The sequence below is a fragment of the Labeo rohita genome, chromosome 21 (assembly GCF_022985175.1).
Source record: "Labeo rohita strain BAU-BD-2019 chromosome 21, IGBB_LRoh.1.0, whole genome shotgun sequence".
NCBI lineage: Eukaryota > Metazoa > Chordata > Actinopteri > Cypriniformes > Cyprinidae > Labeo > Labeo rohita.
Window position 1 is genome coordinate 23,140,774 of NC_066889.1, and position 72,089 is coordinate 23,212,862.

Here is a 72,089-nt window from a genome sequence, read left to right on the forward strand (position 1 = left end):
GCAAAGCGTACTTTGTGCCATCCAGATAAAGGTCTGTGGAAATGGCAGAGCCCGACTGGCATTCACACAGTGACAAGAGGGCGAAAGGTGTGAAAGAAGCCATTGAGGAGCATCTCCCACCGCTGAATGGAGGGATAAGGGTCTTCAGCAGGAATGAAAGTAGCAGAGCACAGGGCTCCGACATGTCATTGGAAATGAATGAAGAAAATGGTGTGCTCTGATCTCTGTGTGTGTGTGTGTCATCACTTAGTGTAAAATCACAATGCCGTGCATCTCCACTGCAATAATACAATGCAGCGTAGCTTTTCTTTTAAAGGTACGGTGGGGTCAGATGTAGATTCATTTGTTTGATGGATTTCACCTAATGGTCTGATGGTCGTCCAAAAATATTTAAGCCCCTAAAAGCTAACCTCCTAAGACAGACCATTGTTCTCTTCCTCAAAAAGAGGCTGTAGTAATTAATAGCCATTTTATTGAATCATGCAACCATGCTTGGTGATTATAAATGAATTAATTACAAGACAATTGAGCCTACAGCCAGTTTCTAGGGCCTATTTCACATGCTCCGGACTCCCAAGAGAATTCTGGGAAGTCTTCGAGATTAAACACATGTAAGAACTTCTGCAGTCCCTGCTACAGCGAAGCACGTCCTCGTGAACTTACTCAAGGTGAAAACTATTACCGCAGCCCGGCCAGCAATAAATTTCTATTGATTCTTCATACGAGCAACTTCTTCCCGATAAGCCCCAGAGCTGCTAAGATAATGATTTTTGCATGTGCAAGTCCATTCTCAGGCCTTAAAACATCTGAGACGGACAAAGAAGTTTGCACACGCTAGTTGGTCCAAGTGCTCGGGAAAGTGACACAGAGTTTGTGTGGTTATTTGCTCCCTGACATGGGATATGGGCTTTTAATAATTAATGAAGAGACAGGAATAGAGTAAAAGGAACAAAAACAATCACCGAGGAGGGAAACTGTTGCCAAGAACAGAGGAAAAACACAGATAAACTGTTTTAAACATCTCGTTATTTTAGCTAAGTGTTACGGTTAACGTTAACTTTGGGAAAATGTTCACAGGCAGAATTAGAGAATGGTTAATTTCAACTAGAGCTTCAATTTCCCTCTGGAAATCATGGTACAATGTTAACTTTGTGTCTGTAGAGTACAAAAATAATTCTTGGGAAAATGGCTTTGTTGTGGTGTTTTAATTTCTTAAAGTTGATATTGTTATTGCACCTATTCTGCCTCTAAAATCACACTGGTTTTGTCTGAACAAAAGTGAAATGCACTGAAAAAAGGTAGATTTGAAACAATTTCTACTCTGAAATTGCTAGTAAGTTTATAAAAAATTTTTAAAAACTAAAAAAGAAGTACAAAAAAATAGTATTTAACGTAAAATTGAAGTTGAATGACTAAAATAGTATTTTTGTTTAATTTACAACTTTTTATTTTTATTTTTTTGCTATTTTTACATCTTTTACAGTGAGTGCAGATTCCATTTTAATTAAAAAATGCTCTTATTTTCTCCCTTTTTCTTTCTTTGCTGACTGCAGACACCTTTTCTTCTGTAAATCTGTGTGTAGACATCAGTGGGTGTGGCACTGATGGATGCTGGGATACGTTGATTAGTGTGGCTGTTGGATGTGTGATGTAGTAGAAAGCAGGTGAGAATGTGCCCTCATAGGTCATGGATATCATTAGCAAACGGGCCAAAGTGAGGAGGCGGGACGTCCGCCTTCATGCAGCAGTCAATCTGGGCGGCTTGACTTTGTGTTTATTGGAGACGTTTGCTGAGGGACAATACTTCATAAATACTTGTCACACATGATAAACAGGAAAGCAAACAGGGGCATGGTTGATTGTTGTGAATGAAGTTTGCCATATGTGTGTGTTTGTGAGCGTGTATTTATGCGCTAGTGAATATTTTTCATTTTTCTGATATTATTACGCAGGTTTGACCTTACTGTCCTTTTGCTTTTCATACAATATTACTGTATTGTGTCTGAAGGACATTGCTGTCAAATAATTATAACTTTCCTAAAGCTGTGTGTCTTTTTGAGAAAACTTGCAAGGTTAGAAAAAATATTTCAAGTGAGATTTTGAATGTGTTTTGGGAAAAATAAATACAGACATAATAATTAACTAAATACTATTTTTCTTTTTTGAGCTTTTAAGCTTTTTTTTTTTTTTTTTTTTTTTTTTTTTGAAATTCTGTTTTAAGAGCATTAGTGCATTATAAACATTGTTTTAATGTATATTATTTATTTATATTATTATGTATATTAAGTGTCATTTTAATATCATTACAGTATAAAAAAATATTTCTTAATTTTAATTTGATTAATTTGGTTGTTTGTTTTTTGTTTGTTTGTTTTTTTGTTTTTTTATTTTTTTATTTTTAATGTCTGTGTAGTTTTTTACTATTTTTTTTTTTTTTTTTTTTTTAATTTTATACCTAGTAAAACTAAATGACAATGCTAAATAAAAGTACACTTTAAAAAATGCTGGGTTAAAAACAACCCAACTTGGGTTGTTTGGCAACCCAGCACTGGGTAAATATTGGACAGAACACATACTGGGTTATTTTGCCCCAGCTGCTTGGGTTAATGTTTTTTACAAACATGTTGGGTTATTTTAGTTAAGTCAAGTATTGTTTACTGTTTTTATTATACTGCTGGCTTAAAATGGACTGGAACTTATAACACACACACACACACACACACACACACTCATTACTAGAGGCAACAGCAATAATCAAAAGATGAACATTTATTATTAAGCAAGAAAACATGGACAAAATAATAGACAAATTTAATTTATTTGGGATAATACAGCATAGTTTACAATATTACATTCATTTAAACTTTGAACATTTAAAAGTAGAATTTTAATTTAAGTGTATTCAACCTTTCTCTGTAATAACTTTTTATGGAAATAGCGCTAATTCTTGTGCCGGTGTGTCGTCGAAATCTGAGCTGGTGACGGGCTACTGTTCGCTGGGGTAACTACGAACTTCAGACTGCAGCTTCGAGTTTCACTCGTAGCTAAAAGATGCCGTCACTGACTCAAAAACCTGCCCATAAATAAATAGTACTGGCATTAGAGAACATATTTTAACATCAAATTTAATTAAACTCTGTACTATAATTTATTTTACCCAAGGCAAAAGGTGTTTCCATCATGCAAAGTGCCCAGTGCAGACGCAGCTGACTGACATCTTATCCTTTTGTTGCTTTGCGTAAAATAATATAATTTATAGCACAATAAAGATGTTATAAATGAAATAAATAAATAATAAATAAATAAAATGTATATAAACCTTTATTTTGCTGAAGAAGTGCAGAACCGCTCTGTCTTGTAGAGGACACAAAAAGCCTGCACTCTGACTGTAACTTAGGAGCAGGGTTGCCAGGTTTTCACAAAAAACCCGCCCAATTGCTACTCAAAACTAGCCCAAAAGTAGCCCTGGTGGGGTTCCCCTAGTAAAATTAGCATTCTAAGGGCTAAATATCACGTTATTGGGGTCGCTTCAACCCGCGGACAATGAAAAACGACCCACGGCAACAGTGTTAAAGTAGCCCAGTTCTGCAGGAAAACCACAGACTTGGCAACACCGCTCAGTGGTTCAGTAGAAAAAAATAGCCCAGCATTAAAAATGACCCAGTTACAGAAAAACTACCCAGCACCGGGGTAAAAAATATTAAAAATAACCCAATAAAATGACCCAACAAGTTTAACCCAAAATTTGGGTTAAAAAAAATAACCCAGCACCTGAGTAAAGACATTAAAACACAACCCAAAAAAATGACCCAACAGGCTGAACCCAGCATTGGGTTAAAATGTATTCAAATATATGATATATTTATTATTTAAATATTTTTTAAAAATACAAGTCTCCAGGTGTATCAGGCCCTCCGATCTCAACTTTTATTTTGCATTTATGGGGCTTTTGCACAGAGACAAGGTAAGAGAGTGGGATGGTACCCCGAGCCGGATATTCCTCCTTGGATTATGAGATGAAACACCTTGATACGTACAGCAATATTAGCGCACCATCTGGTGGGTGGCGTCCTTTGCTGTGTGGTCGGGACTTCACTGTTGACTAATATTTCTCCACAGAAAAATATAGAACAGAGGCGTAGAGATGTGAAGGACGTGCGGAAGGTGGAGAGGAGGGATGAATGGAGGGAAAGAGGGGGGCAAAGGAGGTATCTATGCCTTCAATCTGAAAGCTCGCAACACGTGCGGCAAATAAATTCATCACCCAGTGAGGATGTCTTGTTCTGACACTAATTTTAGGTCCAGAGCAGTGGGTAATGAACATATTCCATGACAAATGGTGAACGCTCGCATCCGCCGCATTTGTTGGGCCTATTTGCATTCTCCGGTTTGCCTCCACAACACCTGGTGTCTGGGGTTTGAGAGCGGCGTGAAGGAAACGTCTGAGAATAGAATGGCATTAGACTGTTTCCTTATGACAGTGGAATTGTTCGCTTTGCCTTGTTTTGACTGAGCGCTTTGTTTTAATTTGAGATCTTAGAGACAAGGGCAAATGGTGAGTGGCTGTGTATAAAATTTCCACAAAACCCAAGAACGTTATACAGTTATACTGTATGCCCTTGAGTGTTGTTATATCTCAGAGGAAGAGTTTCTGGGAAAACGTTCTTTGTGGTCTCAGACATTTCAGTAAGGGAGCCAGTGCCTCCTCAAAATATTGGATGAGAAAAAATTTGAAGTACAAAAATAAAACAATGCCAGTATTACAAAACAGAGCATTAAAAAGTGTATAAACCACTCGTCTTTTCTAAAGAAACAGTCCAACAGCGACACTAGCAGGTAAAGTTACAGCAGAAGTTAGCGTCTTTCTCGCCTCCCCTGAGCCTGTTGAGTTTTAATAGACCCCCCTAAAGCGTGCCGTAAGTTCAGTCAACTCAAATAAGTTTAGTCAACTTAGAATGTTAAGTTGTACTAAGCAACAACTTAGATATTTGAGTTGGTTTGTTAAACTTAAAAGTTGGGCTTGTTACCCAGCTGCCTTAAAATTTTAAGTTGAATTAACTCAAATATCTAAGTTGTCACTTAGTACAACTTAACATTTAAATTTGACTAAACTTTTCTGAGTTGACTGAACTTAAAATTTTAAGGCAGTGGGGTAACAAATTATTTTAAGTTGACTTAACAAATTGTTTCGTACAGTGTAAATACTATAGTTTAATTAGAACTCATATGCCACTGAATGATATAGGCATTAGCTCAATAATATACCGAGTGTGACCTTTAAAATGTCGTTAAAAACAAGGTCAAACCTAATCAATGTCATGCCTGTTAGCCACATGTCAAAACAAGTTGACAGTAACAGGTTTGACGATTTCAAGCAAATTTGCTAATTGCTAGCTAATAGTCAAGTTCACAAATGCATATATTGTACACTTTGAAAGAATTTTACCTTGTAGATATTGATTATAATAAATGTAAGAAATAATGGTTTAAATTTACGTTTTAAAATGGTAACAGGATGGATATTGCATGATGCCCCTCCTCAGTCAAGCCTCATAAATCATCAAAAATAAAACATTATAGCGGAGTGAGAGAAACATGCTTATGTTGTAAGTGTTGGAATCCTGATTGAGAGATGATGTTACCTCCTAGAAGTGATGTCCCTTGAGGGTTTTTTGATGAAGGGTAACAGGGCTGACATGAAATCAGGGGACACCAATAAAATTATTTATGTTTTATAGAAAAAATGCATACTTATGCCAAAACCATTGCTTAACAATGAGACTATATTTAGAACAATATGCAAATGTGAATTTTATATAATTTTGCCTTCATTTTGCAAGTAAAAAAAAAGAAAAAGAAAAATCATAGTGAGGGACAGGCCAAAAATCATACAATTACCAGCATAAATACTATTTAAATTATTTGATTATAAATAATTATAAATAATATTTAATTGACTTTGCATGCATAGTATTGTTATGTTTCTAAATTGCACATTTATTTGTTATATTAAATCTGTTTATTTTTTATGGATGCAAACTGTACCGATTTCATGAAATGACCTTTAGATATAGCCACTTTGTTATGTCTAAATAAGACTTAAAATGACCTGAACACATGATCTGTGGGAGTTTTTAGTGAATAATCAGTTTGGTGAAATTTAAAGTAAATCTCCATGTCTGTGATCAACGTTTACCGAGCTTTGATAACTGATCCGAAAAATTAAAAAATAGTTAGCTATTAAAAAGAATAGCTGAAAATATGTTCACAAAATATATAGTTTAAATTGTTACTGCATTGAGTTATTATTTTGGAATAAATGTAAAAACACTGACTTCATAAGATTCATACTTGGCTTTAATATATGGAACATTGGTTACACTGTTAATGCAAACATATATTTTTTCTTCCTTTTCTGTTAGTGTAAGTAACGTTTATTTAACCAAGAACATGTGACTGGGACATGAATGAACTTTGAGGACTTTACCTCCTCATTTCAGAACACCACTGCACACCACTGATTTCAACCTATTTTATTAGTGCTGTTATTCTTATTATTTTCCAGCCAATCAATATTGTTCTCCTTCAGGCTGAGCTGAACAGAACCTTGTGGAAGTTGTCGCAGTGCACTTCCCAATAAAAGAAGCCATTCTCGCAGGCAGGTGTTTCTGTCACGTGTTGGCGTTTTATCACGGGTGCCATCTTGACAGTCTCCCTCGGCAACACTCTGATAATGGTTATTAACACAAAAACACACAAAAAATCCATATTCCACAACTTGCTGTTTGTCAGTTTGACAGCTCTCCGCATTAACGATGGCGTCAGCCCGCAGGATGTAAAGCAATTACTTTGAGACTCTCAATTAATGAGCTTCCCAAAACTGTTGTCATTGTTATTATGGAACCTTATCAGACATTTCCAGGGCTCTTTATTTCCCTCTCTGAAAAAGAAACTATGTGTATTTCCAGTGGATCATTAGTATTCTAAGTCTGTCTAAAGACAAATGCGTTTTGGAGTTTCAGGTAAGCATAATTGTCCAGCGCATAGACGTGGTCAGTATTAGGTCAAATATGGAGCACTGTATTTGTGAAACTGTCACTTTTATTGGATTATGAAATATATCTGTACCATAACAACTCTGACAAGATCATCTGCTCAATTTAAAGGAATATTTCACATAAACATGAACATTTGCTGAAAATGTACTCACCCTCAGGTTATCCAAAATATAGATCAGTTTGTTTCCTCATCGGAATAGAAGAAATTTAGCATTACATCATTTGCTCACCAATGGATCCTCTGCAGTGAATGGGTGCCGTTAGAATGAGAGTTCAAACAGCTGATACATCATTAGCTAAACGTTACATCATTACATCAGTGGTGTGGATTACTTATGGATTATCGTTATGTTTTCATCAGCAGTTTGGACTCTCTTTCTGATGGCACCCATTCACTGTAGTGGATCTATTGGTCAGCAAATGATCTAATGCTACATTTCTCCAAACTTGTTCAGATTCACATCTAAAAGCCAAAATCATGATTTGTTATGAAATCATTTGTCATCCTGGAGCAAAGTGATATTTCTGAGTGATTTTTAGTATTAAACTAACCATAGATGTTTAGCTTTTTTCTCAGTGTTCTGTTTTTATAGATATGTAATAATATATAATAATTATGATTATGCAACAATATTTTCACTTGGAGCACTGAAATTCATTGGTGTCTTTTATGTTTTTACCTGCTAGATCTTGATGAAACCTTGATGAAACACACATTTTAAAAATATATAAGTCAAAATCTGTTTTATTTCTCATTAAATCGTTATAAAGTGAGGGACTGAGCATGAGCTGGAGTTTTACATGTGTTTCACCGAGTTTGAATCATCCGCCCCATTAGAGACTTGCAACCTATCACACAGGTTAAGTGTTTATTTCATTTTCATGCGTTCCCCTACAATAAAACAAAAAGACATTTATTTTTATTAATGGACCTAATTTGCTTAAGAAGTAAAATTGCATGATTAAGTTGCTAATTTTTTTAATTTATTTTGTTTAAAAAGATATTTAAGGATTTTCACAGAAAAAAAAATTGCAAAATAATTTTTTGTGTTTTATTTAGAGCAGAAATTACACCATTAAGCCTTAATAATAATTATTAGAAATAAAGGCAATTAGTAATAGCTTGCTGTATTTGATATTACAGTTTCATTAATTGATTACCAACATTTTTTTTTTATTTTGTTAAAAAAAAAAAAAAAAAAAAAAAATAAAGAAACATGTTTTGATATTCTCACTAAGGGAAAAAATGAAAATGTTAACAAAATATTAAGAACATTGCAAAATAATTTTTGCGATTTCATTTAGAGCAGAAATTACACAATTAAGCCTTAATAATAATTATTAGAAATAAGGGCATTTGTAATAGCTAGCTGTCTTTGATAATATTTCATTAGTAGATTACAAGCAAAAAAAGAGTACTATTTTTCAATATATTCCAAAATATATTGCTATAATCTTAAACTGCAAGATGTACACTTTTTTTCCTCTCTGTTTACCAACAACAAAGATGAAACAGCAATTGTCTGATTCATGAGGTGTGTAAAGCAACACTATTTGTACTGAAGCTTTCCTTTCAGTCCTGGCGCGAGATGTCAGAGCGTTTGTGGGTTGTTCTGGCAGCCTCCAGTTAAAGGTCTTATTCTGACAGTTTTTGCCCTCGGCCATCGGTCTGCACAATCTATCTCTCCTTTTTCTTTAGATCAACCCTCTTTTATCTTGTTCTTTGGCATCGCATCATGATTTCCTTTATTTCATCAAACGATTGCTTATCTCTTTCCTTAAGATGTCTGATTGTTTTTCCCTGCAGCATTTTCAGAGGTGCTGATGTTGCCAGGATCGAGTCTTGATGTGACAGTATCTATTTGCTCGTAATATTAATAATTTATTCATAAAATTGTCTTCTCATGTGCTTCACAGAATTTGTTTTGAGTACCAGGCCATCCTTATTGTTTAGTAACAACTCTATCTGCCCTCTCATAATGCACGTGCATCTAAACCCGAACGTGCTTATATCAGCCGCTAAAGCGGCAGCATGCCTTCCTGCCCGTCCCGTGACCCGTTTCAGCTCAGGTAATTCGTATTCAAATCAGGTCAGGGAACTTGGATGCAATATCACGCACATTAGTGGGTCGTGTGTGTTCATCAGTCAGTAAGTGTATGCACTTTGACTGAATACCTTATTAGTGGAGTTGTCCTGTGGTTCATGCACTGAAAAATCAGAACAGTTAAATGGACCGAGGGTTCCCAGGGCCTTATACAATCAAGCAGGCTAAATGAGGCACCCTGTGAGAAAAGAAAAGAAATGGAAAGAGAAAAAAAAAGAAGCTGTAACTCAAAAGTGCTGACACAGCCAAAAACACAAAGCTCTTTTTCCCTCCAAATTAGTAGAATTATGGTGCCCGTTGATGCCAATCTAATTGCAGCTAAATTTGACGGAACTTAATGCGTCCTGGTGGAAAATTAAATTTCATGAATTACAGATATAAGCCATAGAATTGAAGACCAATTAAGGGAGCTGATTGATGCATTGATGGAGTTTAGCATTATTGGATGTGAAAAAACATATTATAATGTGACAGATTACCAAAACTTAAAATTCTGTCATCATTTACTCACCTCAAAACCACATTGGACCCCATTGACTTTCATGGTATGGACAAAAAAAAAAAAACATGCTTGACTTTCTGTGTAACGTAAAAAGAAGATATTTTTGTCTATTTTGCCAGATTATTTTTGTCTGTACAATACAAGTCAGTCAAAACAAAACTGGATCCTACTGACTTTCATTTTATGTGAGGAAAATGATGTAATGTGTTTGTTTGAGTTTTTGTCACACTTTTTTAAAAAGTTGTTGTTTTGGAATCTATTGACTTTCATTGTACAAAAATTGTTCTGAACAATATTCCATATATCTATTTTAGTATTCCACAGAATGTGGGAGTTTTATATAGACAGTTTTCACAGACTGTTCATTTTTGGGTGAACTATCCCTTTAAGAGGAGTTTTGAACTCACTTTCTGAACTTACCTGTGCACCAGAAAAAAACGAGGCATTAGTGTTTGGTTCTTGTGGAACTCAGCATACATTTAGCAACTGATATGCAATGCAATGCAATCCGACCTGATTCGCAGAAGTGAAAACTGCTATTAATAATGTTTCATTTGTTGGACTGGCACACAGTCATCATTTCCCAAATGATTTACATGAATAAAAAACATTTTTTGACGCCTTCTCCCTCTGAGTAGGCAGTGGTAAACAGCTGCTTCTAGTACTCACGTTGGTACATCGATGACGCAAATGTACCACGGTTTGAAGCCAAATCATATAATGTGAAAAGAGACCTGCGGGGGAGGAGGGTGGAATCAAAATTGGGTTTTGGCCAAGCAGTCGAACCAAATGTGAAAACATGGCTCCATTACAGAGCATCCTGGCACGGTTTGCAGTGTAGTAACTAAAAGTAACTGACTAAAAGTAGTCATGCTGCTAACTTCATTATATTTTTCACTGTTGTGACAGTAGTTGTTTTCAAAACAGTGGTGGATGTTTGTAATATCAAGTTGGCCTATAATGGCATGTTACATTGCTCACAAACCTTAAATCACTGTCTTTTCTTTCAGATGTTTACAGTAGTTGAAAAATATGATTCATTCTTGTGATAGTTCAACTAGAAATGATAATTCTGTCATTATTTACTCACCTTCATGTTGTTACAAAACCCTACGACCTTTGTTTATTATAGGAACAAAAAATGTTTGGCCAACGTGAACCAGGATTTCCAGAGTAAGAATCTTGACAGCATTCGTGTTTGTTCTTATCATTTCCAGTCAGGTAGGTGAAATATTAGGCTAATATCTTAACTAATACTGCTTGTATGTTTCTTTACCACCTATTTACTTTAGTTTGTCAAAAGTTTGCACCCTTTCCTGCTTACTAAGTCCTTCTCTATATGATTTAGCAGCTTCCACACATTTTTCAGTGGTTTAGACAGCATAAATTAGCAGAACAATATAGTCAGTACTACATTAACCATGCAATCCATGCTGTTGCTTACATCCGAGTGTGGCCAGAATGGTCACCCATCAGGGTAACTGACCAAATCATGACAAGCTAGTTTGTGAATGATGCTAAATAACCTTATTGTTTTTTCATAAAGTAAAACCGGTTTGGTGTCAGATCATAATTGTTTTTTATGATTTAGTAGTTCAGATTAAAGATGCAGCACTTTTGGTATTAGCTCGATAATGTCTCTGAGAAACTTTTGCAGGTGTACTGTAATCTTCAGACAGGCTAGTTTTCCTTCTCGCCGGGATTAAAGATTTCTTTGGGGGCCTGGCAACACTTTGTGACCTTTCAAGTAAACAATTGGAGTGATAGCATTTTCAGTTGTTTCAGCCTTAATCTTAACTGTGTTTCTGGACTCGTGACATTCTCTATATGAGATAAAGTGCTCTCTTAGCTTTTCATTTCAGCCCACTCACCAGCAGTGGGAAGTTCCCATGAGCCCGCTTGTTTGGGCAGAGCCAGAAGCAATGCGATTTCTCTCTCTCTCTCTCTCTCTCTCTCTCTCTCTTTCGCTTCTCTCGCTCTCTTCCTCTCTCTTTTCGAGTAAAATTCTGCTGTGTGCTGATAACCCAGGATCTACCTCTCTACATGTGTAATCTTCTGTAAATAATACGTGATGTACATTGTGTTCCAGGTACTTCATTTCGAGAAGGATTTTGTCCCCTTCTGTTCTGTCACGTTGCCAAGGATGCCGCCTATGCTATCTGCCTATAAGCCTCTGCATATTAGACTGCTAAACACATTACAATTTAACTTATTTGGCACGGACATACAGTAAGTAATCCTGCGTTATATATCTAATCAAATTCTTCTCTTCTCTAAATCCTTTTTAAACACGAGCAGCACATCTGATGCATAAAGACGTGGCGTCGGTACGTCGAGAGAGTCGTGTAAGACAAGTTATTATAACGCTGACAAGAACGACGGATTTGACGGTTATTCAGTCAAACAGCGCGAGGATGGAGAGTAGCGCTCGTCTCTCGAGAGAGGTCAAAGTCTCATTGGCGCAATTTAACTTTGGCGCTCGTGTGAAATTGATTTTTGATTGATCTGCTGGAATCCGTATGTCAGGTTTGATTTGCATTTCCAAAACCTGGAAATTTTTGAGCCTCTTTTCAGCCACCTCGGAGAACGCAGAGCTAATTGACGCTTGCTTCGCACAACCCTACTGATTTTCATCATTAATTTGGCAAGGAACATTGATTACATGTCACAACATGCTGACAACTAGCGCTGAAATCGATGGAAATCAAACAAGTTTTTACCCAGTAGGCTTACAGAGCGAGAACGTCCCGTCTAATTCCCTCCCAAAGCTCATTCGCTTGCGCAGAGCCGCTAGGATTTGATTTAAGGCTAAGGATGACCGTGCCGGCTCGGGCTGAGCATCCAGTGGGACAATAAAATAAAATCAGAGATTAGTTTTTCTCTGCTGCTGAAAAATCAGCCTTGACATCCTCATTTCCTGTTGAGTTGACATCAAGACCCTCATTATATATTGATAAAATTAATCTACCTTAAAAGAAATCGGCACTTGGCTATGAAGCGTTCAAAATAATGAGTTTCTGAAATCAGAGCCTCTCAGAGGCTTATGGGTAATGATAGATAGAGGAATGCCTGCTTCCATCCATACAAAAGCTCAGTCCTATTTGCTGGATGTGTATAGCTGGGATCTCTGACGTGCACCTGGGTTTATTCCGGCTACCGTGCTGAAAAAAATTCGAACAAAGCCACCCTGATGTTTTCGAAACGCTTTTGTTGGATTATTCTTTTCACCAGGCTTGAATCCTCACTCTCATTCGTGGGATATTTCCAGGTGGTTTTCGCTACTGACAAATGACGTATGATATCAATCCGAAGGCTAAAAGTTCAAAGGAGTTCACTACATTTGTACCTCCTCAGTTCAGATTATGCACCGCATTCATAATTAATGCACTGTACTTGTCTGCATCAGGTGATTACATGTGACCTTGATGTTAAACTCACTTCCTATAGTGTCTAACTGCTCTCCGCAGTCTCTTTCAGCTCTGTATCATACAACTAAACATTTCACGAACCAAGAACCGCAGGCTTTCGCATCAGGAGCATTTAAGGAGAAACCCCAGATCCGCAGCGGCAACATCACTCTTAATTTCACCCGAACACGTCACGCCGACACATTCGCGAGTCGATGACGTGTACCAGAGATTGAACAATAGAGTGGGTGTCACCGTGAGATCTCCAGATTTGATTTCTGCATGCGAGCCGCATGACAGATGAAAGGGAATTGTGGGAGAGAAGGTGCGTAGTGTATAATGCCGAAAACCGCGAGGCTTCTGTTTTTCGCTACATCAAATTCGCTCTCCGGGCTCTATTGAATTACACAGAGCTCAAAGTGACTTTGCTTCAGATATTCTGTCAATTCAAAAGGAAATTATGCAGGAATGGGGGAGGATGAGGAACCACCTTTGTGTAATTTCATCATCCGTCGTAATGATTCGAGATCAACTCAGTGTTATTTAAGATACAGATTATCATAAGCATAACTTGCATTTTGAAAAAGAAGAAGAAGAACAACAGTTTTTCTAATACAAATGTAAAAAAAAAAATTGTTCAATGTTTTGTGATTATGTATAATAATGTAATGGCATTTACTATAAATAATTAATCTTTATTTTTTATTTATTTATTGAACAGCTGTTGTTTAATAATAATAATAATAATAATAATAATAATAATAATTCATTTTTTAAGCTTTGTAATTATTTTATTTTTGTTGTTGTTGTTGTTAATCATGCTAAATAAATAAATAAAATTGTTGTTGTAAAGGAAGTATTATTATTATTATTATTCCAATATTTTCTAAAAGGAAATAACAACAGCCGTGTAAATACATACTTATTTTATTTGCGTTTACTATGTATTTACTCATTTATTATGATTATTTTTACGAACTTTGTGAAAAAAAAAAAATTACTTACAAAAATGTATTAAAAAAAATTACATAGGATAACTTAAATGATATTAATAGTTAAACGTTAATAGTATAATTATATCATGCATAATAACAACAACAACAATAATAATTTTTAATAGCAATAATTAAGTAATAATTTAATAAAAATAATTTAATAGTAGGATTTATTACTGTACATGATTTAAAATACTTTCTTGAAAAGCTGTTGTTGTTGTTGTTAATAATAATAATAGTTCATTTATGTTTTAAGGTTTGTAATTATTAATAATAATTATAAAATGTAAATATTGTTGTTGTAAAGGAAGTATTATTATTATTATTATTATTCCAATACTTTCAAAAAGAAATAACAGTAGCGATAATATTTATTTACTTATTTACTATGATTATTTTTTATAAATTTTAATTGCAAACAAATGATAATCAGTTAGTTAGATAAATATAATTACAGGTAATAGTTATTATTTTTAATTTATATAGTTTTTCAATAATAAATAAATAAATATTTATTGTTGAATGTTTTGTAATGATGTATAATAATCTTTCTTAATAATTATAATAATATTTATTTTTCTTCTTGTTCTTTTTATTAATATTAATATTAATAAAATATTTGTATTTGTAATTTATTTTTATAATATTAATAATAATAATAATAAATAGTATTAATATTTTGTTGTTGTTGTTGTAAATAAACAACAACAACAATACTAATACAAATAATAATAATAATAATAATAATTATTATTATTATTATTATTATTATTCCAATACTTTCAAAAAGAAGTAACAGCAGAAGTAATATTTATTTATTTACTTTATTTTTATTTACTATGTATTTACTAATTTATTGTGATTATTTAAAGAATGATTACAAACAAATGAAAACTATTTTAGTTATATAAATGTGAATACGTGTAATAAAGACATTAACAATATATTTTACAAAATATATATGTATATATAACAGTCTGTCTCTAGTAATAATTATGATTTCCCAAACATTGGACCAGGAAAACTGCTTGTATTGTAATCATCTCAAAGGGTGCATGTAAATACTTTTTTTTTCATATCACTGAAATTTGCATTTAAATGCATGTTTTTGGCAGACTCTTTCTGTCTAAGGCGACTTTACAAAGCACTGTTTTCATTCAAGACTTGTATTTTACAAATGGCCCCAGGCTGGGATGCATGGGAGCAGGTAGATTCAGACAAATGCGATACCTTTTCATCTCTCCAGTGGACTTCTTTTATCACTTTATTTGTATCTGAAGCACTCTGATCTCATTTATTTATTTTTTTCCCCTTAAATCCATTCCACGGCAGGGTTCTGTTGTTCCTCCTTCCGCCCCTCAGGATTACTGTGGATCTAATGACACTTCTAGGTCCTCAATCACTGGCACCATTGAATGGTTTAAACCCTTTTTGGTCTTAGCCTGGGCGTCTGGAGAGCTGAATATGGCTTACAGTGCCGACCCAATTCCTGCAGGGATGATTGCATCACTCGCTCCTTTCCAAAGGGCCGGGTCCAATGTTCTCAGGACAGATTTCTTTTGAAACGTTGGCTCTGCCTGTCAGATTCTTTCTCTCTTTTTTTGATCCACTTTTTCAGTCATCCCTCCTGTCGTTTTTCTTTTCAGCTATATCCTGAAGTGTGTTTTTACTGGTTGGGTGAATTTCACAAAAACTGTCAAGGTTATATTTCACCCCAAAATCAAAAGAATTACAAAATCATTTTTGCTTAAATGAGTAAATATTGAATGATTACGATTTTTTTTTTTTTTTAATGATTATTATTTTACTGTAAAGCAAAAAAGGTAATTCAAATGCCGTTAGTATATTACAGCGTGCATATATAAAAACACATATGCATGGATATATTTCAGAATAATATACAATATGTTTTGTTTATATATTAAATTTATTTATATTTAATATTAAGTACATGAATAAAACTATATACATGTAAATACATGTAAATATTTTAAAATATATATGCTGTATGTGTGTGTATTTATACATAAGCAGTCTCCACAGTACACACACATATATTTTTATATCTTTTATTTTGGATGCGATTTTTTGTGATTAATCATTTAACAGTACTAATATATATATATATATATATATATATATATGCACACACAACTTTTTATTCATTTTACTTTATACATTTAGATAAAAATTATACTGTAATTGTACTGTAATTTACATTACTATAATGCAATAAAACAATGTAATTATGTAGTATTTTTACACTGCCTTTAATTTATGCTAAATTAAATTATTATGTACATACATTTTATGTATATAAATTGTATATTTATTATATATAAATTAATATTTTACCGTATGTTTGTATAAAAAGACTTTCAAGAAAAGTCACAGATTTTACTGTATAGCAAAAATGTAATTCATATGCTGATTTAAAAAACAATTATATATACAATGTGTGTGTGTGTGTGTGTATGTAGATGTATAGATAGATAGGTAATAGGTATATATATAAACAGGATATATTTGATGTTGTCACTTATATTACCAAATATAATCAAAGTAGTAAAATTTTATTTTATTCTTTTTTTTTTTTGTATTTATCATTCAAAAAAAAAAAAAACATTAATTCACATTACTATAATGCAATAAAACAATGCAATCATATAGTATGTTTGTACTTCCTTTAATTTGTGCTAAATTATATATATTTTTTTTCTTTTAATTTTTGCGTATATTTGCATATGTTTGATGTCATCATTTATATTACTTAATATAGTCAAATAAAAATATTTTTTAATGTTTTATTTTGATTTGTTTTTATTTTTTTTTTAATTTATGTCATTTTATTTTTATTTTATTTATTTTATTTTATTTCTTGCCCTGGACATATTATGACATTCCCTGAGTTATTATTTTATGGATTGTAGGATTAATTGTGCCCTGGACATGTTTTTGTGAGATTCTCCCACTTACATCTCTAGATATCTTATTAACCTGTGTAATTCCCAATCCAATTTATGCATTCAATCTTAATGATTTCCATAGATTTTTAGGAAATTAAACCCGCCTGCCTTATTTCGTTGATATGTTCTTGGATATATTTACACATTCTCCTGAGAATGTTCTCCGTACGATAAATTAGCATGAAGAAATGTTATAATGCCATTTGTTTTCTTTGGTTTACTGATTTAAAACAAAAGTGTAAAAAAAAAGAAAAGAAAATATTGTTTCAACTGGTGCGGTACCAATGCATAATAAGCAGTTTTTCACTGTACGGCCTAAATCATGCTCAATTACAGACATTGTTGTAAATTTGTTTTCACGGGCGGATTTATTACCATTCTGAGCATTCCTTCCTTTATAGCATTTTTCTGCTGGATTTGATACAGTGGACAGAGAATGTGACAGGCATGCAAACGTGAAATGTGAGTGTGTAAAGCGCTATAGAAAGAATCCTGACATCCTTTTAATGAAGGTTTGCAGATATTCAATGCGATCCCTTTTATGACTCAAGCTTTCTCTCTCTCTCACTCTGTGATTTTTCTCTACAAATCCCTCCTAACGCTCCGTAATGCCATAAATCATGAAATCTTCGTCACCATAACCCATTCTTGTAATGTGGCCCTGCCAAAAAAAATGGTCTGTCATTTCTATGGTTAAATTCAATCCTGTCCACTTGAACATGCATCGACAGGGACCCAATGGGACGGGGACGTCATTCATCACCACTGAGTTGCCGCGGAGGCCTATATGTGTGCGCGTGTCTGCATCGCCCAGATTCCCTCTCTCTTAGACGCAGAGGGGAAGATGATGGGAGCGGGACGTGAGCAGCAAAGCAATCGAGCGTTTAAGCCCCCCGTCAGACGGCGTGAGATTAGGATTTTTTTCTCTTCTCTTTTTCACAGAGGGAAAAAGAACACAAGCGTTTGCTGTTTCGCTTTCCCGAGCCCGTTCCTCCCGCTAAAACCCCCGCCGAGCTCCAATACCACCAATTTCAGGGTCGCAGTGGGGCAGGACGCTGGATAAAGCGAAGAGGAGGTCAGGTCATACACTTGTAAATCCACCCCTGCCTGTTTGTCTTCCTTTTCCTCATCATTTAAGACACACAACAAGGGCTGAGATTTAGAGGGGATGGATGATGAGCCACTCGCTGTCAGCAGAGGTTTACAGTATCGTTTCATCTCCCTTAAAGTGAATTTCGGATGGGTACAGATCAGATCGTTCAGCTTTGGTGCCTATATTTTATCTGCACAAAAATGGACTCGTCTAAGAATAAATTACACTGAATGTGTTGTTACAGAACCTGGTTTAATGGAAAAACATAGAAATTTGCTAACAAATAAACATAACAAAAATTGATGCTGAACAAAAATGACCCATTTGTAGATGAATCCTGAGTAATCCTGAAAATGTATGCACACTCAGACCATCTAAGATGTAGATGAGTTTGTTTCTTCATCAAATCAGATTTGGAGAGATTTATCATTGCAAATCCAATGGATCCTCTGCAGTGAATGGGTGCCATCAGAATGAAATCTAAACATCTGATAAAAACATCACAATAATCCACAAGTAATCCACACAGCTCCAGTCTGTCAATTAACATCTTTTGAAATGATAAGCTGCGTGTTTGTAAGAAATCTATCATTATGACGTTTTAACTTTAAACCTGCAGTGAATGGGTGCCGTAAGAATGAGAGTTCAAACAGCTGATAAAAACATCACAATAATACGTATGACTACAGTCCATCACTTAACATCTTGTGAAATGAGAAGCTGCATGTTTGTAAGAAACAAATCTATCATTATGGCATTATAACTTTAAACGTACAGTGAATGGGTGCCATCAGAATGAGAATCCAAACAGCTGAAAACATCACAATAATCCACAAGTAATCCACATGCCTACAGTCCATCAGTTAACATCTTGTGAAATGAAACCTGCATGTTTGTAAGAAAGAAAAAAATATATATAATTTTGCCATTTTAACTTTAAACCTGCAGTGAATGGGTGCCGTCAGAATGACAGTCCAAACAGCTGCTAAAAACATCACAATAATACACATGACTACAGTCCATCAGTTAACATCTTGTAAAATGAAAAGTTGCATGTTTGTAAAAAAAAAACAAATCTGTCATTATGGCATTTTAACTTTAAACCTGCAGTGAATGGGTGCCGTCAGAATGAGAGCCCAAACAGCTGCTAAAAACATCACAATAATACACAGGACTACAGTCCATCACTTAATATTTTGTAAAATGAAGCCTGCATGTTTGTAAGAAACAAATCTAGAATTTTGCCATTTTAACTTTAAACCTGCAGTTAATGGGTGCCGTCAGAACGAAACTCCAAACAGCTGATAAAAGCATCATAATAATCCACATGTAATCCACACCACTACAGTCCATCAGTTAATGTATTTTAAAGTGAAAAGCTGCGTGTTTGTAAGAAACAAATCAATCATTACAGCATTTTAATGTTTAACCGTCGCTTCTGGCCAAAATATGAGTCTGTATTCCATAATAACATGTCCATCCCTTGTTGTTGTCTCACATCAAAATCCAGTGACATAATTGTTCAGAACAGTTTTTACTTGTCAAATGTGTTTGATCTGTGCATATTTTTCTCCTGTTTGAGACAAGATGACTTTTTCCACTGGAGAAAATTATATTATGGATAGAAGACTTGTGTTTACAACAATTTTGCCTTAATGATGCATTTGTTTTTTTACAAAAACACAGCTTTTTGATTCACAAGACGTTAATTAATGGACCGGAGTGTGGATTAATTGTTATTAATTGTGATGTTTTTATTGGCTGTTTGAACTCTCATTCTGACGGCACCCATTCACTGCAGAGGATCCAATGGATTTGCAATGCTGAATTTCTTTAAATCTGTTTTAATGAAGAACCAAACTCTCCTACATCTCAAATGGTCTGAGTGTGCTTTTTTTATTTTATTTTATTTTATTTTATAAAAAATGATACTTTAAGTTGCATTATGGGTGGTTAGTAAATAAAACATACATTTTTGCTGAAATATTGTGTTTAAATGAATAATGCTCTTTAGTGTTAAATTTGGTTTGAACTGTATAGTTTCCGTTCAGTTTTTCTCCTTAGCCAAATGGATGCTGACACATTTGGACGGATGAATTCAAATCAACGTTAAAGATGTTTATGTTCGATCAATCTCAATGAAAAATTTTGCCTCATTTGTTTTAATTTCAGGACGTGCTGAAAAATTAAGCCTCGGTGAACAATCAGAAATGCAGTTTTTGCGTCTGCTTGCTTTCATTTTTCCTCTAATGTAGCTGATGTAATGGATGTCAGAGTGTACATAATTTATTCAGCTCGCTCAAAGGAGAACAAGCAAAATGGGACGCTTTGCCAAAAACAAAAAGACGATGAGAAGAAAGTGTTGTAACCTAGCCCTGTTTTTCTCATTCATAATGTTTGTTTAGACATTTTTCCGTCCATAATAATCCCCTAATCAATCATCATTCTCATAATATCCATGTTTTTCCCTTTATCAGCTGGAAACTGAAGGAAGCTAATGTAATAGACTCTGATATCTGTTATTCGTCATTGTGCTTTACACAACAACTAACTAAAAGACATTCTTCAGTTGTTTTTTTTTTAAAAAAAAAACGTTGCTTTTCCAGTAACAAGCTACCTTTTTTTTCCAACCAGTGGCGGTATATCACGACCAAATACTACATTGCTGTTTGTCATGTTTGGTCAAATGCAGTTCTGTGTGTAGGGTGTATGTTTGGTTCTTTGACTGATGCTGTTTCAGGAGTGACAGAAGGGACTGTTGATAACCATCTGTAATTCTCTCACAGGGTGTGTCCTATAATGACTGAGTAGATAAAATGTGAGGCACTCGACCCCGGCACGGTTCTGACCTCACCCTGACCCTCACCTCAAGGACGTAACACTCGCAACAAGAATCAGTGAAAGGAAAACAGATGTTTTATGACCAACTTGAGGTAGGAACACAATACTTAAACTAAATGAAATTCTTTCATTTTCACTCACCACATCATTTTAAAATGGTATGCTGCTATTTATTTACTTATTTATTTGATTAATGAATGAATGAATGAATTAATTAATTTCTGTTGCAGTGTAGAGGTTTGAAATCATATCAGGGGGTGAGTAAAAACAGAATACTATTTTTAGGTGAAGGACATGTTTATATTAAAATGTAAAAATAATAATTTGAAACCATTTTCAATCAGAAATTGCTTTTAAATTTTATAGATTGCAAAGAGATGGCAAATAACAGATAAATAAATTTTACATTTTGAAGTATCATTAAGATTCTATTTTTATTAATATTTTGAGTTTTTATTTTTATATTTTCTGTTTTTGTTTTAATTTCAGTTGAAGTTTTAGTAATTTTCTTGTGTTTTAGTAATTCTGGTAATTTTAGTTTATTCATTGCTATTTTGGTTTTAGTCAGCTAAATTAAAATGAGTTATATTATGCAATGTACAGGTTTGAAATCATATGGGATTTGAGAATTATCATTTTTGGGTGAACTATTTTTCACACTAATATTACACAAAAATGAAAAAATAGTAAATAATTTGAAACAATTTTAACTGATAAATTGCAAGTAAATTTCTTAAATTGCACGGAATTACATTTAAAATCTGAATTTTAAATTTTGAAGTATCATTGAGATTCTATTTTATTAATATTTTGAATTCGGGTTTTTATTTTTATATTTTCTGTTTTTAATTTCATTTGAAGTTTAAGTAATTTCCTTGTGTTTTTTGTAATTTTGGGGGGTTATAGTTCATTTCATTTCTATTTCACTTTTAGCTGTTTTGGTACATCAAATTAAACTAAAAACTACTGAACTTTTGTTTCAGTTGAGATTTATATTGTATATATATTTATTTTCCAGTACCAATTTTTTTAAAATAGTTTATTTATTAAAATTTTATTTTCAGTTTTAGTTATAATTTTTTCTGTTGAAACGTATAAACGATTAATTAGTTTTTACACTAAAATCACACTTAAATTTCAAAATAATAAATAATTTGGAACAGTTTCCACTTAAATTGCTAGTAAGTTTCATAAATGGCAAAGAAATGGCAAGTAACAGAATTCAATTTGAAATTTGAATTTGAAATTTTGAAGTATCATTGAGATTCTATTCTATTTTAGTACAAGTTAAACTAAATTAAAATAAGATGTTGCATAGCTAGATGAAATTAAAAGTATGTATTATATTTTATATTATATTTTGTAAATTTTTATTCTGTTTCACTTAAGATTAAAGATTAATTTTAGCTTCAGTTTTAGTTTCAGTTAACTATAATAACCCTGGTAGAAAGATTGAAATAGTATTTACTTTTATGCAAAACACACTCTGATAATCAATGTTTATGTACAACTCCAGTTTTTATTTTTTATTATTATAATTTTTTTTAACAGCCCATAATATTCTGAAAAACAAGGTCAATATGTTTTTTTATTAAATTAATTAAGTCGATTTTTATTATACATTTATTTATTTATTTATTCGTTCATTATTTAAAGCCTTTTTCCATAATCAGAAATAGCTTTAGTCTTGCAAACTTGGTACTGGTCACCTTTTATTTCAGACTTCAAACTTTCTCTGGGTTTATTATTTATTTTAGCCTCTCGATGACCTTAAGAAATGGCGATAATAATGTATAACCACCGGTGCTAATGATAAACAAGGCAAATCCTTGGCTTATGAGGTGCTATGAAATGTTAATATTGAACAAGACAAATCCATTTCATCTACCCGAAGAAAAATAAACAGATGGTGGTTTCAAAGGTCAATTACGCTGTTGATTTTCTCGGTTTCAATTTTACGTTTAGATTGAGTCAATAGACTCTATATCAATAGTGAACGCGGGTTGTCCCTCAATCCGAAGATTGCAAAAACAAGGATAAAATGCCTCCCTGCATGCCTGCTGGAGTAATATACATCTTATTTCAATGCTTTTCCTCAGCTAGGTGAGGTTTTTGCCCCATTGGCAGAAGTGGGGTCTCGGTGGGGCCACGCAAAACATTTATGCCTCTTTATTAGAATTATATATCTGTTTTTATGCACCCATCTCTGAAATATTTACATTAGCCGGAACACGGGGGGTTCGTGGGGGCTCGCAAAGTGCCCACAATTCAAAAACAATAAAAAGCAGAGCAGACTCCCTCTTTATGGCTGCCATTTGACAAAGTGACTGGAGGCAAAAGATGATTTTATCGACTGAACGGAGGGCACCATTCCTACCTCTGTCAGCGAAGCCTTTTAGGGCTGTTTTTATGGATTGTACTTTAACACCGCCTCATGGTAAATGCTGTCTTTTTCAACTGAAACTGTCACATGGTTTGATGAATCCTTCTGGAATGAGGCACACTGAGTTTGATGCTACATAGACTGTGTAGCTAGATTTTTGACTGAACAGTTAAATATTCTGATTCTGACAGAGAACTGCCTACTTACAAATCGTTGTTTGTTTGATGTTTAGTTTTTCTAAAGAGCGTCTTTATTTGAAGTATATGTGACAATATAATATATACGAGTCAAAAGTTTGAAATTGGAATTAAAATTAAAAAAAAAAAGTTGAAGGAAGTTTCGTATGCATATTATGGTTACATTTATGTCATAACAATAATATTTGATAATAACTGAGCACCAAATCAGCATATTAATTGTGTGTCGCTGGAGTAATGGCTGCTTAAAATTCAGCTTTGCCATCACAGGAATAAATTACATTTTAAAATATATTAAAATATAATCCTGTTGTTATAAATTGTAATAATATTACTGTATTTTAACAGTTTTTTTATCAAATAAATGCAGAGATGTATGTATATTGTAATCATTGTATGCTTTAATTTTTGAATCAATTTATTAGATTCAGATTTTAAAAATTAGCATCAAATCATTGACCTTTATGTACAAATGTGTTGAACTTTATGTACAAATATTTTAAAGATTTTATCACTTTATTTTAAATATATAATAATATCTAAATCATTATGTCATTATTCCGAAAAAAGTTTTCAATTTTTTTTGCATTTTAAAAAATTATAGATAAATAAAATAAAATAATAAAATAAAATAAAACATCATGTCACCCTGTACAGATAATAAAAATACAATTTATACATATTATAGTCATTATATGTTTTAATTGCATTTTTATGTATTTACAAAAATATAGATAAAATAATAAAATAAAATAAAACCAAACATAATGTCACCCTGATAATTTCCAAACTATATTTATGAAAAATTTAAAGATGTTGTCACTTTATTTTAAATCATATATATATATATATATATATATTAACATTTTAAAATATTTTTTTCTTAATAATCTTTTATAATATTATATATAACATTCAGAATTCAGAAATGTGTACATTGAAGTAACTGCTTCAACTGTATTTTCTATGTATTTTTAAATTTATAGAAAATTCAAAAATAATCAAAAAAAAAAAAAAAAAAAAAAAAAAAAACATGCCAATCTGAAATTGACTTGTAAAGTCACTTTGTTTTATTTAAATCTAAATAATTTAATTATTTCCTATATATATATATATATACTTCTTTCATGATAATCTTAAACGATATTATATGTAATATTCAGTATTCAGAAATTGTTGACATATTGACTTGACTGTTTTATTGCATTTTTAGGTAAAATAATAATTTTTAATAATATGTAACAATATCTGAACCATTATGTAATTATTTCTTAAACATTAGAATTTTTTTCCAAAATAATCTTAAATAATATATATAGCATTTAGAATTCAGAAATTCGTATATTCATAGATAATGTCTGATAGTTTCCTAACTACCTTTGAAAATACTTATGTCACCATATATTTCGGCAAATCTAGTGATTAGCTCTTCTCCAAAAACGCTCGTCGTATCAACTCAGTACCTTGTAAACAGGTCTTTGTTTCCAGATATACTCCCGGAAATTGCATGAAGTCGGCCAATCAGATTAGAGCTTCCCAGATGCTTTCCAGTTTTGTGAGCATCATGCTTCAGAGTTCCCGGAGCATGTAGGTCACGCATGCGTTTTTATCTCCTGACAAAAGCGAAAGCTTTTTAATCAGACGTTTGCTACCCATTCCTAACCAATTACATTTAATGAGTAGTTTAATTTCAAACGAATAACTCCGATCATTATTTTTGGTTTTTAAGCGACCAGCTCTGAAATATTTATGGATGCATTTATTTTAAAGTCATACAATACTCTCGACACCTGCATCTCATAACATCGAGGAGAAAACATCTCAAACGCAACACGAGAAAACAACGCTTCTTGTTTTCTCCCAAAGAAGCCGCTTTGAATATTTTTAACGGGTTTCTTCCTTCCACGCGACAATTAAATGATAAACATCTCTGCGGTTTAGTTCCCTGTCTGTCCCTAATAAAGATAACTGATGTTTGCAACCCAAAGAGCTAAAACCATTATGCGCGCTCTACTCTGTGGGACCTCTCCGATAACAATATCTTCAGTGCTAGTGGAGCATTAGATCATGAGTGAGTCTAAGCACTCTGACTATTTGGGTACAATTCCTCTATAGAGAGATGCCTGGCAGGCATTCTCTAATGCCCCTCCTAATGACAGCGTTATAACGAGAGGCTAAGCACTTTGGAATGAACTCACAACGCAGCAGAGAAAAAGAGAGTGAGAGATGAAGCCTTGTGCGCTTCAGCTGGGATCTGGGGGTGCAGTGCTAGTTGTCTTGGTGACGTGGACCACCCTCTCTCTATAAAGATCTAACTGTCTCCATAACAACCTTATATTGTCTGGGATATTTATGGACCACTTCTTAAACTGATTTTTTTCTAGGCATATTTACTTTGATTCACATCCATCGTTGCGTTCAGTGATATTTTTATACGTCGGCGTCTAGTCTTCAGGAATTTGCATTGTTTTCCTACCGAGAGGTGCATGCACTAAACGTTTGTGCCTTTTTTAATGCACAAAAATATGTTTTGCTTACTAACCACCGCAGTGCTGTGATGGAATGGCAGTAACTTTATTGCAATACTTACAGTTCACAATCTAGTGCAGTCGTTGCAATTAGTTTTAGTGCAGGCATGCTATGTAAATTTCTATGTAAAAAGGCTAATAGCAAATATTCACAAAAAAAATTAATTAATAATAATAAAAAATATATAATAATGACAACGGTGGTTACATATTTATTGCAATCATTTTAATAAATAATGTATTTAGTTAAATAATTAACACTAATCAAGAAGGTTCAATTTGATTAAAAATATTAATTGCAAAAATATGACTAAAAATATATTTAAATGATTAACACTTTACAACAGAATTTAATTTGTGGAAAAATTACACAATTGCAATTATTTTACAAAGTAATAGTTATAAATTCTAAAACATTTTTAACATAAAACATACATATTAACTCAAATATGTTTTACTAAATAATATATTTAATTAAATGATTAACAATTTACAATAAAGTTCAATTTGGTTAAAAAAAATAAAATTATGTGTAAATTGCAATTATTGTACAAAATAATATATTTAGTTAAATGGTTCACACTTTTCAAATAAAGTTAAACTCAGAAAAAAAAATTGACATCAATTCAGTTGACAAAATTAATTTGTAAAAAAAAATACATAATTGCAATTATTTTACTAAGTAATATATTTATAACTTATAATAAAATTGCATATTAATTGCAGTCATTTTACCAAATCATTTAGTTAAATGATTGACAGTTTACAGTGAAGTTAAATTTGGTAATAAAAAACACAATTACATATTAATTGCAATAAGTTTTACCAAATAATACATTTAGTTAAATGATTAACACTTAACAACAGGCTCAACTTCAACTTAATTAAAAAATAAATAAAATGATATATTAATTGCAAAAATATGACTAAATAATATATTTAGTTAAATGATTAACACTTCACAAAAAAGTTCAATTTGATTAAAAATAAATAACATGATATATTAATTGCAAGCTATGTCTAAATAATATATTTAGTTAAATGATTAATACTTCACCACAATTTTTAATTTGTGAAAAAATACAAAATTGCAATTATTTTACAAAATAATTTATTTATAATTTATAATAAAATTATAATAAAATTACATATGAATAAAATCATTTTACAAAATAATTAACAATTTACAATAAAATTGAGTTTGGCAAAAAAAATACGATTACCTATTAATTGCAATAATTTTACTAAAATAAATTAATATTCATTGCAATAATTTTACTAAGTAATACGTTTTGTTAAATGATTAACAGTTTACAATAAAGTTTAATTTGGTAATAAAAATGCAATTGCATAATAATTGCAATAATTTTACTAAATAATATATTTAGCTAAAGGATTATCACTACCATAAAGTTGATTTTGGTTAATAAATAAATAAAATCATATATTAATTGCAATATTTGTTACTAAATAATATATATAAATAGTTAACACTTTTCAACAAAGTTCAATTTGTGAAAAAAATTACATAATTGCAATTATTTCACAAAATAATAAATTTATACATTATAATAAAATTACATATTAATTGCAGTAATTTTACTAAATAATATATTTAGTTAAATGATTAACATTTTAAGTTTAAATCAGAGAATAAAATTACACATTAATTGCGATACTTTTACTACATCATTTATTAAATTATATTGTATGTTTGTTAATATATTCGGTACAATGAACCGACAATTTATATTCGATAAACATTAAAATCCATCAAAGCATCAAATCATAAATATCATAATTTTTCAAATTTAATTAATGTCTTTTCATAAGATAAGAACTTGAACTTGAACTTGAAACTGTAGAAATACCTTCAATAAAATGAGCTACTCATCATTCGCAGCATGTTACACCTTTTCAAATGGGTATCTTGACTGTATAGTTGCACATTGAAACTATAGTGATATGGATATAGCAGAATTTTAGAGCATAAAAAGCACATTGAATTATGAACGTTATATCTGAGTCACTTTATGTGTGTGTGTGTTTGCTCTTATCCATGTCTGAGTGCTAGTGCATGTGTATGCAATTGTCTGGCCCTGTGTGTGTGTTATGCAATAGCTGACCTCCTGTGTGTGCATTACTCATACCGACCTGCTGTGTGCAGTCTGGTCAGGTTGGAGATTTGGCCCCAGTCTGAAGAGAAGTAGAGCAGATGTTCCTGTGTCTGGAGCTCAGTCCAAAAAAACCATGTGATCCTGCTCAAGGGAGGCCTGTGTCTGTGTTTATAAGAGGGCACTGGAGTTACACACAAGAAGGTACATTAGAACATACCCAGGTCACGTTATCTCATCATTTTTGACTGTTTATTTCACCGCAGTCTATGTTTTCTTTGTTGAACTGATCATTGAAAGCACCGCATGTTAGAGGTGAGGGTCACACAAGGTCAAAACGAGGAAAAATGTGTGTGATTGTGATGAAAATAGCATCACAGTTTAATTTAATTTTGGATTTTAGAGTAACCCAGACTTATTCCTGACAGGTTTTGTGAGATTCACCTTCATAAACTGTATAAATTCATTTTAACACTGCAGTCGTTCATCAACGGCTCACAAATACTTGAAGGAGTGTGTGTGTGTCTGAGTGAACTCATTTAAACCCTGAGTCAGGCGTAAAGGTCTGAAATCCCGCAGAGGTAAAAACTCAATCAACACAGAACCTCCTTATCAGGGAACATTCAGACTATGTAGGAGGCGAAATGAAAAGCCACTAGAGAATCTGTTATTGAGCTGCAGATGGCGTGAACTGTAATAATGTTTGTTCTTAAGGCACATCGAAAGCGCAGATTACTCTTCAAGTACGAAAAACTTCAGTCGTCCATGCACACTTCAGGCATGTACAAGAACATAACAACTTGGCCTTACATGCCATTGTACAATGAACAATATTACCGTTGACTTTTTATAGCCCACTATCCAGGAGGAAAGTCTTATTGTGGCATGTGATCATTTAAGTTATATTTGACATCAGAGCTCTGAAGTTTGTGTGTAAAACTAACAAACTAACAAAAAAAATCACATTGCAGTGAATCACTGTATCAGTACTTGATCTATGACTTATAAAAAACCCCACACGATTAAATAAAAAAATTAATTAAAAATTAAATAAAATTAAATTTCTTAGCTGTGACTACTGTGATCCAGACAAAGGAATCAGCTCTTTAAAAATGCCAAGAAGCACTTGTCTACAGCATTATATAGATATTATATAGTAATTATATAATAGTATAGTTATATACACTACCAGTCAAAAGTTTTTGAACAGTAAGATTTTTCATGTTTTTAAAGAAGTGTCTTCTGGTCAGCAAGCCTGCATTTATTTGATCCAAAGTAAAGCAAAAAAAAAGAAAAAAACAAACAAACAAAAAAAAAAACAGTAAAATTTTGAAATATTTTTACTATTTAAAATAGCTGTTCTATTTCAATATATTATAAAATGTAATTTATTCCTGCAATCAAAGCTAAATTTTTTAGCATCATCATTCCAGCTTTCAGTGTCACGTGATCCTTTAGAAATCATTCTAAAATGATGATTTGCAAGAAACATTTATTATTTTTATTATTATTATTATTATCAATATTTAAAACAGTTGAGTACTTTTTTTCCAGAAAGATTCATCCTATATATCTATATATACACTACCGTTCAAAAGTTTGGGGTCAGTACATTTTTATTGTTTCTTTTTTTTTTTTTTTTTTAAGAAATTAATACTTTTATTCACCAAGAATGTATTAAGTTAATAATTAAAAGTTTATTAAAAGTTAATAATAAATAATTTACATTGTTATAAAATATTTATATTTTGAATAAACACTGTACTTTTTAAACTTGTTATTCATGAAAGAATCCTGAAAAAAAAAAATTACAGGTTCCAAAAAATATTTGGCAGCACAACTGTTGATATTATCCAACACTGATCATAATAATAAATAACAATAATAAATCCGCATATTAGATTGATTTCTGAAGGATCTTGTGTTCCACTTAAGACTGGAGTAACAGCTGATAAAAATTCAGCTTTTCATCACAGGAATAAATTCTATTTTAAAGTATGTTAAAATAAAAAACATTATTTTATATTGTAAAAACATTTTGCAATATTACTGTTTTTTTTTTTTTTTTTTTTTTTTTTTTTTTTTTTGTATATTTTTAATCAAATAAATGCAGCCTTGATGAGCATAAGAGACTACTTTAAAGACTATTACAAGTCTTACTGACCCCAAACTTTTGAACGGTAGTGTATATTTTTAAGTATATTATTATTATTATTTTTTTTTTTTTTTTTTTTTTTTTTTTAGAAATTATAAAAATTAATACTTTTATTTAACAAGGCTACTTTAAATTGATCAAAGGTGATAATAAAGACATTTATATGTTATAAAAAGATTTCTATTTCAGATTAATGTTGTTTTTCTGAACTGTCTATTTATCAAAGAAACCTTAAAAAATTCTATTCAGCTGTTTTCAACATAGTAATAATAATAATAATAATAATAATAATAATAATAATAATAATACATGTTTTTGAGCAGCAAATTAGAATATTATAGAATTATTTCTGAAAGATAATGTGACTGGAGTAATGATGCTGATTCAGCTGATAAACTTTGGATTAAATAAATGTTGGCTTTGTGAGCATATATATATATATATATATATATATATATAAACAGTACATTTTACAATACGCTTTTTACATTTTAGTTACTTTTAATTCTTATATATTATTATATATATTATATATAGAAGAATTAAGATATTAAAAAGCGTATTGTAAAATGTACTGTTTTTGCCAAATAAGCATTTCTCATTTTTATTAACTAAAACAAAACAAAACAAAACAAAAAATTATAAAGACTATATAGTTAAATTTGTATATTACTAATGTATTAAATATATTAATATATATAATAATATATATTTATATAAAATTATAAAATCAGCAAAATTACTAAAACTTTAACTAAAATTAAAATGGAAAAACTAAAAATATGAAAATAACTAACTCAAAGGTATGAAAAAATTATATTAGTATCTCAGTAATACAAAAAATAACCACCATTGCCATTATATGAACAAGGGGAAGGACATTTAACACAAGCTTCTTATATTTGTGTATATGTGTATTAAATTGTGAAATTGTAAAGTTTTTTGTAGAGTTTCTCCTTGCTGTTCATTGGAAAAAGTAGGTCTGTTTTGAAAACAGCTAAACTAAAAAGTAGCAGCATCTCCATGCACTACTTTAACTTAGTAACTCCCCAGCACTGCATACAACACTGTCGATAACATTCACAACCATGTGGTGATGACAAACCACTGCATGTGCGCACATGTACACACATCATTTGCAGAAATATTATAACTGGCAAAATAGCAATTTCTGCTTCAATTTTTCCCCCCGTATATCGTCCGCTTTCGTCCCGTCTCTTCATAACCCCCACCACCACCCTCACTCTTTTCTGAGTCGCTCTTTGTCTGACAGGGTGCGATGTCATTATCTGAAGGATAGAGAAATGTTCCGGTGTGCTGTCAATTGCTGTCTCTTTCCCATCACCAAGGTGCTTTTCTCTCACATTCTGGGTCGCCGTCTTTTTCTTGCTGCCTTTTCCCTTTCCTCCTTTTCTCCTATCAATATTTCAGAAGGAGAATGGACAATTTTGCCATAACTTGTTTTGGTGGAGAGGAAAATTGCCCAACTATTTGTTAAACCATTTTGAAAGCTTTTGAAGACGTTGCTGATTTCCCCCAGTAATAAAGTATTGATTTGCATCCAATTTCACTGCTATTTCCAGCTGGATTTTTTCATTAAGCAAACACACAGGTCATATCCTCACTTTACATTTAGTTTTAAATTCAGGGTTTGTTTTTTGTATATGAATATCGATCATAAGGATTGTTCTGAGCAAAACTCTAAGGGCAGCATCAGTTTTGAGCCAAGATTTGAAATGCAACTTTAAAGATATTTATATCTCTTATGATAATTATTATTATTGGTTGATTAATGTAATTAATTGACTTTTTTCTCGCAATTCTGACTTTTCTCATAAATTCGAGTTTATCTCGTAATTCTGACATTTTTCTTGCAATTGCGAGTTTGTCTCGCAATTCTGACTTTTCTTGCGAATGCAAGTTTGCATCTCGTAATTCTGACTTTCTCACAATTAAGAGTTTGTATCCCATAATTCTGACTTTTTTTTTTCGCAATTCTGACTGTCCTTATAAATTTGAGTTTATATCTCGGAATTCTGATGTTTTTCTTGCAGTTGTGGGTTTGTCTCGCAATTCTGACTTTTCTCGAATAGGGGTTTGTATCTCATAATTCTGACTTTCATGCAATTAAGAGTTTGTATCTCGTAATTCTGACTTTTTTTGCAAATGCAATTTTGTATCTTGTAATTCTAACATTTTTCTTGCAATTATGAGTTTGTTTTGAAATTCTGACTTTTTTTACAAATTCAAGTTTATATCTCATAATTCTGACCTTTTTCTTGCAATTGCGAGTTTATGTCTCACAGTTTTTTCTCGCAATTCAGACTTTTTTCACAAATGCAAGTTTGTATGCTGTAATTCTAACATTTTTCTTGCAAATATGAGTTTGTTTCACAATTCTGACTTTTTTTTTTACAAATTCAAGTTTATATCTTGTAATTCTGACGTTTTTCTGATGTTGCGATTGCGAGTTTATTATCTCGTAGTTCTGACTTTTTTCTCGCAATTGCAAGTTTGTTTTTCAATTCTGACTTTTTCTCGCAATTCTGATTTTTTTATTAGAATTGTGAGGTGTAAAATCAGTATTGTGAGTTATAAAGTCCAATTTTGAGTGGAAAAACAGACTGATATGTTCTTAGAATGAGAAAAAAAAGAAATAGAAGTCAAAAAAAGTCATAATTCTGAGTTATATTTAGAATTGCGACTTTATTTCTTGGAATTGCAAGCTTATGTCTTGTAATTCTGACTTTATAACTCTCAATTGCAAGTTTATATCATGCAATTTTGAGAAAAAAGTCAGAACTGCGAGTTTGTATCATGCAATTTTGACTTCATTTCTCAGAAGTTTATATCTTATAAATCTTTATGAATCACAATTAAAATCACAGTTCTGAGAAGAAATTCTGAGTTGCAAGATATAAACTCACAACTGCAAGAAAAAAAGTCAGAATTGTGAGATAAAATTACCTTTTTTTTTTTTTTTTTTTTTTATTCAGTGGCAGAAAGGGGCTTCCATAGAAATCATCCATTCGGGGGAAATAAAAAACACTTTTAAATAAAAAAACAAGTAATTTTTGTCACTTTTTAATAGGTGTATGTATTAAAAAACCCAATTATTTAAAAAAAAATAAAAATAAATTCAATTAAATTGAATTCAATTTTTTCTATCTGTATGAAAAATTATAAATACTTCTGGTCGCCACTAAGTAATTTAGACTTAATTTTTTGTAAATTACATTTACTGTTACTTACAATGGAAGGTTTTTTTTTAGCTATATTGCTATAGAAAAGCAGAAATATTAAATATAATTTTAGGTTAGTAATTGACATTATCATCTTAAAACATTAAATGTTTCTGTTTTGTGGCTATACTTTTGAAACAGTGTGTATTGTAGCATTTTCCAAGTGTAATGTCCCGTAGACTTCCATTATATAGTAAGTCCATTACTGTAAACACAATTTTTCCCATACGTCACAACCCTTTTCTGTGAAGCAGCATTGGTATAGTAAATAATCAATCATCGCTACTGAAATATCAGTGACTAAATGTAATGAACATGTTTCCAGCTTCTTTTGTTGATGTACCGAATGACACAGATCCTCCAGTGAGAGATATATTTAGAGTGCACACGCTTGACTTCATTCTATTTGTCATTTATGAAGAACTTTCATGACCCAATACAGTCACACGGATCAAAGGGAAGGCGTGTGATACGTCTGAACTGCGATCTCATATCCAGCTCTCGTGTGAATTCACCAGTTGAATTTTAATGCGAAACTCATACAGCGATTCTTTCCTCCCCTCTTTAACGTCTTCATTTCCAGCAGGGCCCACAGAGACCCCCCTCAACCCATGAAAATGTATTCAGTTATTTGTTTGGGGGTATTTGTTAAAGGCATGCATAAAATATGAAAAAAAAATCTATTCTGTGATGCAAGGCCTCCCACCAAACTGCAACATTGGCATTTCCATTTAAATTTTTAAAATCCCAAACACTGTTTGTGAGAAAATGCAAATGCTGTATTAATATTCCACATGAAAGAGGAGCATTAGTCATGGATTATATAATTCAAATGAAAATGTTTTGTATTAGGTAACATTTGCAACAGAGAATAATGGACAAGGCAAGGCGAGGAAAAGAAAAAAAAAAACTCAAGCACAGCAGTTTTGCGAGAGAGAAGCGAACGCTGCACATCACTACCATGATGACACCTTACAGAAACCACTGACATTGAAAAACAGTGAGGAAAAAAGCACACACACACCCAGGTCCGAGTAATGCCATTTTTTTTTTTTCCTCGAAGTCAGTTCGGCTGTGCAGAGCGGAGCAGAGCCCGGGCCGGAGCATCGCTGATGACACAGTAAAAACTGATTCATAATTAAGTCAGACCAGCCAAGCTTCAAGCTCCCATTATGAGGGCCGAGAATACATGTCCATTAAGAGCCACTTTACGCTGCACTGGGGAGAAGCTGCTGCTCTTAATGATGAAGTTAGCTATAATTTAGACTTGTGTATCATGGTCTTTCTTTCGCCCAAATGCTGGCATAATGATTTTATTGATGGAGTCGGGGATCATAGTCTCACAGCCATATGTGTGCACTTTACATACTGTCCAACCTTATTCTTACTTATAGCAAGGTTGTTAGTGGATTCAAAATTGTACTTGAATTAATCACATCATATGCAGATTAACTGATAAAATTAATCCAAATTAATCACATATTGTTTTTTGATTATAGGAGTACATTTTAAAAGAAAAGTGCCATTTCATTGTTTCTACTTCAAAATTTTACATTTACATTCATTGTGTTACTTGCCATTTTTTCATAATTGTTTGTTAAATTTACTGGAAATTCTTCTACGCCAACTTTTATTAAATGGTTTATTGAACAAAAAGTTAGAATACTAGTAATACACTGCTCTGAAGCTAGTAATACACTGCTCTATAATTGTTCAGAATGTTTAATTTTACTAGTTTATTAGCTAATTAAAAAAATTAAATTGTAATCATTCAAAAATAAGTAAGTGTTCAATAATTCAATGTATTTAAAAATACAGTTATCTATATTTTAATATTATATTAAGCATTTGTACTATTTTACAAACAAATCTAAATTATTATTATATATTATGTAATAATTATATATTTTTTCATGAGATTTGATATAGTGACAGTTTTGCGTTGTGATTACGTAACGATGTCTCAATGTCTCAACATCATTTAGCAACTTCTAGCAACAAATCAACCTTCCTGTAGCAACTTTGCCTGAAAATTAGCTGGCAACACTAGGAAACTTGACAAACACAGGAAACTGACAACGTGCCAAAAGACAAAACAGAGCAGGTTACTTTTGGTATGAAACAAAGCCTCAGCTTTCAAATTTTGTCATTTTTTTAAAGAAATTCAAACAATAAATACCTCTGGCTTTTTAATGTATTATAACAGATTGTTGTAGTGCCTCAGTTCAGTTCAAGCAGAACTTGAACCGATCATCTCTTCCTCTTTACTAGTTATAGGACAAAATAACCATGAATGAACACGATAAGTTATCTTGTTTCAACCGTGGAATGATGTCAATACACACCATTTTTCAAGTTCAAGTTCACCTACATTAATCTACTCCCCTGTCTGGTTTGTTTGTTGGACAAATGGCAGATTCAGTGTTATGATTGGCCAGATTGCCTGTCAGTCAAACTGCGAAAGGTCAGTTAACTGCAGTGCATCTCCAAGCAGCAAACAAGCAGTGGTGTTCCCAGTGTTTTGAATGAATCAGTTAAATAAATTATTCAGTGACTCACTCATAAAGACAGCCACTGCATCTGAAAGCATACTCTCTGATTTTTGTCCTATATATGTATGAAAATGTGTAGTATAAATGTAATCCACACATACTATATTCATTACTTTGTCATTGTCATGTGACCTACCAGTGCTAGTTTTGTCACATAATTGACATGCACGAATACGCTCTTGTGGCTTTATGGGATAGTACAGTGTCCATCAGATGCACACTTCAGAATCTCACTGGAAATAGTAGTTTATCCAGGGACTTTTTGCCTACTTTATTATGAATACTGTGAATTCTAACATACTGTTGTGTTTACATACTGATTTTTGCCTAGTCTCAGCCTCAGACATAATGCCCACGGACTGCTGGCTGAATGTATGCATACGACACTCAAAAGTGGAAAAACTTCAGGAGTTTTTAAGTTGTCATCGGATTGGTTGAATTAGAATTTCCGGGAAATGTGTCTGACACATTCTTTAACGTTCCGCCTGGAAACAAAGACGCCGTGATGCCAAACCCCCTCGTGAAAGAAGAAAGCCGTCATGTTTACAACTGTGACAATGAGCACTTAGCAGGATCAACTAAATGTTGGATTTTTAAAAGCATGAGAAATATTAATAGTTTGCGGCACAAAATCTTTAAAATACGTTCAAGAGTTTTACAGCCTGTTATTGTTGGGGACATTACCGCGGCCCTAAACATGACGCGAAACAAAACATGATTGGTTTCTTTAACTGTCATTCATATGGCCTTTAGGGTGGGCCTTGGCCATTCAAAGCAGCCAAGGTTCCCAGACTTTCTGCCCTCAGTCTGGAAGTCTGACTACACAAGACAAATTTATACTGTGTAGTAGGGAAGTATGTGATTTCAGATGCAGCCAGCCAGTGTTTCATTCCAAAATAATTTGTGATTTGAATGAATCGTTTAAAGAGGTCTTCGGATGCCCATTTTCCACAAGTTGATTTGATTCTTTAGGGTCTTAATGAAAAGTCTATAATATACTTTGGTTAAAAATTCTCAGTGGTTGTGTAAAACAACACCTTGTCAAAATCAGCTCTGCAAAAATCACCTCATTCTGGTCGAGGCTGCTTTAAATGCAAATGAGCTCTAATTACCCCGCCCCTCTCTCCTCTCTGTGGAGAGACAAGCCTGTTTACTTTAGCCACATTTGTGACGCCACACCGTCAGACATCTGAGAATGGCTGGATTTGAAAAAGGGAATATTATTTTTACAGATTAATTAAAAACCACTGCATTTATTTTTATTATTATAGGGTAGATTTGTACATACACTGCCAACACACATTAATGTTCAAACAACATGTAAAAGTGAACTTCGCATCCGATGACCCCTTTAAGTGAATCACTCAGTGACTCACTTTTCGCCACCTACTGGCATAACTATGAACCACCAGATTATCACATCAAACACTCATGCAATAAAGTACTGAACTGTTTAAAAAACTAACTTCCTTCCTGTCTTTTTTTTTTTTTCAGTTCATCTCATCTCATTTATGGCAAAAATGGACCAGGACCGCCTCTGATGTCCCCAAGAAATATGTGCATTACATCCTTGAGTATGAGTGAGTGAGAGAGAATAAATGTTGTATGATGAGGATGAGGTAGTTGGCCAGAGGTTGATGACTAAGCAGTTTTTCTGCAAAATGTGAGTGTGCGTTGAAAACAGAGAGGCAGTGACAGAGAGAAAATAAGGTTTAACATGGTAAAGTACAGCTAGGGTTGGAACTCAGCCCAGTGTACTTATTAATACTTACTCGGTAGGGTCAGAAGTCTGACACAGTGATGTCACCCGATGAGAAATATGACCCACGCGCGCAAGAATGCATGTGCGCACGATGCTTTCCCACATTACGATCCGTTGGCTGGGATGTCATGTCACTTATCTTAAGCAGTGCAGAGATGTGGCAGGAGATGATAACACTGAGCCTGACTGAAAAACGCTGACTGCTTGGATTCGTGAGCGACCAAAGCATCAAGAATCACAGCTTGGGTGCCTTTAAAGTTGGGTGGAAATGTCTGGGAAGTGACAAGCGAGCTGTGTGCCAAGTTCTTGATTAGCTGCATCAACACTTACAACTCTTCATTTGCGAATTTGGAGCGCTTGACAAATTACACTCAAACTATTGCGCTCGCAGCCTCGACTCGACTAATTACGTTTAATTATTTATTACTTCCAATTTTTAACTTTAGGTTCTTAGTTAACTTCTCACTTCAGAGTATTAATTTTCAATTTTCATAGTGAATGAACATGTACAAAGTGCGCGTTTTTTTAATGAATTCCGGATTATAACGCACACTCTCCTCCCTTCAGAAGGGGCTTAGGGGAGCGCGCGCAATCTCTTGATAATGTTGATGAGAGCATTATAGGTAATGACTTCAACAATAGCAACAGTCATACTCATTTTCATTTTCGTGATTGCGTTCAGTCTAACGTAAAGCCCTCCTCTCCTCTGTTTGCACGACGATTCAACTGAGAGCTTCCCTTAAGGGAGCTGCTTCTGATCTCATCCGTACTGCATCATTCTGTCAACACGGACGTGTTGCTGCCATTCACGCTGCGACTGCACGTTTTCCCTATCCTCTAGCCCTAAAATATTCGTCTTTAAATGCATATGCGTTTTTGTTTGAACCTACTTCTCTTTTTTCTCCCCCAACAACTGTTTGTCAGCCCCCATTTACGAAGAGGGAACATCTATTTTAAGCTCTGCGCCATAGACCAGCCACCCACACGCTGCTAGTGAGAGAGAGAAAGAGAGGGAGAAGAAGGAGATAAAAGAGTGAGAGAGAGACTAGCACATGTTATCAGAGGAGCAGAAGCACTGGGGGGAGAGAAACCGAATGAGGGGGTTAGTGTATGTGTGTCAACAGTTCATCAAAAGCAACAATGCTGTTGGCACAGCAACAGTTTATTTAACTCCACGTACACACATAGGCAGATGCATTACAGATGATACATCAGATGCAATCCTGTCGGCGTGTGTCCTCAAACTTTTTCCAAGCGAAAAAAAAATGTAAATGGAAGCGTCCGGAGTTTGCAAGCTCGCGTGACTTTCATTTTTCTGAGGAGCACAAAAGAAGACAATTTTCTATGCTCTTTTCCATGCAATTACACTGAATGGAGACCAAAGCTTTCAAGCTTTAAAAAGGATGCAAAATCACCACAAATGTAGCCTTAATGAGGGTTTAGGAAAAATGTAAAATAAAAAATGAATCGAATAAGCTATTGTGACATAGAGTATGTGAACATCTTTGTACAAAAGGTCACATTTCTTGCTTTTATCAAGCATGTGATGCTCAGAGCACAAAATAAGGACATTTAAAGACTTTTTTTCATACAGTAACAGTAAACATGGATTGACGTTTTCCAGCCTGGTCTCATTGTTTATATTTAGATATTAGTATGTAACATTTAGAAGCTCAAAACGTACATTTTGTACGATTTTATTGATGCTGAAACGTACAATTGGACGTGTTTTAGTGTTTAAAACTTAAAAATTGCTATGTATTTTTAGCTAAAAAAATTTACATATTTGAAAATCTTTTATATCGGTAAGATACTTGTATCAATGCATTTTTAGTGTATTATCGATAAGCGATTTGGATTTTTAGACCCCTTAAAGGGGTCATCATGGCAGTGTGTGTACACAACCACCCTATAATGATAAAAATCCACCTAGAGGTATTTTTTTAGTCTTTATAAGTAATATTTCATTTTTCAAATCAGCCCATTCTTGTCGGTGTGACGTTACACAGACGAAGGCCACTCCCACGACAGTTGATTGACATGACCGTCTTACCTTAGACCCGTCCTAAATCCGCTGCGTGAGCTGAGAACAGTCCAACCGCCATTGTTTCGACTCCGGTGCAGGGGAGGACTGTAATGTCTCTGATTGAGCAATTGAGGTGTTTTATTGTTGGATGTAGTAATGAACATAGCAGTGATCATTTACTCCTGAAATCTGAGCCTGACATTAACGCTACTTTTGTTTTTGAAGGAAATGTACTCGGCGATCTACATAATTGTGTCTATGTTTGCGCAAATCATTGGTGATTCAGCTTCACCTACAGCAGAAGTGAGTATAATAGTATGCTGGTTAGCAAGTTTCGCGGCTAAATGCGGCTAAAGTAAACATTATGGATAGACAAGAGGGGCGAGGTGAGCAGAGCTCATTAGTATTTAAAGGAACATGCAACACAACAGCTCGCTCTAAAAAGAGCTGATTTTGACAAGGTAAAAAGGGTGTTTTTTACACTACCACTGAGAAATTTTAACCAAAGTATGTTCTAGACTCATTAAGACCCTAAAGAATCATATCAACTTGTGGAAAATGGGCATCCGATGACCCCTTTAACCCATTAACTGTCACTGCAAGTTTACTTCACCATATTACAAATAAATCCTAATCTAATCATGACAAACTATACATCGTTGGAAAGGTCTAAGACTCCTAAATAGATATTTTACCATATTTTTGTGTTAGAAATTATGTAGGAAAAGTGATAGATTAATATATGTCAAGAGTGCTACTTAAAAAATCTCCATCATAACATGAGTTCTGACCTTTGTCACAAAAGGCTTTCTTCATTGCCTTTTTCCCTATCACGCTTTAGAAATCATAAGAAATTATATATTAGTTCAAAACTTAAAATCTCAAAATTCATCCTTTGAAAGGCATTTTAAAATCAGACATTGCATTACCATGGAAAATGTACATCAAAATTACATTACAAAATGTTTTCATTCATGAATTATAAAAATGTAAGTCTGGATAGTGCATTTTTATGTCTGTGTTCAAAAATGGAAGTGACAGTTAAAGGGTTAACCTACCCTCAGACCTAAACCTACCAATTTTATAGCGAATATAAAAAGCTATAAAACGTAATTGACGAAAATATGTCGGGAAATGACTACATTTATGTCAATATGTCAGTATTGTATGCTAAAATGCTGAAAATATTTCAATAGTGTACGTTTAAACACTGTAATACATCTTTATTGTGCATTTTAGTGTCTGTAAAGATATAAATACCACATTTTACAAAAACATGCAAATTATCATGAGATCACATCAAGCTTTCAAATGGTCCAAAAAACCCTACAAAATGTCCTAAGCTCTTGTGTTGTGCTGAAAATCCAAAGTGAATTTGGTGTTCCTAGTTTAAAAAAGACCAGCCTTTAAAAATTGCTTCTCTTTTTATGCTATTTTATCACCAAATCTTGGATTCAAGCTTATTTTCTTTCAGTTAGCACAGGTTTTATATTTCTTTTAGGAACTGGAAGTATCATGAGATCACGTCGAGCTTTCAGACGGTCCAAAAAAACCTACAAATTGTCCTAAGCTCTTGTGTTATGCTGAAAATCCTGATCCTAGTTCAAAAATGACCAGCCTTTTAAATAATACTTCTCTTTTTGTGCTAAGGTATAACCAAATCTTGGATTCAAGTTTCTTTTCTTTCAGTTAGCACAGGTTTTGTATTTCGTTTTGGAACTGGTCATGGGACCCATTGATTTTGAGCTCATTCACATCACTTTTTGAATAAAAATATATATATATTATGTAAAATGAATCAAATACGCTAATTTGTGACAGATAGTATGTAAACATCTTTGTATAAAAGGTAGGTTTTGTGCTATATTATCAGCAAATCTTGGATTCGAGTTTCTTTTCTTTCAATTAGCACAGGTTTTGTATTTCTTTTTGGAAGTGGTTATGGGACTCATTGATTTTGAGCTTATTCACATCAGTTTTTGAGTAAAAAAAGCATTGGTTGTGCATAATTTTGGCAGTGTTCACTCAAAAACTGAGGTGCTTAAGCTCAATGAGGCCTACGATCAATCAAGGCCAAAAAGAAATACAAAACCTTTGCTAATTAAAAGGAAAAGTTGATGAAAATATTGAATCACAGCTTGTCTTTTTGGCAAGGAACACCACAAATGTAACAAGGTGGGTAAAAATGCTAAAAAGGTACAAAAATTATACCACTTTTTGGGGGAAGTAGTTATACCCTGTTTGAGAAAAGTCAGTACATTTCAGTCCAATGCGATAACATTAACTAGGGAAAAAGAAATCCTCTCTGGGTTAGAATGACCGAAGCACAATGCAAGGGCTAAAAGTTTCAAGAAACTGAGCAGCACATCCTATTTCAAATCTTCTCAAGTCGTACCTTGTTCATTTTTCATGGTTTTCAGTCATTAAGTTGAACTTGGGAGACAATCTGATTTGTCAATGAATCATTCAGACTAGTTTTGTGAACTTGAACTGAGTTCACATCTGTTTATGAAATTGGCCTATGCTCGTTCTCGTAAGCATAGAAAGGTAATCTAGGCTACATTTAAATATTTTCAATAAAGTCTTTAAGCTATCATATGACTTGGACAATGGTATACAAGTCAGATGAATCACTTTTTCTTTTTTTAAGCTTAAAAAGCTGTAGTCATTAATCATTTTAAATGCATTGAAATAAGCGACCAGTATATTCATCCAAAATTTTCCTTTTGTTTTCCACAGCAAGACGAAAGAAGTCAGGTTTGACGCAGCATGAGGGTGAGTAATTGATGACCAAATGTATTTTTGGGTGAACTGTCCCTTGAGCACTATAAGGGGTCTCAGCACCACAAGGTAAACTATGACTGTGTGTATGAGTCTGTGTGCTTGTTCTTATCCTCACATCACGCTATAACCACCAGGAAAATGACACATGCTGAACTCTGCAGTTGCAAAGAGGGCTTTTTTTCCCCTCACTGTGCATTTCAGCACCATGGACAGCGGCGCACAACAGAGCACGCTCAGTACTGACCATGATTACAGCCCTCACAGAGCCTCATTTTGTCCTCAAGTGCTTTCTGATTGCCTTCAACTGCTGTCTGTCCATCTATCTGACTGCTCTCTCTCTCTGTCCACTGCGAAGCAGAAAAAGAAGGAACTCTCAACAAGTTTATGCATAAAACTTTGATTGACTGGAGGTGTACAAAGTGGCCAGCAGCAGGGCGGTTCTAGGATCAGGGGGTATTTGGGGCTTAGCCCAGACATCTGTGGGTGTGTTTGGGGTCGTCCTTTGAATTCTTGGAATATGATGCACTTCTTTTTGATTTTTTTATGAAATAAATCTTTCAGTATTACTGGAGCGAAAACTAAAAAAGATTCGTCTAATCTTCTCAGCCGCAAACCCACTTGAAGGTCAAAAGTCTACAGTGGAGTTGAAAAATCGGAGACCACATTGAAAATATGAGTTGTTTCATATATTTTTAAAATCTGGGAATAAACAAAATCTTACGGTTTAGAAAAATGTAACACTAAGAAGCACTGGACAAAAAGATTAAGTAACATTTAAAGGAATATTTCACCCAAAAATGAAAATGTGCTGACAATTTACTCACTCTCAGGCCATCCAAGATGTAGATGAGTTTGTTTCTTCTTTACTGTAGATTACATCTAGTGCTGGGCAACCATTAATAGCGATTAATTGCAAAAAAAAAAAAAAAAAGTTTTTGTGTATGTGTTTTGTGTGAATTGTGTATATATGTGTGTACTGTTTTATATTTATTATGAATTAGGGCTGCACATTAATCGAATTTGTAATCGTGATTACAATTACAGATACCACAATTATGTAATCATTCAAAGGCACAATTACAAAATATATATATATATATAGAAGAAACTATATTTTAAAATGTGGCATGCAGTTGCTTCAAACAATGCTATAAAGCTATTCAAAACATCATTCAATGTAAATTGTGATAATCGTAATTAATAATCGCAATTACAATTTCAAGGGAGTAATGGACGATTATGTTTTTTGTCATAATCGTGATTATTATGAATATAAACATTTATATATAATAAATATACATAGTACACACACATATATTAACAAAAACATTTATTTTGGATGTGAATAATCGCAATTAATCATTGCCCAGCGCTAATTACATCACTTGCTTAACACTGGATCCTCTGCAGTGAATGGGTGCCGTCAGAATGAGAGTCCAAACAGCTGATTAAAAAAAAAAAATCTACAAATAATCCACATGACTCCAGTTCATCAGGTAACGTCTTGTGATTATTTGTGGATTGATGATGTTTTATCAGCTTGAACTCTCATTCTGACGGCACCCATTCAGAAAGCTCTTGGATTTCATCAAAAACATCTTAATTTGTCTTCTGAAGATAAACGAATGTCTTAACGGTTTTGATCGACATGAGGGTGAGTAATTAATTTTTGCGTAAACTATTCCTTTAAGATTCTACATTATTTACTAATTATACAAGCTAATTTGATTAAGAAAATCCTTTTGGCCTTTTTTTGTGGTCAGTACACATTGGACACAGTTTTATATCATTGTTGGATTGTTAGATGTTTGCAGTTCTATTTTAAAGTTAGTCAGCAATTACAGAGAGTACTTTTTTGAGAGAAAAACATCATCAGTTGTTGCCTTTGCCAAACTTTCCAAGGCTCATGGCACCATGCCTTATTAAAGCAGTTTTGCAAGAACCGCAAATAGCCAGGCTTGTGTTTTAAAGTTTGCCAACAAATTTCTTGAACACAATTGCAGGTAGTGAAGGTAATGTATTCCAGAGTTAAACCTGTGAAATATTTAGTGCTTAAAACATATGCACAGTTGACCAAAAAGTCAACAAACATTCTAATTTTTGTTGTCGTTATTTGTTCAAAACAGACCGCTGCCCCTTTATTTGAATGTGCTGCCAGCTTTCGTTATTTGAAACTACATGCCAGATTTTATGCCAATAGTCAGGAGTCTGTTTTGTGAGATTAGGTCTGATGTATGTAGCAGTATTGCAGCTCTGAATGATTTTATTAGTGGCCAAAAACGGCATGAAAAGTTACTGGGAAAGACAAGGTAATATAAAAGATCCATCCCTAGTGCCTCCCATCCTCTGCTGTCTCTCTGTGGATGCTGAGTAACTGAATGCAGCTCCATGATTCAATATGGAAAATTATTCCGTTCCATTGTTTTGATGTGTATTCATGTTATGCTGCCAATATTTTTTGCATGCTATGCATCGTATGCACAGTGTACTGAATGCATAAGAGTATCAAATATTCATATTCATGTTTGAATGTGTGGATGCGCATTGTATATGTTTCATTTGTGTGCTAACTGTGCATTTTCAGGGCTTGTGTGACCTGAGGTACTGTGCGTGTAACATTGGGGAAGCTACTTGTGATAGGGATAGTTCACCCAAAAATGAAAATTCTGTCATTAATTACTCACCCTTACGTCATTTCCAACCTGTAAGACATTCGTTCATCTTCAGAACACAAATTAAGATATTTTTGCTGAATCCGAGAGCTTTCTGACCCTGCATAGACAGCAACGCAGCTGAAACATTCAAGGCCCAGAAAAATAGTAAGAACATGGAAGGCCGGGTTACATAATTCCAACAATAATCTGCCAGCTAACCTTCATTTATCCTTCACACATCCTCATTTCAAATGCGTTTTCTTTCTCTCCTTTTATTTTATTTTCATTTTCCCTGGTGCTTCGCACACCTGTTCAGCAACTAAATATTCACCCTTGTCTCCTCAAGGCCAGCTTTAACGCGAGCCTCACCGTGAGGCAGAATCCTGTTTGTGGGCGGTCGGACCCGCGGAGATGGAATTCTCTATTGGAGATTGGTTTTGGAATTTGAATGGAAGTGTGGGACCCGCGGCTTGAATTGGCGAGATTGAAGCGAGATGGGTTTTAGAGGATGAGGTGGAGATGAGGTTGACCTTGACCTTTTTATCCCTCCCATCTCGACGGCACTTCCTTTTGTCCCGCCACCGCAAATGTACTTTTAACATTGAGCCGGAGAGTTAGTCTTTTTAAATCTATATCTCTTTTCATCCTTCGTCTCGCTCTGCTCTCTCCCGCTTTCTCATTCTGTCTCTTTCTCACATCGTATGAGTGTGAGTGAGCATGTGTGTGTGTGTGTGTGTGTTGACGCATAAAGGGCCCTCTGTGCCCCTGGACTGACGTTGTCCGTGAAGAAGTCGACCATTCAGAGTGAGTCAGATTTCTTGAGTCGGAGCCAGGACCATGTCGCCCTGAGACACTATTGCACATGAGAGAGTGTGTGGGGGTGTGCATGTAGTGTGATGCAATAGAGTGCACGTGTTTCTATTCGTATGTTCTTTTTTTTTTACAAAACCCTTCAACAAAAGCAAAGGTCCTGACTAAACAGGCAACAGCAGTTTACTGCAGAACATCAAAATACCTTGTTTCACAGGTTTCCTTGAAGTCTCAGAAGAAATAGTTGAATAAAGGCATTATTTTTGTTATTTTTGCACAGAAAGTATTCACGTAGCTTCATAAATTAAGTCACATGGACTATTTTAACAATGTCCTTACTACCTTTCTGGGCCTTGAACGTCGTAGTTGCTTTGCTGTCTATGCAGAGCCAAAAAGCTCTCGGATTTCATCAAAAATATCTTAATATGTGCTTTAAAGATGAACGAAGGTCTTACGGGTTTGAAATGACATGAGGGTGAGTAATTTATGACAGAATTTTTATTTTTTGGTGTACTGTCACTTTAAGATCAAACATATGATAATAGGCCCAAACATATATGCGCAATAATTAAATGTTTGGGGCTCAGTAAAATTTTGCATTTATTTAAACAAATATGCAGAAAAAAAGTTATTTTAATTTGCAATATTGTTTCATAAAATGACTGTTTTTCTGCATATTTGTTTAAATAAATTTAAATAAATATGTTTTAAAGCTTTTTAAAGCCATTATTCCAGTCTTTAATATCACACAGTCTTTCAGAAATCATTTGATGATTTATTAATAAAAAGAAAGCTAACAGCGTTTATTAGAAATATAATTTTTTGTAAGTGTTAAAGGCTTTGCTTTCACTTTCAATCAATTTTTTGCATTCTGCAAGCAGCGATTACCAGGGTTCAAGCGTTTAAGGCATTTAAGCATATAAGGAAAAAGACATTACATATTATTTAGCAAGGCTGTACCCACCAAATCAATGATTAAAAAAGTATTTTTGGCAAATCCAGGTCATTTACCATTGAAATACAGCAATTTTTTTGCTAATTATCCTAGAAAGTCCAGAGAATTGGGCTGAAGTTTTTTTTTTTTTTAGGGTGAAAACCCTAGGACCTAGCACTAGTTCGCAAAAGTAGGTTTCTGACATGTTCTCAAACATTCAACAAACGATTTGATTGACAGCAGTGGTTCTAGAGGCAAAGTTGTCTGGAACAAAGAGTTCTACTGTATACTGTAATATGAATATTGTGCAGTTGTTTACACCCTTGAAAAATGCAATATTGCCCAGTGGCCAATTTCTTTCAAATTTCTCTCAAACCTTTGGGGCCGTGAGTCAAACAGGCCGACCGTGTTTCATCCTGATTGGCCTCTGTTAACCTTGTCTAACAGTTGCTTAAAATTCGTCGGCCAATGGTAGCCATGTTTTTCAAGATACGCAAATGTCCTTGTAGATGCTTGTGGCACTTCCGACCAAGACAGTGCACACCAATTTTCATGGTGATAGGACAAGTAGTTGCGCAGTTATAACCATGTTTTAATGTTTTTTTCTTATAGCGTCACCAAGTGGCCAAGCTCCACTTTTTCTCCCTGTGACCTCAGATTGAGCTCTTACATAAGTGTTCTGACGTTGGCGGAGATATCTCATTCCGTTCAGGAGTTAAAGGCACTTTACTTTAAGTGGCCCTTTTTGCATCCCTTTGCGACAGTGAGCTGAAAGTTAAACTTGTTTTTAATAATTATTGATATTCGCTCTCCAGAGAATCTGTCTGCACTGGTTTGGTTCTGATCAGGCGAGAAACCTAGGACTAGTTCGCAAAAGTAGGTTTTTCAAAAAATGTGAAATACCCCCAAAAAATTCACTATAAGACACTTGAGCCTGCTGCTGACAGTTTAGGAGTTATGAGCGATTTCGTACTTTTGATCACTGTAGTGCCCCAATCAGGCCGATTGGGATGAGCCTTGGTCACGTTGTAGGCGGTGTGAGTACTACCATCCCTCCAAGTTTCAAGTCTCTACCACTTACAGTTTGGTCTACACAATCAGTTTTACATGGAGATTGCTAATCCATGACCATTCTAAGAATTACAATAGGGTTTCACAATTTAATGTGCAAATATTACAATTGAAAGTTTTGAATGCAGTCATTGGGAGATGCTACATTTCGAGTATAAAATGAAGTTCCAAACGTAGGTTCGGGAGGAGCCTAATCATTTAGTCCTGTCAATCATCCTTACAAGCCTATATAAGCATTGCTCATTGCACCGTCCCAGCCTCCGTTCGTCCGGCATCCCTCCACCTCCCCTTCTCCTCCTCTGTTTCTGTTATTCTCCCTCTAGGTAATATTGCATTGGAGGGGTCGAACTCTGCGCTCAAGCCGAGCCTCGGGTTCGAGCCTCCATTAAGGACAGCAAGCCAAGTTTGTTTACCATTGCCCATTAGGACTGGATGGGCAGGCGAACTCGTGAAATGAGCATTTAAAATCTAATTGAGAGTCATGATATTATAATATTTGCATATGAAATTGAGATCTGTCTTTTATTCCTTACGTTTGTTTACACAGCACACACAAGGTTAAAATTATTTACAAAACAACGTCCTAGCGATTCAAGGTGAATTCATTGCAGAAAATTGTGAGAGAGAAAAAAGAGAATAAGAATGTATGAGGGATTTTAATACAGCACTGCCTTGCGTACACTGTAATTTCACCTGAGGTGAAGTGGAACGCAAGTATTTGTTTTCATAAGACAGCAAAGGAAGCCACTACAAACCAGTACAAACATTCTGAAGATTCCACGTTGTAAAAAGAAAGGAAAAAAAACACACGGTTGATCGCCCAGAGAGCTCTTTTTGCTTTCTACATGCATAAGGGGCCTACTCATCAAATTCTGGCGGAAGTGTTCAGTGAGACGGAGCCCAATTCTGCCAAGGTACATCAGTATACTAGACCTGTCAGGAGGCTGCATGCAGCAGACTTCTTGCATGACCTGCAGCTCACTCTATTGTCACATCCTGTATTGCCCTTCGGGTGAAGAACTCTGATTGGCTGAGGCGGGTATAGCCAGGCTGTCACATGCTCCTGTGAGGGGAGTGTGAATGGGCCTCGGGCTAGAAGTGGGGGTGCATGCAAACAGGTAGAACGCCGACAATTCTGACCTGGGGGGAGGTCACGTATACTCGCGCATTCACACACACATACATATGCATAACAGTGTGGAAACAGACATGCAAGACCAGCAAGATAGCGAAACAAGTGTATCGACTGTTTTTAAAGGCATATAGTTTACCCCAAAATAAAATTCTGTCATCATTTACTCACTCTCATGCCATTTCAAATTTGTATAGGGATAGTGTGAGAAAGAGAGCGCTAGACACACAAGGTTTGATATCAGTTATCAATTATCAAGTGGTGTTTGGCTTCAGTGGTGTCAAAATGATGTTCCTGTAGCACAAACAGTTGCAGAAGCTGAAATTTCAGAAGCCGTTTACTCCATTCTTGTAACATGATCATATGATCCTTCAAAAATCATTTATATGATGATTTGGTGCTCAGTTTTTTTATTATCATCAGTGTTGAAAACACCTGCTTAATATTTTTGTAGATACTGTGATACACTTTTTTCAGCAAGAAAACAGCATTCACTTGAACTCTTTTTGTAATATTATAATTGTCTTTATTGTCACTTTTGATACATTTTAATGCATCCTTGCTAAATAAAAGTATTAAAGTGTACGCAGAAGTCATATGTATTCTTACTTGACAGCACCAGTCTCTACTCACTTTTGATGATTACTGAAACAATTTTTAGAATGTTCTTTAAAAAATTTAGATGGTTTTAACTATATATGACTTGAATATGGAAGCTTGTTTCCTCCATAGGAAAAAATAGAAGTAATTGTGAATTATTGTCTCTTTTTCTTGCAGTTGTGAGGAAAAAAATCAAAACTGCAATATAAAATCTCAGAATTGCAAGATGTAAACTCAGAATTCTGAGAAGAAAAGTCAGAATTGTGAGATTACAAAGTTGCAATTACCTTTTTTTATTATTATTCTGCGGCAGGAAAAATTCAGATGGTTTTAACTATATATGACTTGAATATGGAAGCTTGTTTCCTCCATAGGATAAAAAAAGAGAAGTAATTGTGAATTTTTGTCTCTTTTTCTTGCAGTTGTGAGGAAAAAAAGTCAGAATTGCAATATAAAATCTCAGAATTGCAAGATGTAAACTCAGAATTCTGAGAAGAAAAGTCAGAATTGTGAGACTACAAAGTTGCAATTACCTTTTTATTTTTTATTCTGCAGCAGGGAAAAACATAATTGTGAGAATTGAGTGAAAAAAGTCTGAATTGTGAGATGTAAACTTAGAATTCAGATTTTGCAGTTTTGAGTTTATATTTCGAAATTCTAAAAGAAGTCTGAATTGAGATGTAATCTTAAAATTCAGAAAATATATTTCTGAATATATATATTCTGAGTTTATATTTCGCAGTTGTGCGTTTATTTTATAATTTTTAAAAAAAGTCTGAATTGTGAGATGTAAACTCAGAATTAAAAAAAGTCTGAATTTGAGATTTTATATCTTGTGATTCTAAAAAAAAGAGAAAAAGTCAGATTTCTGAGTTTATATCTCACAGTTCTGAGTTTATATTTCATAATTCTGAAAAAAGTTAATAAACTCACAATTCCAAAAATGTCAGAATTCTAAATTCATATCTCGCAGTTGTGAGTTTATATCTTGTGATTCTAAAAAAAAAGTCTGAATTGTGAGATAAAAATTCAGAATTTCGAGAAAAAAAATAATTCTGATTTCATATCTCAAAGTTATGAGTTTATGTCTCATAATTCTGAAAAAAAAGTCAGAATTGTGAGATGTAAACTCAGAATTCCTAAAAAAAAGACAGAATTCTGATTTCATGTCTCGAAGTTATGAGTTCATATCTTGTGATTTAAAAAAAAAGTCTAAATTGTGAGATAAAAATTCAGAATTTCAAGGAAAAAATCAGAATTCTAACTTCATATTTTGCAGTTGTAAGTTTATATGTCATAATTCTGAAAAAAATGTTTGAATTGTGAGATGTAAACTCAGAATTCCAAAAAAAGTCAGAATTCTGATTTCATATCTTGAAGTTATGAGTTTATATCTCATAATTTTGAAAAAAAGTTAGAATTGTGAGATGTAAACTCAGAATTCCTAAAAAAAAAAGAAAAAAAAAGACAGAATTCTGAGTTCATATGTCGCAGCTGTAGGTTTACATTTCATAATTCAAGTCTAAAATGTGAGATGTAAACTCAGAATTCCAAAAAAAAAAAAAATTGTGAATTCTTATCTTGCAGTTTATATATCATAGTTCTGACTGGGGAAAAAAATAGAATTGTGAGGTGTAATTTCAGAATTCAGAGAAAAAGTTTGAGTTCATATCTCGCAATTGGGAGTTTAGATCTTGTATTTCTGAAAAAAAGTCTGAATTGTGAGATGTAAACTCAAAATTATGAGAAAAAGCCAGAATTCTGAGTTCATGTCTTATGGTTCTGAGTTTATATCTGAAAATTCTGAATTGAAAAGTCAGAATTGTGAGATTTAAACTCAGAATTCCAAGAAAAAGTCAGAATTCTAATTTCATATCTTGCGGTTCTGAGTTTGTATCTTGTAATTCTGAAGAGAAAAGTCAGAATTGTGCAATGCAAACTCAGAATTCAGAGAAAAAGTCAGAATTCTGAGTTCATATCTCTTTGTTCTGAGTTTATATCTCGCTATTCTGATTTCTTAAAAAAAAGTCTGAATCTAAAATGTAAACTCAGAATTCTGAGAATAAAAGTCCAAATTGTGAGATGAACATTCACAGTGACCTGTTTTTTTATTTTTTATTACATGGCATAAATGCGCCTGCATACACGACAGTGAGTAAATAATGACAATTTCATTTCAGGACGAACTGTCTCTTTAAATCCCACCATCTTCAAATAATTATAAAGCCATTTCCAGCCACCTTGATCGCGTAATAACCTCTCAAAGCAAGGTGAAAGCAAGAGCAAACACATCCGCGCACACAAAAATTGCAATTTCACATTTTATCACAGCAACACAGTGCTGGATCACAAAGTGAGACTGTCCGTTTCTTTTGCACCGTGGTTTTATTATCTCTCCCATTCTGCTAACATTTAATATGCCCTGAGGATGCAAGAGAGGGAAAAAGACAAAAAGATGTGGCCTTGGTTAGTAGGAAAGGCTTTTGTTTTCTTAATCACATATCTCTCTGCTCTCGCTCTCTCTCCCTCTTTCTCCCTCTCTCTCTTATCAGGATGACAAGTGCCATACCATCCTGTGAGATGTGCCAAGACAGAATGAGCATCTGTCAAAACACGTCGGTCCCAGCGGACGCTTCGCTGATGGACGCAGACATGCAGGAGAGAGAAAGACAGACGAAAAGAGAGGGAGACGGACAAGGGATGGCTGAAAAGAGCGGTGGATGATTTGGATGGGTGGGGTCTCGTACTCACCTGCTGCACCCACCGGCATCCTTGAACCCCTTTTTCACCTCCATCTCAGCGAGGGGTGAATGCAAAGGTCCTCCACACTGTGTCTTCCTCTCTTTCTCTCTCCATTTTGATTGTGCATGGTTACAAGCATACTAATGAACTCCACAATAGAGCGAGAACAAGAAGAGAAATGGAAATGAATGCTGCTGCTGAAAATACAATTAAGTAAAAACAACACATTTGGTTTCTCTTTGCAGTCCAATGCATCTACTCAAGAGCCGTGGCATTTGAATTGCAAAGGACTATTAAATATTGCTTGTGCAAATGCAACGGTAGGGCAAATTAACTCAGTCCCAAAGCAGGTTGTGCCTCCTTCATGCTAAACCTGAATCCATTTCAACAGGTCCACTCAATCTATCTTCGGAAAAACTACTTGAAAATGGATTTCAAATACGATGTTCTGTCATAGTGTAGGTTCTTAGTAATGTCTAACTGGTAACACTTTACAATAAGGTGTCATTTGTTAACATTAGTTAATGTATTATATATATATATATATATATATATATATATTTTTTTTTTTTTTTTTTTTGGAAAATTATCAGTATTTTTGTCTTTATTTTCTACTAAAAATATCTAAACTAAAAAAAGGTTTTTTTTTTTTTTTTTTAAAAAGTACATTTATTTTATTAACCTGAATGGCAATTGATAGTTAAAGCCAGTAAGATTTTTTTTTTTTTTTTTTTTTTTCAAATAAATTATCACTTTTTTTCAGCAAAAACATTACTTGGTCAAAGGTGAGAGTAAAAAAATATATATATATTATAAAAGATATTTTTCAAACAAATGCTGTTCTTTTGAACTTTATCACAGGAATAAATTACTTTTGAAAATATTTTGAAATATCAAAAATATTTTAAATTGTAATAATATTTAACAGTTTTTTAGATTTTGCTGTATTTTTTATAAAATAAATATGTTGTTCTGTCATAGCTCAGGAATTCTTAGTTATGTTTAACTTTTGTCTTAAAATAAATAAAAATAGACATGAAGGAGAATTTTGACTTGTACAATTAGAGATTGGAGTTATACTGAAATTTTTGGTTTTTTTTTTGCAAATCATTTTGTCTTTATTTTCTAGTAAAAGTATCTAAACATCCTTAAAGAAAAAAAAAAATGTTTTAGAAAGCACATTTATTTTAACCCACACAGCAAAGTTCAAATGTATCATATTAATTCAGTATTTTTTTTTTCAAATAATTATTTGTTTTTTCAGCAAAGACACATTACGTTGCTCAAAGGCAACAGTAGAAACATGTTATAAAAAATTATTTTTCAAATAAATGCTGTTGTTTCGAACTTTTTCTGTCATAGGTCAGGAATTTTTAATTACGTTTAACTTTTGTCTTAAAATAAATAAAATTAAACATGAAGAAGAATTTGACGTGTAAAATTAAAGAATGTAGTTATACTGAAAAAATATATATATTTCATCAGTATTTTTGTCTTCATTTTGTTATAAAAATATCTAAAATTTCTTAAAGAAAACAACTTATAAATGTTCAATACATATTAAGACTTGTTTTTAGAAAATACATTTATTTTATTAAGCCACCTGGCAATGTGACAAAAAATTATATATATATAATGCTAATAGTGTAAATATATTTAGTATATTAAACAAATTATCACTGTTTTCAGCGAAGAAAACTGCTCAAATGTGAGAGTCATTTATAATGTTCCAAAAAATATTTTTTAAATAAATGCTGTTCTTTCGAACTTTAACAAGAATGAATTACATTTGAAAATACATTTAGAACAGAAAAGTTATTTTAAATCGTAATATTTCACAATTTTTCAGATTTTACTGATCAAATAAATGTTGCTTTGGTGAGCATAGGAGACTTTACATTAAAAAAAAAAATATTATAAATAAAGTTTAAAAAATATCTTCAGACCTCTAACCTTTGAATGGTAATAAATTTCATATATATTTGCCAAAAACAGGTTTCAATTTATTAAATCTCTCACCTAGATATCATTATTTATTTTTTCCAGCTTGTGTTTTTTCCCTTTCTTTCTTTCTTTCTTTTTCTGAAAGCAAGCATGTCCTTTAGCTATGTTATCCAACATAGACATTGCAAGTTTGCAAGTACACCATCTCACTTCACTTCCTGTCAATTCTCGATAAACGCAAGTGCAAATAAACAAAACATTAGAAAGTAAAAACTAGAGTAAAATCTGTAGCTGTTTTTGCACTTTACTAATGTACTGAAATGACACTTTAAGGGGCATGTTGGTAACCACATCAGCAGTTTAGTAAAGGTAAAGCAGCGTTTACACATACTAGGATTTTCATAGGTTGCACAGTGTTTCCGCTGCATGTGCTGACTCTGTTCCTGATGGCCACAGGCAACTCAGGGTAAACTCACAGCAGGAGATCTCCTAAAAAGACAAAGCTACATTACCAATGCAAACACAAAGTAAAGCACTATACACTGGAAGCGTTAATTACGCCCCCAGACACTCAGCAGCCTCGCTAACATTCACAGCATCATGTCGTTTATTTATCAAATGACCCTTTCAATCATTCATCCGTTCATTCATTTTTTGTTATTTACAGATTGAGGGATAAACGCGCCGCCATCTGGAAGCAACAGGCGTCCCCTGATGTTGTGCCCTTGACAAGATCACGGAAAGAAAGTCTATAATCTAAAGTTGAGCGCGGCTTTTGCGACCCGCTGTTTACATTGGCGCCGATTGCGCCGATTGAGCCGATCGGAGCCGTCCCTGAGGCGGCGAGACTTATCGTTCGCCGCAGAGGACCCGAGAACTGACAGAAGTCTTTCCTTTTTTTCCCCCCCAAGCAAATTACAGCCAGGTACACTAAATGTTCCCATCATCTCACACCTGCAATACAAAGACAAACAGGGGACTCTTTCTCTCTCACTCTTGCTCTCTCCGCAGGTCTGCTAGATCCTGCTTCATTAGACGTGCAGCTGTTGAGTAGAAAGGCGGTAGAATGAGAGAGAGAACCCAGGAGAGGCTAGCAGACATGTGACAGATGAAGAGAGAGAGAAAGAGAGGGAGCGAGAGAAAAAGGGAGGGAGGAAAACTAACAATGGCCTGTCATTCTGAGCGGCTGCCAAGCGATGCCCATAATTGATTGCTCGTCCCATTTTCAAAAGCTTTCTAGACACGGACACACACACATACGCACACACTGTTTGAACATAGACTATAGTAATAGAGGATGAATCTGTGCAAATCACAGACTCACACACCGTGAATTTGTGAAATGGAATATTTAGGTTTATAAAGGACAGCTCTGACTCGACATTCTGATTGGATGAACCGTGTTTGAAGGCGTTATGATGCGGATAAATGCACACCTGTGACTGAACATTCTATATCAAATCACCAAGTTGCAACGTTGCTCTCCAACCGTAAACAGCCGAAAGTGAATCCAAGAGCTAGGTTTTTATGTGGAAGAAGAGTTTACTTTGATGTTAAAATGAAATTCAACTTGTATGACTTTCTTTGTTCCGTGGAACACAAAAGAAGCTGTTTTTGGACAAGTTTTTTTTCCACACAATGAAAGTCAGTGTCATTTTGGCCATTTTACACAGAACACGCTAATTAATTTTTAATATAAGGCACGGAGGAAGTGGCAAATTGCGGCCAACATAGAAAGAGAGAAATATTTTTATATTTTCCGCCATATTATTCACCATGTTGGTCCAATCTTCATGCCCAACATTCACTGCTCTAAGAAATGGCTTGGGAGCACATGAGTTTATAAAGTAAATTATAAATATAAGTGGTTATTATAATTGTAATGTAGTTTATTTGTGTGTGTGTGTGTGTGTGTATATATATATATATATATATACTAAGATTTAAAATATATAGTAAAAATATTAAATAAAAAAGTTTTTTATTACATATTTTATTTAAAAAAAATGTAAGGTGGAGTCTTGGTTTAAAGGGGTCTTCGGATGCTAAATTCACTTCTACATGTTGTTTGAACAATAATGTGTATTGGCAGTGTATGTACAAATCTACCCTATAATGATAAAAATCCATGCAGTGGTTTTTAATTAATCTGTAAAAATATTATCCCCTCTTTCAAATCGACCCATTCTCAGATGCCTGTCGGTGTGCCGTCACACCCACAGAGGCCGCTCCCACGATAGTTGATTGACATGAGCGTCTTACTACAGATCAGCTGTAACAGTCCGACCTCCATTGTTTCGATGCTGGAGCAGGGATGTAAGTTAGACAAGAATATCTCAGATTGAGCGATTGAGGTGTTGTGTTGCTGGATGTAATAATGAACATAGTGGGCCGCTAAAGATGGAGTGGATTACATTTGTTTGTGAATGTGCCACCCGATCTACATAAATGTGTCTATGTTCGCGCAAATCATTCGTGATCCAGCTTCACCTACAGCAGAAGTGAGTATAAGGGTTTTTTAATGAATCTCTGCAATCACCTTTTCTAACAACATGCTAGTTAGCAAGTTTCACGGCTAAACGCACTAAATGCGGCTAAAGTAAACAGGCTCGTCACTCCACAGAGATAAGAGAGGGGTGGGGCGAGCAGAGCTCATTTGCATTTAAAGGAACAATCCCTCAGAATGAGATGATTTTTGCAGAGCTCATTTTGACAAGGTAAAAAGGGTGTTGTTTTACACAACCATTGAGAATTTTTAACCGAAGTATATTATAGACTTTTCATTAAGACCCTTAAGAATCATATCAACTTGTGGAAAATGGGCATCCGATGACCCGTTTAAATAATCTTTTGTGGGTATTTTTACAGTCAAATTTATTTTGCAATTAAATAGAGTAATTAATCGAAACATCGTGTAATTAATTAGATTAAAATTTTTAATCGACTGACAGCCCTAATTTTTATTCAGCATTTTAAGTCAAGGTAAAGCATGGAAAAATGTGTTATTAACCATAAAAATGGCAAGTATTTTCAGTATTTTCTGCTCTCAAATGATGGAGGCGTGTCTGCTGAAACCACGCCCACTCGTGAGAAAGCCACCGCCTCTTTCAACTTTCAAATACAAATAGATTTAAATAAGGAGACTGAGATGTTTTGTAAATGATCACAACTATTTAATATGAAAAACTATTTAATGGTCTAAGTACTACGTAGTTCACAGTCTTTTTAACATTTAGAAAAAAATATCTGAATTGCCTTTACACAGACTTTAATCAAAGCTTGGTGTGTTTTGTCATATTTCTCATGCCACTTTATCAACAGGTCACATACAAAGCAGTTTGAAAACGTAAGGATTTCTCAAGAGTACCTCAAACGCTCTCAGGCCGGTACGTCATAATCTGACACCCGTGTTTAGTCAGAAGAGAAGACATGAAGATGCTTTTGTATTTGTGTTTGGTTGTAAGGGGTCAGCAAGCAGCCCGGTGCCTGTTTGTTAGCGTGGAGGCTAGTTTGTGCTCTATTGGATGACTTAGCCTGCAGCTCTCTAAAGGGACGTCGAAATCTCCCAACCATATACCTGCTTTAATGCTGTCTGACATGCCCGGGCCTCAAAGAACGAGCCTGCAGCTCAGGTAAGTCTCTGTTAGCCATCCGTAAGCACGCACACATACACACACACACACCAGGGAACGCATGCCAACGTACACGCACACACGTAGAAACACTGGGTAGGCTTGTTTCCTCCCCCTCTCTCTCGCTCCGTCTCTCTCCTCTGGCTTTCCCTGTAGCTCTCTGGCAGTTTTGCGTCAGTGCTGGAACCGCAGGGACGGTTGACATTTCAGTCTGGCTATGTTTCCAGTCCCTGTGATCAGAGCCATGCTGCCTCTACGAACTTAAAGGTCACAGTTGTTGTTTGTCAAAATTTCTAGAAAAAATAAAAAGGTAAATTGTGAGCGTGTGTGAGCTGGCAAACAGTGCATCATATTCTCTTTACTGTTAGCTGATTTTAATGCCCGATATGATTTGCTTCCAAAATAATTATACCCCAGTACATAAAAGCGGGCCAAACAGAGCTTCCCACATCGTAATGAGATTGAAACTGCAATGTTAAACACAGTTGTGTGAAAAAAACATTGCCTTCAGCTTTTAATTTGAACATTTTCTCACTATGAAATATTCTGTACCCATTGCTTAAGTATTTTACTCTGTGCTTTGTAGGTTATGGTCTTTTAATCAGCTATGAAACTCTATTACTTAAAAACAAGAAAAAAATGAATAATTTCTTCTGTTGTGAAGTTTTAAAGTCTTTTTTGTAAAAAAAAAATCTAAATAATAGATTATCAGTGTCATTTTCATTTCCAGGGATCATTAAGAATTTTATTACAGCTGTACTGTTTTGCACTGCACAAATGAAGATATGGCAGCACATATGGCACATATGGCAGATATACTTGTAAAACTTGTTAATCGTTTACTGTGGTTCATCCAGAACTGTAGTTGATATACCTCAGATGATTTTATAGACAATTTCCGATGTTCGTCTGTTCTGAGTATCATAACCTCTGCGGTTTATGCTAGGGGCCACCGATCCCCAGATGTTACAATTTGCCTCAAACATATGGAGTAAGATATATGTCATGTTGTAGGGTTTGTGTTTTTTTTTTTATTATTATTGTTTTTTGCACTGTTTGCTACTTATTGCAAATTTCTGCTATTAACAGTTAGCTCCCTAATATTGCAACTTTAATAGGAGTTGAAAGTAGCAACTTCATCTTGACATGTTCGTTTGATATTGGAGATGATAAAACGCTAAAAAAAGATAAAAAATGCTAAAAAATGCTAAAAAATGCTAGGAAAAAAAAAAACCCTTCATTTTTTCTTGGCATTTTAAGTCATGTTTTGACGTATGTAAGTGTGTGAGTTACTTACTTTTTTATTAATTTTCCCATAACGGCATTATATTATTCATTTACACTGATTTGCACACGGGAGGTAGGATTTATCACATGAGCCAATCACAGCCGAACTCCCACAGATTGTTTTTATTGCATTTTAAGTCTTATTTTGTCTTTTTTTTTTTGACGTATCTAAGTGTGTGAGTTACTTACTTTTTTTTCAGTCTTCCCATAATGCCATTATATTTTTCATTCACACTGATTCGCAAACGCGGGAGGCGAGATTTATCGCATGAACCAATCACAGCCGAACTCCCACAGATCATGTTTTCATGGCATTTTAAGTCTTAGTCTTATTTTGACGTATCTAAGTGTGTGAGTTACTTACTTTTTTTTCAGTCTTCCCATAATGCCATTATATTATTTGTTCAAACTGATTTGCAAATGCGGGAGGCAGGATTTATCACATGAACCAATCACAGCCGAACTCCCACAGATCATGTTTTCATGGCATTTTAAGTCTTATTTTGATGTATCTAAGTATGTGAGCTACTTAATTTTTTTTATTAGTCTTCCCATGACTCCATCATTCACACTAATTCACAAATATGGGAGGCGGGATTTATCGCTTGAACCAATCACAGACAAACTCCCACAGATCATGTTTTCATGATTCGTCATATTTTGACGCAACTAAGTGTGTGAGTTACTTCGTTTTTTAATTAGTCTTCCCATAATGCCATTATATTGTTCATTCACACTGATTCGCAAACGCGGGAGGTGGGATTTATGAGGTGGTCCTCACTGCAGAACACAAGATCCAGGGGCGAGGTTGGATGCAGATCCAACTCCTCCCATCTTACATATACCTAAACCTACTCGTCTCCACCCCTAAACCTACCATCTCCACCCCCTAGATGTGGATCCAACCCCGCCCCCTGGGTCTTGTGTTCTGCAGTGAGGGGCTACTGGGATTTATCGCATGAACCAATCACAACCAAACATAACCAATCATATTGCGATGGAGATATTGCCTCCTCCCATGTGACATTCATTTTCAATTACCCTTCACCAAACTCACTGCACGCTTTAGGGAGTCTGTTAAAACTCAATGGGCTCAGGGGAGGCGAGAAAGACGCGGACTCCCACTATAACTTTACCTGCTGGTGGCACTGTTGGACAATGTACTTTTAGAAGTGATTTATAAACTGTAAAATTTGTTTTATTTTTCTAGTACAATTTTTTTTCTTGTCCAATATTTTGTGGAGACACTGCCTCCCTTGCTTCCTCGCCCGTTATATACATATATCATCCAAAGCACTGCAACAGACAATATACAAAGGCAGCCAAAAGACCCCAGATGATGGTAAAGTACTTTAGAGCCTTGTGCTGAACCATGCTAATGTACTGCCTTAAACCTTTTGGGAGCGATGTTCAAGAGTCAGCCTGTCAAACAGGTGTTCCGTGTGACTCTCTTTCCCAAAGGACGATTTATGTATCAGCAACAAATATCAAGCCTATGAGTCCTGGGTGTACGAAAAGGGGGCGGTGTGTATTGGCAAAGGGTCCATGCTTGTTTAAAGCACATGCACAGATTATCCCATCCTGTCCAGGGCCACACTCAATGAGTGGAAGAGGAGAAAACGAGGCGGATGATATACGACACGTCATATTTTTAGCGGTGGAGAAGGACAGGGAGAACCTCCAGGGAGTGCTTGATGATCTCTTCCTAAAGACTGTGGCCCATTCATTCGCTTTTACCTCATCGGAGCTCCATGCATCTGCTCACTGCAAGAATAATAATCGAAGAGAGGAAAGGAATTCCAAGCTGGAAAGAGGTGCGTGTGCGTGTGTGTTCCTCTGACAAACTGTTGTCCGTAAACAACCTCAAAGTTAAACGTCTTCCATCTCATCTCCAAACACACACTTGCACACAAAGAATTTCCCTGCCTGTCTGTTTGAAGAGAGCACTGCTTCATCCCCAAGTCTTCCAGCGGGACCTACTGGGGTGAGTTGGAGGCAACAGAAGATGCTTTGAAACCATTCCAGAAAAATCATCCCAGACCTGCAGCAGAGCTTAAGAGGACACACACAAAGTGTGTCTCAGTGCTTTGTGGATGATGTGCCGTTTATATTCCTTTTTTGACTAGAAATTAATGTTTGAAGTGCGAGTTTGAACATCGCTGGAGTAATGCTACTGTAAATGTACATAGACGACTGATTAAATATGTGTCATTTTTGCTCAAATATGTTGAAGGAAGTAGTGAACGTGCCTAAAGGCTTTGCAACTGACAATATCAAAAGAATATTGAACAATAATGATGAATTATAGATGAAGTCGCGCTGTCTCAGACCTGTCCTACACCACACCACAAAAGCAGATAAAGGCAAAATACTGTCGCTACAGCATGACTAAATGAATATTAGAGGAGGCTACCAGCATAATTGTTAAACTGACCAATCAATGAATATTTAAATGACGCAACATCTTTTGCCACGTCCAAAATAATGCCATATATATGTGTGTGTGTGTGTGTACTTGTTCTTGCTACATTGTGGGGACCAAATGTCCCCACAAGGATAGTAAAACCTGAAATTTTTGACATTGCGGGGACCGGCCTGTGGTTAAAAATTGATTAAAAATAGTAAATGATGTTTATCAGAAAATGTAACAATGAAAACATGTTTTCTGTAAGGGGTAGGTATAGGGTTAGGGGATAGACAATATCGTTTGGTCAGTATAAAAACTATAGAAGTCTATGGAAAGTCCCCACAATTCACAAAAACAAACGTGTGTGTGTGTGTGTGTGTGTGTGTGTGACCTTGGATCACAAAACCAGTCGCGTGGGTATATTTGTAGCAATAGCCAAAAATACATTGTATGGGTCAAAATTTTGTTTTATGCCAAAAATCATTTGGATATTAAGTAAAGATGTTCCATGAAGAACTTAATTTGGACAAATTTAAAGGCTATTTCTCAATATTTAGATTTTTTCCACCCTCTGATTCCAGATTTTCAAATAGTTGATTTGATAGTATCTTTGCCAAATATTGTCCCAACAAACCATACATCAATGGAAAGCTTATTTATTCAGCTTTTAGATGATGTATTAATCTCAATTTCCAAAAATTGACCCTTATATAATAAAAAAGTCCTATAAACGAATTTTTATTGTTTAAAAATGTATTTTATTGATGACAATGTCTGTCTGTTATTTGAAGGTTTAATAAAGTGATTTTTAAAAAAATCCCTTTTTCCGCATTTCTAGCCAGTCATTGTCAAGGGTGACCAAGAGAGCCAATCAGCTTTCAGTGTCACGGCGTCATCTTACCGCTTGTTGTTAAGTCCATAGATATGTATAGTTAAGACAAGATAACATTCGCATTTAGTCAAAATATCGATGAAATACACCTGAAAACACGACAGGGACATACATTTTTCATAATGGACGAGTGGATTATGAATAGGCGAGTAGAACGATAGAATGGTAATGGTGTTTATTATGGTAATATTTGGTCTATGACGCTGTTAAATCTGCTCCGTTTATTTACTATATTGACAGGTCCGGGGGATTTGAACGTGTCATGAATAATTAAGACTATTTTTTTTTATGTCGGGGGGATATTATATGTTAGCATATAATGTTTGATTTTAAATATCAGCGTCCCTCCAAAAATTCCCTTGTGGTAATGAATGCTGCTGTTTTATGAATTTTGAGTCTAAGCATAATTGAGCCTATTTAGTTTGTCAAAGTCTATCAAAAGTCTATTTCCTTAAGACTAACAAGACGTAAACTTAGATTAAGACAAAATAATAACATGAAGTATATCCTGGAAATGAGAAAAGCGCCACAGTGAATGTTTGGCCTGAGTCTAATGAAGAAAATGACTTTCTCTTATGCTTTCCTCACTGTACACTTTTCTTCTTCTTTTTTTTTTTTTTTTTTTTTTTGTACAGTGCATTTTTACACAAAGGCAAACAAAAATGCTTAAATTGCTGCGCTAACCATTACTGTATAAAGAATGGCTGTCGTTATTTATGGGGCGTGAGCCTTACATTTATTTGCACATTTATTAATGAATGCGTTTTTGCAACATCATTCAATGAGTAATGCACCAACCACAGTCCCATATGGTACAGGAAAGTTAAATATTACATTTCACCCTCTGTGCAAAACATTCAGTAGCTAACAAATTCTAGTATGTACAGCCAAATTGCATTCCTAGTGTGAAGAAAAATTAAAGATTAATATTTGCATTTTTGGCTGGAAAAAAGAATATAGAAAACTGAACTTTCAAAAAAGTTTCTGTCTCCCTGGGTATCCCTAACCTGTGATACAACACGGCCAGAAATCTTAGAGTTTACAGTCATTCCAGGAAAAGAGAGAGCGATAAACCCCAGGGCAGGCCATCAGTGTTTATAACCGCATGTATTTCCTCATGAACTCATTTTATTAGCAGAGATAATCTAATCTGTATGACACAGAAATGCCCAGATAGGCCACTTTCACACAGCTGGGTGAAAACACATCCATTGGTATTCTTTATGTGGCCTTCTAATCAAAATAGAGACAACAGGCTTGTTCACACCAAGGATCATAACAACAAAAATATAGTTTTAAAAATCAATATGAAAAAAGCAGTGTATAACGCTAACAGCACAGAGTAACACTATAGTTGGAATCACTTTCAAAATGATTTTTTCCAGCTGATGACTGATAAAAATATTGACAGTCAATCAGAATCCACCCTGCTAAAGAGCTTGAGGCAGACGACACAGATGTGGATATAATCATAATAAACAACATTATCATGTGTTATTATAAAAAAGAATGAGGTACTTCTGTTGTAGGTACTTCAGGTCAGTTATTCATCTGTAATTTTGGTTTTGTGTTGAGTTTGTGCTTCTAATTTAAATGTTTTATTTTATTCTTATAAAAATAAATTGCATTTTATTAAAATAACAAAAAATAAAATAATGTATTTAAATATATTGTTAAAAAACGTGTCTGTATATAATATAAACACACACACACACACACACATATATATATATATATATATATATATATATATTAGTAATTTTTATTTTTAATTAATAATATAAATTTTTAATAATATTAATAATAATTAATTTAATAATATTAATTTTATTCATTTAAAAATTTTATAGTATATTTACTTGTTTTATTTTTGCATTTTTATTAATTTTAATTTAATATAAAACATTTATATAATTCATATTGTAGAAATGTGTATACAATACATATATTTTACATTTTATAATTTAACATTTTTAGATCTCTTATAGATCTCAGTCATTACAGATCAAGTAGACTGAGAACCGATATTTTGAACCTATATATATATGTCTGGTGTAAAATGCTTTTAAATAATTTTTTCGGCAAATTGGTTTTGAAAACGGCAGATGCAATAACCATAAAAATGCTTGATATCAGCACCGATAATCAGCCAGGCTGATAATTGATCAACCCCTAATTGTAATATCATATAAAATATTTTAGGTTAAAATTCTAGCAGCTCATTTTGTGTACAAATGCACACACATATCTTTCAGTCAGAGCTTAGTGACAGCTCATGCATGCTTCTAGTCTGGATGTCCATGCATATATAAGTCACGTTCTTGTCTCATTGGTCGTTTTGAATCCAAATTTAGCTCAGCCGACATACGCATAAATCCCAGTCCCTCACATTATATGACATTTATTTGGGAGGCGATTATAAATCCTGTTTAATCCAGTGCGTTTAGGGGGGATTCACTAAGAATTTATTGTGCTGGTGTTGGTGAATCAGCCAGGGTGAGGTGTACCACTGCTCTGGGTTTATTTGAGCGCTTGTTATCTATTGGCTCGGAGTGGTTTGTTTCCCAGCAGCATACTTTCACCGGGGTGTATGCTTCTGTTCGTGTGCGGTATGACACCTGGCGACTGCGTATCCGCGCATGTGTGTGTGTGTCTATATTTACTGTTCACCAGATGAGCTCTGATCAGTAGATGGACCACAGAATTGAGCTGAGGTGGGAGGGGTGTGTGTGTGTGTCTGTGTGTGTGTGTGTGTGCCTTATTGGGAATTTGAAGTGTGATTGACAAGGGAGAAGTCTATTAGCTGAGATTGTTAACTCCAGGGCACAGTAGAGGCTGTTATCGGCTGCAGACAGCCGTGAAAGGGCCCGGCTGATTCACAGGAAAGCCATTGTGCATTTCAAAGGTGTTGTCTGAGTGATTCGGGTCTGGGCTGACACCACAGAGAGGCAGAGAGAGCGAAAACACAGGAGAGAATGTGCTGGAATCCACAATGATCAATGGACGTTTAGACATCCCCATATACTCCCAGCCCTCGCGCTCTTCCTCCCGCTCGCCGTCTCTCTGAGGAACTAGCGTGACAGTCGTGGATAGAAAGGCTAGGGTGAAAGGAGAGCTAAATGTTTAAAGTTAAAATGGAGTGAGGCGGTTTGTCTGGCTGCCTGCTTGTGTTGGTGTGTGGGCTGTGATTGGCATTACATTGGAGTCATTCTTCTCTAGGATGGCCGCTTGTGTCTGACTGCTGCGAGCAGCAGTTCATCCATTAGGTGTTGAAAGAATGGAAGTGCACCGCACCTAAATGTAGTATGCGACTAGATGTATTTTTATAGTGGATTTGTGTGTGAGATGTGTTGTGGCATTTAGTGGACAGCAACGTCCCCCCTCCTCTTTGGTTATTGAGTGTGATCTTTTCATTAAATCTGGATGGCAAAATTGTTTTTATCTAAAATCTGAAAACTTTTTACGTGTTTTGACCATTCATTCATTTACACAGCGACAATGTTTTGGGTGCCTGAAAGCTTAAAGGAGTAGTTTACCCAAAAATGAAAATGCTGTCATTAATTGCTCCCCCTCATGTTGATCCAATCCCATAAGGCAAATTTAATAGTTTTATTTTGACTATTTTAATGACGTCCTTACTACGTTTCTGTGCTTTGACTGGGGTAGGACCCTTACTGCCTCGCATTTTATTAAAAATATCTTAATTTGTGTTCTGAAGACGAACAAAAGTCTTACGGGTTTGGAACGGCACGAGGGTGAGTAATTAAAGACAGAATTTTCATTTTTGGGTGAACTAATAGGGATGGGACAATAAACCGATTCGTGGATCGATTCTGAGATCTTCTGAATGCATCACGATTCTCTTTGGAAGCGATTCTGAGCTTAGATTTTAACAGCAGATGCAACTCTAATCTAGTTTTTATCCGCGCACTCAATTGCTCACAAATAAAAGTGCTGAGGAACACTTGTGCATTTGGGTTATGTAATTTCACCTCGGCTCAGAATGCTTTTATGACACGAGATTAATGTAAACACAGCCCACTGTGAACACCCTTGTAATTCACTTTAACCTTTTCAGATTGTATGAATGATTATTTTAAATTTGTGTAAGGATTTGGAAACAAGCAGAGCACGGCTCTATCTAAAGCAAGCAGTGTCATCTGCTGTTCAAAACCAATGTGTTTGGAAAATCTCTGAATCGATGCTGAATCATTTCTCGATTCGTGTTGCAACGATTTAGTGTCCCATCCCTATGAACTAACCCTTTAAACATTTAAAAACAGGTGTCAAAGTGCAAGGTTTTGAAAACAATACAGTTATCTGCTCCATGCAAACTACAAAAACACAAATTTGCGAAAATGGTGACTTACATGTTTACAAAGTATTTCTATACAAAGTGACATTGCCAACTACAGGCCTGGCATGCATAATGCAGTGTGGGGCTGTCACTAACGATTATTTTGGTAATAGAGTAATTGTCGATTATTCTGACGGTTAATTGAGTAATCTGATCTTTTTTTTGTGGTAATTCACGAGTTCACGCTTACATATAATTAGCCGGAGTATAGTATTATTATGCATATTTGGCGTGCTGTCCGGGGAAGGGCTCCGAGCTCGGGAATGGCCCGAACCCAGAGAACCCCCCCTAGGTGTAGTGAGAACTTGTGTGAGGAGTGAGGAGATGGGGTGGTGGTGGGATGCTGATAAACCATCAGATGGATAGAGGCAAGTTCAGCTGTACTTAAATTGTAGCGTTGATTAACTTGAGTGAACTCCTCTTGTGGTAATTAGGCTAGGTATCTGACGCGCTCCTCCCGAACCTTGTTAATAAAACATCATTAAAAATAAGTGAACAATAGACTTTAAAATGACTCAAAATACATAATAGCAATGAAGCAATAATTTGTTCAAATAAAATATCAAATTCAAGTAATCATATTGTTTTATTAAACAAAACAGTTAAAATACATAATGTAATGTATTTTAAAACTGACGATTGATTTTACACTTTACAGTGTTATCTAATCCTTATTTAATATTGACTAAACAACATTTAATTAAAATATCAACTTAATCTTTAATATTTGGCCACTTTTTCATGATAGAAATGCCATAGCCATTTCTTTAACAAGAGCATGTGGACACCAAAACATGCAAACTCAGAGCAAGGGTTTAAACTTATTTTAAAGTCGCAATGAACAGTTAGCATATTTAGAAAGATAATGTGTTCTCCTATGTTGGCATACGTTTATAAATAGCATATAAATCTGATCGAATGGTGCACGTTGTTTCCATATGAATGTTATAAGCATATGATGGTTCATGCATGTAAATGATAACTGTTTGTTTGGAGCAGCATTTACTGTAAAAGATGCCATTTTGAGATGCATGTAACCTACGTGGACTTAAATTAAGAGCATATTAAACCTGCATCGCATATATTTATTTAATCGAATCACAGCCTTCGTGAATTCACAATAGCACTATGCTTTATTATAATTGTTAAATGGTTTTAATTTTTCATGCAGCCTTAGAGAGTGATTTAAAAATGCATTTCAAGAATTCTCATCCATGGAATGCACCACGTCCAGCATTTAGCCAGTTACTCAACATGGGCAAAATGCAGTTGAGGATTTTTTATAATCAACTACTCGAATTGAATCAAGGAATGGTGACAGTACTGCAGTAGTCCACACCAATGCACAATACAGTTCTGTTTATGTTCAGCTTGTTTATTTGAGCTGTGCTTTATACATCAATACACATTTGACAATGGACATTTTTTGCCAGTGAAATCTTGCAGCTAAGTTTCGCTAATGTAGTCCTTAATTATAGTCCAGATGACTCTTAAGAGCTGTATTTTTTAATGAATTGTTCAAAAAGACACATTAGTTTTGACTCAGTCTAATGTATTCTTCACTCAGTAATCTACTTTAGACCTCTGTTCATGTTTTGGTGTGTTATGTTGCTTGCTTGGAGTCTAGGCAGTGTTGTTTTTGTGACATCACACACTTTCATCACTGATTATAATACGTTATAATTTTTGCATTGCAGAGAACTCTGTGTATTATAATGGAAGCATTTTGAAAATTTTTCATACATGGACCGGGGATTCGGCTGACAGGTTAAATCTATAAATATATTTAGAAATGTGCTGTATTTATGCCATACATTATTTTTATGAGCTGAATCAGCATTGGGAGGATAATCAGGCACTCAGGCATCCTATCATGTAACTTTTGCTTTTTGCAGTCGAGAACAGTCCGACAGCGTTACATTAAAATAATAAATGAGTGCTTTACACGCTAGTTGGTGTCAGGTTTTGTCATTTATTCTGTTTGATTTTTGTACTGCTGATTATTGTTGTCTCATCCAAATGTTTGTGCCTCTCCTGCCTCCTCTGATAAATCACCCCTGGATCACTCCTGAACTTCTTCTGACCCTGCGAGAGATGCAAAACACAGGGTTTCGTTGACAAAGAGCGAGAAAGAACATGTATGGTGAAGGCAAGGTTAGCTCTCTGAACAAGCAACACAATGTTCCCTGAACACATACACACTTTCCACTCTTTTCTATCCTATTTGCAGCTGAAACATTTCTGCTATCAACCTTAAGTTAAGGTATAACTCGCAAATAAATCTCAGTTATACTGACTCCACACAGCAAGTGAGCGATGCAAAATGACAAAACTAGAACACTGCCTTTAGGATCAAGCTGTCTACACTGGAAATGTACAATCTTGTTGATTATATTGTGAGCTCTTAGTTTTGTTTTTGAACCCGACCTGAGAACAAGACAAAAGTTCAAATCAAATATGAAGTAGCGTGTGCTCACATGTGTTTTTAAATCTAAATTTTAATTATTATTTTTTTAAAAACATTTACAAAAGTTACAAATGAGAAATTTACCTTGCAGATTTGTTGTTTACAAGGAAGGATTCTGTTTTTTGTGTCATGTTTCTTGTAGTGGTAATACATTTCTGTCTAATTTTATTACGCCATATTGCATCACCTTTTTATAATAGGAGCGTTCTAGTTTTTGTGCTTGTTGCATTGCTTACTTGCAGTGCAGACAGCTTTATTTATTTTAATGGGACCATTGTAGGCTTTGTCACATTGTGTTGCCCACTTGACAATAATAGGCATGTTCTAGTGCTTGCCTGCAGTGTGTACATGGAGTTCAAACTAATTTTGTTGCATCATATCACATCTCTTGTAATGGGAACTAAAGTTCGCTGAATATCCCTTGTTGACTATAACGGAAGAGTTCAAGATTAGTGAACTCTTCAGCTGGGTCTCAGCACGACTGTTTGGTCCACACCCAAGTGCGATTGCTGTATTCACACCTGCTCAAAAGATCAGCACCAAGGCGGGGAAACAAACTTAAGTTTGATTCAATCAAACCAAACAAGACAGATGTGAATACACATCTGAACCTTGGTGCACACCAAACAAACGGGCCGAAACCACTAAAAAGATGGGTCTCGGTCCGCTTCCAAACGAACCCTTGTGTGGTTCAAATGAAATATGAATGCAACACAGACCAAATACTTCTAAACAAACTAAAAAGTAATGATAAGATGCGACGCTGTGCTGCATGATTTCACGAAGGGAACAAGCGGTGTATCCCAAATAATTCAAAATGAGCAGAGGGCAAACATGGAGCAACAAGGAGGTAAAGTGCCTTTTATGAGCTCTTTGTAAGTTTGCAGGTGGTATACATAAATCATATACATGCAACGAGTGTGCTTAGTCCAGCAGACGGCATTAGGTGTATTCAACTTAAAGCTGCGCTGAGCATACCAATCAGTGAAAGGGTACGTTGGTCATACACCCACAGCGCTGCTTTAAGACTAACACACCTTTTCCTTTTGTTTGGAGTATTTGGTGAGTTCAGTCACAAAATATACGTCATTCGACCTGGCCAGTTAGGTTGCGAACGTATCTCTATGCCATTAGGTTCGGTATCTTTGGGTTCGCTGTCAAAAATGCCAGTGTGAACGCTAAGCGGACCAGGACCAAATGTATCATTTTCCTTTTTGGTCCGGAGCAGATGAACCAAATGAACTGAACTGAGTGTGAACACACCCTAAAATAAGTAGATTTTTGTCCATTACCCTGATTGCAAATTTAACCTGTGTTCTGTCAGCTTATTTAAGTGCAAATGTCTGGCTGTATGATAGGAAACCTTCCCTACTGTGGATTGAAGCACATCTGGGCCAAGCAAGTGCTTCATGGTAGGTGAGGAGGAAGTATATATTACACTCTGCATGTTTTTGACCCAGGAAATTATAAAATGTGCTCTCTCATCTCGTGCAGCTGAAGGAGAAGTGGTACTACAGTCAAAACGCTGCAGCTGTGGAAACTTTTCTGCTGACATTTTGCAATATTTTGGGGGTTTTAAAGCTTTATATAACATCACAACTCACATAATAAATGGAATACTTAAAATCAGGTACACAAATGATTACATTTTTGTTTTGCCAGGTTATTTCATGTAAATCATTAAACGTGTTATGTCATTTTTTTGGCAGCTGATTTTTGGTAGCTATCAGCATATTGGTTTGCATGTAAATGTGCTCATTGTCAAATCACTTGCAGTGCTGACAGATTTGTTGAATGTAATGAGAGCATTCCTAGTTTGGTTGCAGATGTTGCATACTTGGAAAGTATAATTAGTTCATGCCATGTATTTTTGATAATAGAGTGTGTTGCTTTACCACTTGAAATCTTTCTCTCTCTTTTTTTTTGTTCTTGTGTCAAAAAGCATTGAGCGACATGCACAGCGCTTCAAAAATCATTTCGGCGACACAGCAGAGGGATTGAGAGAGACATGCCACTATTTTTCCATGCTCTCCCTGCAGCATAGAGCATACTGTTCTCTAATCAGCTGCTCTCCCTGTGAGTTCGCCTCCACTGATGGCAGAATTGGCTCTCTGGAAGCGAACACTGCCTGCATTTTGTTGACTCTCAGCGGTGGAAAAAGCTTCATAAATTGAGATGCGTTCTCTCCCTCTCTCTCTCTTTGCCTCCTCCCCAAACACATAATCGCTGTAAACAAGCGCGCTGAGAGTGAGTGCATGTGTGATTTGGATGTTGTCATGGTTTATTTTCCCCGGTTAGAGACGCTGCCAGCATCATCGTCATCCTCCCTCGTTCTCTTCCTCTCCCCACACAACCGTCGTGGCAGCAATTTCTCCCGCTGTCACAGCGCAGAGGCGGCACCTCTCTCCCTCTCGCTGGCTGTCCGCCCGGTAATTTCTTTTCATGCAAGC